The sequence below is a fragment of the Enoplosus armatus genome, chromosome 6, assembly GCF_043641665.1.
Source record: "Enoplosus armatus isolate fEnoArm2 chromosome 6, fEnoArm2.hap1, whole genome shotgun sequence".
Lineage (NCBI taxonomy): Eukaryota > Metazoa > Chordata > Actinopteri > Centrarchiformes > Enoplosidae > Enoplosus > Enoplosus armatus.
The window spans coordinates 9,969,252-10,034,670 of NC_092185.1; the positions used below are offsets into that span (position 1 = coordinate 9,969,252).

At 39.9% G+C, this 65,419-nt stretch overlaps 4 protein-coding genes and 1 long non-coding RNA gene across 6 annotated transcripts; 2 read left to right on the top strand and 3 right to left on the bottom strand.

The window, feature by feature from the left end:
* The first annotated feature begins 676 nt into the window (after window positions 1–676).
* Window positions 677–10,188, top strand: rgma (repulsive guidance molecule BMP co-receptor a). Its single transcript, XM_070907581.1, has 4 exons — window positions 677–690; window positions 4,573–4,688; window positions 6,750–7,267; window positions 9,484–10,188. The coding sequence occupies exons 1-4, from the start codon at window positions 677–679 to the stop codon at window positions 10,186–10,188; spliced, it is 1,353 nt and encodes a 450-aa protein (XP_070763682.1).
* Window positions 10,189–13,736: 3,548 nt separating this feature from the next.
* On the bottom strand, window positions 13,737–32,006 carry chd2 (chromodomain helicase DNA binding protein 2). 2 transcript variants are annotated; one of them, XM_070907124.1, is made up of 38 exons: window positions 31,679–32,006; window positions 27,821–28,055; window positions 26,921–27,007; window positions 26,681–26,742; window positions 26,075–26,212; window positions 25,555–25,734; window positions 25,250–25,389; window positions 24,932–25,157; window positions 24,741–24,841; window positions 24,591–24,632; window positions 24,322–24,500; window positions 24,091–24,215; window positions 23,769–23,985; window positions 23,589–23,678; window positions 23,287–23,477; window positions 22,984–23,172; window positions 22,703–22,865; window positions 22,368–22,520; window positions 21,413–21,484; window positions 20,825–20,974; window positions 20,578–20,726; window positions 20,397–20,493; window positions 20,214–20,306; window positions 19,880–20,053; window positions 19,496–19,665; window positions 19,351–19,392; window positions 19,097–19,236; window positions 18,866–19,004; window positions 18,627–18,777; window positions 18,183–18,305; window positions 17,942–18,064; window positions 17,522–17,662; window positions 17,186–17,302; window positions 16,878–17,056; window positions 16,681–16,780; window positions 16,391–16,577; window positions 15,806–16,046; window positions 13,737–15,700 (listed from the first exon to the last, which is right to left on the bottom strand). In XM_070907124.1, exons 1-38 carry the CDS (start codon window positions 31,738–31,740, stop codon window positions 15,415–15,417), a joined length of 5,454 nt encoding a protein of 1,817 aa, XP_070763225.1. In that variant the 5' UTR covers window positions 31,741–32,006; the 3' UTR covers window positions 13,737–15,414. The 2 variants fall into 2 exon arrangements, with proteins under 2 accessions (XP_070763225.1, XP_070763226.1); XM_070907125.1 differs by lacking the exon at window positions 24,591–24,632.
* Window positions 32,007–33,346: 1,340 nt separating this feature from the next.
* LOC139286704 (uncharacterized) lies at window positions 33,347–39,677 on the bottom strand. Its single transcript, XR_011597387.1, has 5 exons — window positions 39,512–39,677; window positions 38,029–38,094; window positions 37,818–37,886; window positions 35,132–35,188; window positions 33,347–33,631 (listed from the first exon to the last, which is right to left on the bottom strand). It is a non-coding gene; the product is annotated as an uncharacterized lncRNA (long non-coding RNA).
* A 4,164-nt stretch (window positions 39,678–43,841) lies between these two features.
* fam174b (family with sequence similarity 174 member B) lies at window positions 43,842–48,716 on the top strand. Its single transcript, XM_070907511.1, has 3 exons — window positions 43,842–44,385; window positions 45,171–45,302; window positions 46,212–48,716. Exons 1-3 carry the CDS (start codon window positions 44,111–44,113, stop codon window positions 46,213–46,215), a joined length of 411 nt encoding a protein of 136 aa, XP_070763612.1. The 5' UTR covers window positions 43,842–44,110; the 3' UTR covers window positions 46,216–48,716.
* Window positions 48,717–51,053: 2,337 nt separating this feature from the next.
* st8sia2 (ST8 alpha-N-acetyl-neuraminide alpha-2,8-sialyltransferase 2) lies at window positions 51,054–60,306 on the bottom strand. Its single transcript, XM_070907773.1, has 6 exons — window positions 60,209–60,306; window positions 58,663–58,719; window positions 57,419–57,559; window positions 57,070–57,327; window positions 54,276–54,569; window positions 51,054–51,366 (listed from the first exon to the last, which is right to left on the bottom strand). Exons 1-6 carry the CDS (start codon window positions 60,304–60,306, stop codon window positions 51,054–51,056), a joined length of 1,161 nt encoding a protein of 386 aa, XP_070763874.1.
* Window positions 60,307–65,419: the final 5,113 nt, after the last annotated feature.

The following is a 65,419-nucleotide window of genomic DNA, read 5'->3' on the forward strand; positions in this document are numbered from 1 at the left end:
CGACCTAATCTGAGGATTCCTATCTCCCATAGCGTCTGAGAGTCAAACTAGCTGGGGGTGGGGGGTTCACTTCACATGTGAGATTTGGGGCTCCCAGCGGCGTCATGCAGAGCCGATCATTGTCTCTCTCACACTTTCTAACTAGCCATTTCACAACATCCAGACAGCGGATCGGCCGTACGCAGCAGCCGCAGCAGCAGCTTTGCCCTCGGGGCTTCTTTTTTTTCTCCCCGACATCGACCATAACTAACTATTTGGATCCAACGCGCGGATGAGGGCAATTACTGGACTTAATCTATCATAATGTCTCCTTTCCGATCGACTGATAGTCAAATGAGTTAAGCCATGGCTGAAGAGATCTGAGTGCCACCCCCCCCCCCCTACACACACACACCCCTCCACACTCCCGGGTGCGAGAAGTGGCTCTTTAAATGAATCCCAACTAAAAGAAAAAAAGCACTTTCATTTCACCGAGAAGCAGATCGGCGGACACCATGTCCACATTGGCGGATTTTACACTCAGAAAGCCACTGGGTGCGTTTGATTTCGTATTACTGTGACACACACAGGACGAGTGTTTGTAAGAGGGGGAGAGAATTTTTTAGGAGTCTGCTTCCTCTCGCTCCTGTTCGCTGTCCTCCGGGTTCCTGCAGGACTCCAGAGTCGCGGAGAGCCCATGCAGTCGCCAAGGTTAGTTGTGAGACTTATTTTGAATTTTAACCACCGTTATCTGAGTTTATTTTACGCAGGAATGTTGTTTGTTTTTTGCCGTGCTCGCTGGGTGTTCAAACTATGTTTCTATGGGCTAAAATATGCCGATTTTTCAAGCCTCTGTACAGTCAGGAGAGCTGGATTTCTGCAATATTAAGAACTTGATCCATTTGATGGAGTCACACGAGACATTTGTGGTCGCTAAATGCAACTGATCATAAAACCTGCATCCACTTGACTCGTGCCTTCTTAAACATGAAGGATAGATGGAGTAACATCATGCAGCACTATTTTATTTCTCCTATTGTCAGCGTTTATTACAGCTATTCCCAACCAGAAATGCCGCCGAGGCTACTTATATCTGACACGGAATAGAAAGGATGATCTTCTCCAGAGAGGTGCAACAGGACAAACGCGCCTGCTGGCTGCAGATTTGCACCTTTTAAAAAAAAATAATTGCATGACAGCTGCAATTACGCCAATAAGCGAGCTGCCCATAAAGCTCAAATTTAATAACAGGTTTGGTTGTCCTCATAATGCCATGTGCGCTCGTGTCATGATTTGAGGTTTCCTATCAGAGCTCATAACAAGCGCCATCTGTTGGAAAAGAGGATCAGATCAGTCCGCTGTGACCGCCAGGACAGATGCGCAGAGAAATAAAGGCTATCAACACTGCACGAAGGGGATCACCATATCTCTTATACCATATTTAGTTTATGAAAATGTCAAAACTGTGTCATTTTCTGTGTCAGACTGTGTCTTTAACGGCATGTTTGACAGGTGAGAGAGAGATTTAAAGCAGCACACCATAAAACGTGATTGGATTACTGGATTTATGGAGATGTTTTATCGTTATATTATGTCACCTTTACCTGTCAGAGCATGTGCAGCACATGATCTGCCTGATGATGATGTCTCTATGTGCATTTCTCTGTGGAGATGAGTGCTCATTTATAGATGGCTTGTCGTTTTCACTACATGGAGATGTTAAACCCCACATAGGTAAAACTACTACTGTACTGCTACTAAACTATCTGCAATCAAACAATCTGTTGATCAATCAGTCACTAACAGTACTATCCGAAAGCCAAAATACAGCTGAGAGCAAACACTTAATGAGAGAAGGCTATTGAAGAGAGGAGGCCCTCGCCTAATTTTGATTGGTGGTGTAGTCAAACTGATAAAATTAGCCTTTGTGATTAGAATTAGGGCTGTCGCTAAAGATTATTGTCAATATATTGTTCATAAGTGTCTCTAAATATCTATTATTACAGACCAAAGCTTACTTGTTACTACTATGATGCCAGAAACGTGATTTTCCTTTAATGATGAATGATTGTTTATAAAAAGGCAATTCAAAAATGAGTAATCGGTTAAAGATTTCTTAGTAAACCAAGACAATAACAACTAATTAATTGGCTAATTATATGAGCAGACCGTGTCAAAACATAGCATATTCACGTCTTGATAGAAAATAATGTACATACATGTACCTGTGTCTGCTTAGTTGCTACAACAGGTGCAAATGTACAATCTGCATCTATTTTTCAGATGTGATAAACAGAAACAAGGATTCTGAGCTTTCTCTGACCAACAGTCAACTAACACTCAGTCACACTTACACATATCTGCATCAAAGCCCTCATAGTGCCATAGGACAATTTCATTCCTGACTTTCCACAATTCATCAAAACATATCACTGAGCAGCTTCCACCTTTCAGCTGCAGTCATACATTTCAGATGTGAATGCCTGGTATATTAGAGCTGGAAATGGGTCTGCACAGGGCCACCCTTGTTGAAAACATGTGTAGGCTCAGACCTCATTGTACACGGACGTATCCATCATCCATGAGAGGGACATCACAAAGACGTTCACCGTGCTATGGAAAAATACTGTACAGCCAGCCACAACCTGAGTACGCAGCCCTCTGTCGGGTAGTATTTTGGTTGAAGTGGCAGTAAAAGACAGCAGTAATGTGGCATTTGTATACAATTGAAAGATAATCAAAGGAGGTGGTATTATTGCTTTTAGAGGAGGGGATCGCCGCCTGCTCTTCTGATCAGTGGTGGAAATGTATTCAAATCCTTTTAACCAACATGCGAAAAATACTCTATTACAAGTACAATTCTTGAATTCCTACTTAAGTAAACTAGTATTATCAGGAAAATGTACTAATTGTCCGTTTGTTAACCTGTGAGCATGTACTTTGATTTTGACTTTGATTTTTTATTGTTTACTTGGTAAGTAGAAACTATGGCCATCAGTAAAAACTGCAATATTTCCGTCGAGCCCTGTAGGTGTCATTGAAAACACACAGCTTATGTATTTTCTGGGAATTCATTTAACAACCTGAGGATGAGTTTATGTCATATAATTACATGCACATTACACAAAGTGTGGGTTTTCAAATGCTGATTCTAAATGTGCTTTCTTTACTTCCACGCTGTGATATTCAGTTTGATTTGACAGGTTATGTTTTGGAGGTTAAATTCCCTTTCAAATCCAGCCCCCCCCCCCCCCCCCCCCCTTTTTTTTTATTCCCCCCTCACCTAGCTGACAATATCATACATACAGTTGCAACTATTAGGCAATCAATCAATATGTCAACCAACAGAAAATTAATTGGCAACTATTTTGATAATTGGTTTTGAGCAAAAGTGCCAAATATTCGCTAGTTCCACCTTGTCAAACGTGAGGATTTCTCCGTCATGTATGATAGTAAACTAACTATTTTTGGTTTTGGTTTTGGACTGTTGGTTGGATAAAAGAACCAATTTGAATGTCAGCTTTGGGAAACTGTGATGGGCAATGTTCACCATTTCCTGACAGTTTATGGATAAAATAAGTAATCTAGAAAATAAGGAGCAGATTAATCAATAATGAAAATAATTGTTAGTTGCAACCCTAATTGCATGTATTCTGTAACAGCTTGTTATAATAATATTGGCCTGCACTGAGTTAAATATTCAAACCCAAGACTCCATGTTTTTATGGCTGCACCATTTCATCAACTGGGAATACTCTTGATGTCTTGTGCATCAATTTGTATCATTTGCATTCATTTGGTATATTTGGGCTCTCCACTTGGATATAAAGTTATGTGGATTTGACAGCACAGCGTGAGTTTATACTAATTGATCTACCAGTGGGTCAGTGTGAGGCTGAAGAGCTTAACTTGGCCTGTGGCCACCATTTTAGGTGATGTGGCTACACATGACACAGTAGGTTTAAACATTGCAGTCAGTAGTGACATGAAGAGGGAAAAGCAGATCATTTTCAATAAGTGATGTTAGGTTTATATTGTTGATTGTTTTCCTCCTCTTTTCTCTGAACTAATCTCCACACAGCATGCGTGGAGAGATGACACTGTTTTCCTCTTCAGGTGTTACCTCCACAGTGAGGTTACTGTTGTGCAAATGAAACATTTCTTATATGGCGTTGTGGACTACCACTTCGTGGGTCGTGAAGACTCGGTCGTCGTCGAACAAGTCTACACATTGAGATGTAATTTGAAACTTTGAGAGGGGGGTTTAAGGGCAGAACAAGCAGCCGTGATTGGTTCAGTGTGTCCGCGGGGCCTCAGAGGCTGCACCTTCTCGACACTCCCTAAAAGGAAGAGAGATTGCTTGGCTGCTGTCAGCCGTTTGTCTCGCACTGAGTGTTAGCTAGCTAACTCGGCTGTAGCCGTTGAGTTAACTCTCACGCCGAAGAGGGCAAAAAGCAACTTCTTACCAGATAGTGATGAGAAGACGGAACCGACTTCAGACCTCTTTTATGGACTTTTTCTAAATGTTTTCGCAACGAGGACTTCGCGGCTCTAACTCTTCTCCTCTGCCCTTCCTTAATCCGGTTTGACCAGGGAGAGGAGTGAAGTGCGACCCCGAGCTGGATGGATGGTTATGGGGAAAAGAGGAAGACCCTCGGCGCTTGACGTGTGCAGAGTCCTCGCCGTGTTACTCTCACTCTTCCCCTCCGGTAAGATGCTACTTTTTACTCATCAAATCAGTTTTAAAACAGCCACCCACTTGCATGTTTTACACCGATACGGTTAACCTAGCGTAACATGTTTAACTTTGTAAATTATAACGTAACGTAAGTTAACGCTAGCTAGTCTTTAGTGTTTAACGTCACTAATTTGTTACATTGGACAGCAAAATTGCCAGATTCGGTCACTAATTATTACCCGAAATAGTTTAGTGATATTATAGTTTAACTAGAATTGCTTAGTGCGCCTAAAAAGTATGCAGTTTTTGCTGAAGTTCGCACAATGTTATAAGAATGGAAACATATTCATTATTCCCCGTTGAAAATCAGTAGAAATCCCGTCAAACTCAATACAAAAATGATTCAAATCTACTAGATTGCAGAGATTTAGGACGAAGCGTTTACGTGCCGACGTCTGGAAAAGGTTGAAGGTTTGGAAAATATTACAACATGCTTGAAAGGGATCAACCTTGCCATTACAGCGCAAAATGTGACTAGTTTAAGTAGTTTTAGTCGGTGCCCTTTTAACTTTGTTTTATTAGAGACAGACAAAAAGTGAGAGGTCTTTTTTGGAGCTTCTGCACCCCTCAACCCTTGTTTTGTTTGGGGGATGGGGCATGCCGCAGTCACATTAGCTCATGTTTTTTTTTTCTCCCCAACCTTTAGTTTGGTTATTTATTAAGCAAGGCATTGCATTTTGACATGTTTTCATTGTTGCCCATGAAACCTTAAAGACACATTTTTTTGTAGAGATTATGGCGGTGAGATTATGTTTTAAATGAGCCTGTTGAAATATTTTGAAGCCCACCTATTTTTGAGAAGATTTTTCAAAAGCTCCAGTGAACAGTATTCCCATTAAAATGTAGGACTACAGTGTCAGTGTAATATTATACTTGCATTTAATATCCTTGTGATTTGACATCAGCATGATTGCAGTGGGTTACTTTTTGCAGTGGGGACACCCCATTCAGTTCACCTTGCACGTTTGCCAAACCCTTATCAGTTTCCCTCTTAAGTCACTTACCGTCAAACAACAAAGTGATAATGCACTGATAGTTGAGATCAAGATTAGTTTACTGCCATCTATCAAATGGGTGGTAAATGGAGAGGAGGTGTGGGGGTTGTAGAGAGAGCTGCGGTGAAGCTTTCAGGAGGGATATTGTTTTAAGTGTGATTTCAAAGTGTTGCTATGGCTTTCCACCCTCGAGACACTGGGTGAAACTTCTCACAGCCAATTCAAATAAATGCTTTATTAGTTGAAGGTAATACTAGTCAAACATGGTGTCGCAACACGGCATCCTGAGAAATGTTTGAAGAACATTTGTGTAAAGAGTTGGCCGGATACAGCAATAAAGCTGGAGACAACAATCTACGGTCAAGCAGCGTTTATTATCATCAAAGGTGTAGATTAGGGTCCCAAATGGCATTGTTACTGGTACATAAACCAAAAGCCACTGGGTGTGAAAGGGAAGTACACTTCTCTACAATAATCGGCAAAGTTATCTTATATCCAGGTTGACCTGAGGGAGGTTCAGGCCTGCTTTATGCTTTTCCTTATGAGGTTTCATTCAACATTTGCTCAAAAATACAATGTTTCATGCTATTACAATGTTAGATGTTATTTGTCATGTTTCGTAGTGCTATAACAAAACCCAGCAACAAATTGGTGCTTTCCCTTTCTATTCCTTTTCTCTGGCATAGTAGTGTTTTTAAAAATTTGACCAGATGCCAACTAGATATTAGAAAAGTAGCAAAATAATTACTTTGTTGTTATTATAATGTTTATTATTTAATGTACAGTTTGAACAGTAAGATTACATTTGGCACTGCAGCCTAATAACAATGGCTGTGTTGGCATTCATGAATAGTTGGAAAAGTTCTTGATTATTCTTGTTTTAGATTCAGTATTATGTAAATCTGTGGTTTTTAAACTATGATCAATAGCAGCCAAAGTGTTAGTATTACTAAACTTGTTAGTAATAGTTTCTGAATGACGTGGTGGCCTCTGGTTTGTTTCTTTTGTTCAAACTGTATCTTGTTCCTCCCTGACAGTGAGTCTGCAGTGCAAGATCCTCAAGTGTAACTCTGAATTTTGGGCCTCCACCTCGAACTCTGGGCCGGAGGAGGAGTTTTGCACAGCGCTGCGAGCGTACAACAGCTGTGTACGCCGGACAGCACGTACCTGCAGGGGTGACCTGGCGTACCACTCCGCCCAGCATGGCATAGAGGATCTAATGAGCCAACACAACTGCTCCAAGGAGGGGCCGACATCCCAACCACGTGCCCGCACCCCGCTTCCTCCTCCACCCCCGCCACTCCTGCCTGACAGCCAGGAACGCTCCGATGGGCCGGAGGTGTGCCACTATGAGCGCAGCATTCCACGCAACACAGCGCCGCCTAACTACACCCACTGTGGCTTCTTTGGAGACCCGCACCTCCGAACCTTTGGTGACGACTTCCAGACTTGTAAGGTGGAAGGAGCCTGGCCGCTCATCCACAACAAATACCTGTCCGTCCAGGTGACCAACAGTCCTGTAGTACCGGGTTCTTTGGCCACCGCCACAAGCAAGGTGGGGATCCTTTTTGATCATCCTGTGTGCATGGGGGCATCTTCATATGTGTTGTTTTGTCCAACCAACAGTCCAGAACCAAAAATATTCAGTTTACTATCACATAAGACAAAGAAAAGCAATGAAGTCTCACATTTTAAGGAGCTGGAACAAGGAAAGTTGGCATTTTCTTGTTTGAAATATGACTTAGATTAATCAACTATCAATAAAGTTGCAGATACATTTTCAGAAAATTATTCAGCAACAATAGTGATAATCAATTAATAATTGAAGTCATTAATGAAGCAAAAGTGTCAAACATTTGCTGGTTCCAGCTTCCCAAAAGTTTGGATCATTTTATATTGAATATGTGTGGGTTTTGGACTGATCATCAGACAAAAATTGTGTAAGATTGGCATTTTTCAATGACATTTTCGAGGCTAAATGATCACACATGAATCTATAATTAAGATAATCATTAGTTGCCCCCTTTGATGCATTGATGTTACATGCCAGCTGTTGGTGACGTTAGATATCACTACATTTTCTGTTAGTACTGGGTCCATAAATGTCAGTGCTGCATCAGAACATCTTGCTGTTGGTGTTTTTGAATGTGTGAGTCTCTCCTTTCATGTGGTCTGATTGTGAGAGCTGCTGTGGGGCGGCATTTTCTGTCAAACTGTGGACTCTGGTTAGTGTTTGGATGAGTTCCATAATGACAGATAGAGAAGCCAAACCCAGCTCAATTGCAAAGATCTTGATAAGCTTTATAAATGATATGTTAGTATTATAACAGCAGTGCTGCGTCAAATGTTAACATGAGGCTCCATTTTCACTTTCCACAGTGGACAGCTCGGGCTGATATTTGGCCTATTTAGAGTGCAGACCATACTGAGCACATAAAAAAATGTTTGTGCACAGAACTGTAGATATTTTCTCTACATTATGAGATATTTTCTTACAAAGCTTTATCAGCAGTGGATTCCTCGTTATTGTTGTTTTGTTTTATGGTAGATTGGTTAGTTGGGATGGTTGTCCCCGAAATGGCTTTCAGTAGAACTTGAGGTCAATAACAAAGAAGTAGTTGGCAAATTCACTTAGACTTGGTCCAGATTTTGACAGCGGTGATTGTGGACCTCAGCCACTGCAGAGTATCATAACTGAAGTATTTAGACTGAGGTATAAGAGGACTTTGTCCTTAATCACATTTGTAGAAAGTATAATTTTCTGCAATCAAGGTTTCTTAATGATACTCTATTAAGCATTCGTGGGTTTTTTAGCTTTTAAAGTAATGGCATTTTTATATTGCTGTTCTTGGAAGCAAATGAGACAGCTTCTTTAAGATCTGGATTCTGGACAAAGGGAAAACAAGGCAGCAGCCAATGCCACCTGTGCAAACAAGGCCCCTCTGGTAAAAGATCTGTATTAGCAGAGCGCGTGTTTGGTACATGGCTCGCACTACAGCAAATACAACTGTCTGGTTATTTCCATCTTCATTCTGATGGAGGGATAATAGTCATTTTTCTTTGTGTTTGTTTTCATTAAAAGCTTAAGAAATAAACCAGGAAAAAAAACAGGAGTTGGTGTAGGAGGGACATGTTAGCCGAGGGTAAGGGGAATTGAGACAGAACTGGTGCAACAGATGAATTGTCAAGCTAATAGAGTATTCTGTAGACTCCCCAAGTGAGCAGACATCAGAGTCCCTAGGCTGTCCTGGTATCACTGCTCCGACAATGGCCCATTGGTGTCCTGATGAAACCAAGCTTGCAGAGTCCTGACCAGTCTCACTTAATTAGCTGCAGAGTATATCGCTCTGTCCTGGCCCGACGCCACTCCCTGGAGCATAGTTCTGGGGTTCACAGGCAGGTTTTTCAGCGCTATGAATGGCTCGCCTTTGTGTCTGCAAACTGAGGCCTGATTTTACATGGCCGAGACTCATGTTTTTTGAGGGCGTTTACCTTGGCCTCCCCTATATTGAGCCAGTGCTGAAATGTGACACTTAAGTGGGGTGGTGGGGTAGATGGCACATATTGCACAAACTTGTTCTTAATGCAAAAGTATAAGCACTTCCCTTTTTTTTAGATCTAATGTTTACATTTACTGCAGCTTACAAGGATTCTGTATGTGACCAGAAAAACAACAGCAACTCACGACTGCATACTAGCATTTGTGAGAATCTAAAAGGCAAACTCATGTGACCATTTATGAGATTTCTCTGTTTTTCTGTCCTCCTGCAGCTGACAATCATCTTTAAGAACTTCCAGGAATGTGTGGACCAGAAGATGTACCACGCAGAGACAGATGAGCTGCCAGCTGCATTTGCAGATGGCTCCAAGAACGGAGGGGATCGGCACGGAGCGAACACTCTGCGTGTGGTGGAGAAGGTTCCAGGGCAGCATGTGGAGATCCAGGCCAGGTACATTGGAACAACCATAGTGGTCCGGCAGGTCGGCCGCTACCTGACCTTTGCTGTGCGGATGCCGGAGGAAGTTGTGAACTCTGTGGAGGAAGGTGATAACCAGGACTTGTACCTGTGTCTTCACGGCTGCCCCGCCAACCAACGCATCGACTTCAGGAACTTCAGGGCTCGAGCAGCGGAGGCCCACAGCGCAGGCAGGGCCAAGAGTGGCACCGGGCCACAAGGTTTTACCTACCAGTCTGCCAAGGCCAAGTGCAAAGAGCGGCTCCCAGTGGAGGACCTGTACTTTCAATCCTGTGTGTTTGACCTCCTCTCCTCTGGGGACATAAACTTCACCATGGCAGCCTACTACGCCTTTGAGGATGTAAAAATGCTCCACTCAAACAGCAAGAGATACCACATCTTTGAAAAGGACCCTTTTATGAGCAATGCAGCTCATATAGGCAAAGATTTTCTTTCACTCCTCTTCCTCAACCTCCTAGCTGTTTTATTGTGGATGGAGTGTTGCACAGTTCATCTATAGTCCTTTACAACAGTATCCTCATGGTGTATCTGTCAGTGAGTGTTAGAGTACCATCGCTGTGTCGTACATTGGCCCCTCTCTTCCGCTCTGGTCCTGTGACGTGACCGGTGTCTTCCCAGTTGGGTCATCCCAGCCTCATTTTCGTTGTATTGTCATGTCTTGACTTCAGTCTAATGACGAGACGAGTTCACCGTGCTCCCACCTATCATCACCTGTATTTAGCCGGTTCATGGGACTGGTCTTTGAAGATGGCAGCGGTGAGAGAGCCCAGCTACTCCACAGCTCAGGATATCCACCTGGGATTAAATCCCACATTCTCACCGGGGCTGCATGCCTATGGGAAGCCGGACAAGATGATCTTTTGCAGAAAGAGAAGTTTGCTGATCCTCCCTCCCCTGATCCCCCTCATTGGTGCCAAGCCAGTGAAGCTCTCTGTGGCTCATGTGGCGAGGCGAGAGGACCTGACAGGGGCTTTTGTTAACCTAAGGCCAGAAGCAGCTCTATGTTTGATTAGTTTCCAGCTTTGGAAAAGCCTGAGCCTTTTGGAGGAAGCACTCAGCCAAAAGGATGTCAGAGCAGCGTCTCCAGTTGTCTGCTGTGGAGATTAATGGGTCATATTGTTAGGTTATGCGTGTGTGTGTGTGTGTGTGTGTGTGTGCATGTGTGCATTACTACAACATGTGTGCAGAATTCAGCGTCTGTGGTTAATTTTGTGTGTTTTGTGGGTGCAGGAGTTCCCAGAAATGAGATAACAACCCTCCAGTGGGAGAAATCTTTCCCATGTCTTTATGTTGCACCCAAAAATTTCAGAAATAGAAAAGTCGAGGCGCTCCACAGTCTCTTCAAATGGACTCGATCAGCCAAGTAGCAAATCCTAAAAGGGGAACTGATAAAAATAATCTCTTTTCATCTGTATGTCACGTTCGGTGTCATACAGCCTCTCACTCCATTGTTTGAGCTGACATGTTGATCAGACAGTGTTTTGTATTTTTACGTCTGTAATGTGAATGTAGCTAACAAGAAAGCAAAAGAACAACCTTAGTTAAGGGCACTCAAGAGTGTTTACAGAATTAAGATCAACCGGTCAAACTAAGACACCTCTTTATAGCATTTTGTGAATTTAACTCTCCATTTCAAGTCTGTCGCCAACAGTGGTGTGGATACTGTTTAGTACTAGCTGTAAAGACATCACCTCGAGTCAGTTTAGCATTTTATAGACTACCAGTGTGCTGACCTGACTGTGGCTTGATGCGTAAATGATAAGCATATGTCTGTAGACGTGATATCATGGCTTAAGTCATTGCCAAAGAACTAGCCCTTGTGCCAACAACTGAATTTTCATCTCTCAGTCTTAAACAATCCACATTAGGGGGATTCTCAATTGTATATAACTCGTGCTTGTGGGTGAATCTGCGTTACACAGAAAAATGAACAGTAACACGCTATAAAAGCAGCATTTGTTTCTGTTTTTTGCAGTCTCACCTTTTGCTCTTCTTGTGTTTCGTGATGGCACTCCTCGCCTACGAGAGGTTCCCATCTGAACTTTGGCTCTCAGCTGCAGTATCTGGTAATGTGTAAGTCATCCCTGTAGACGGCGTCTTACGGCCACTTTACCATCCTTTACACTGAAGTATTTGGCAGGCCTTACTACTGCTATTTGGAATATGTATTGGTGCAGTTTAACAACAACAAAAAATCCTACAAACAAATGATTGTAATGTTGAATCTTGTGTTAATAGATGTAATTTGTGTTGTGAGTTTTACAGTATATGGTTCTACACGTGTAATGTGAGATTGTACATATGTTTTGTGAGTTGTTGAGTTTGAATTTGTATATTACCAGTTGTGTTTTTGAATTTATCACTCCAGTTTTTGTACATCAGATGTTTTGGTGAATGTGAACCTTTTTTTTCTTTTCTTTTTTTTTTTTTAATTTCAAAAGGGATTTTTGTGAAAACATGAACACCACAGAAGAAAATGTTCTTAACTAAATACAGTATACTCTGATAAAATGCGGGATGTCATCACTTTTTTTGCTCACTTGGTTGTAGATCAAAGAAAACATCCTAAATGCAGCCCATCTCGTCTAGAAAGGGAATATAGGAACATGTTCTGGGGTGTTCATGTTTTTGAGTTTAAAGCACTTTATGTTTTCGTTTTCATTTAGCTCTTATTTTGTTTGACATTCTGTGGACTGGTTCAAAAGAGGTTTTTTTTAATTTTTTTTTTTTTTTTTTAAGAAAATAGCTGAATGGGAAATGCCAGAAAGATCAAACTGTGTTTGTATGTAAAGCAAATGTTGTGCCACAAGCCAGCTGTTTATAATGTAAATTATTTATTGAATAAAAGAAAATGTCTTGTTAATGAGTTGCCCTCTTGTCTCATTTGTCTCGCTGTGAGAGCATTTTTTGAAAATCACCATGTGTTTTCTCGCCTCAATTTGCTGTGTTTGAGTGCCCCCTGCTGTACAGATGTAGTGATGCATGTCAGCAGATGTTTGTGGTAAGACACCTCGACAATGATCCCAAAATTTGCTTTAATTGTAAAAAATCTTAGTAAGAAGCAAAACTTTGTTTTTGTTTTTTTAAGAAGAAGCTGAAAGTAACTTTTAGCAAATTCTAAGTGTGACTCTTCAGTGCAGACCAAATGTTATAAAATAAGGACTACAATCATGTCCTCCCTCAAGCACTGAATCAGCCAATAGCAAATCTGTCAAAGGTCCATAACAGCTTCATGCACACCATGTCATGATTAAGACTTTGTATCCAAGATTATATGCTTCAATAAAATGTAGCATGCAAGAGGAATGTGTATATAGAAGATAATTCCCCTATAATTATGTTGCCGTATCAATATGCTATTAGAGATATTATTCATAAACATCTTGAATTAGTTAAATTAAGATTTAGGCCTTTGTTTAGGTGAGAAACATCAGTGGAGGCCCTATAAAATGTATGTTTTTCAAATACATGCTTGTTTTTGTTTTTCTATAATGGAGAACTCAGGTCGACCTAAAGATGAAACATTTCCATAATATGTTCACTGGCAAGTTTATATATTTAGAAATTACAAATTAAACCTGTTTTTTTTAATTTGTCTTTCAAATTCTTGTTTTACAGCTCAGTTGATGATTATTGAAGTTTTTTTTAATGATTAATATAAATGTGAACATCAGAACGAATCCCATTTGATTGTATTCATGCTGAATCCATCATGTCGTGAACTTTTTGGAGTATTTGGACGGACCGGATCAACTCATCATACACTTCCAAAATATGGAAAGAGTGTGGCTGCTGCCGCTTCTCATCACTTCTAACTGACTCAGGAGACGTCTGGAGCTCTTAAATAAATTGGGAGTTGAGACTTTGGGACATTTATGAATGCCACTCTTATTAAGTGTACGAGTAACATTACATAACTGTTATAATTTTGACACATTATTATTTATACATACCTGAAATCTATTGACATCTTTGCTGAAGAGACAATACGTGGATGCAATCATAATGAAAATGCATTAATCATGAAGGTAAATAAAGTAGACAAACTTCCATTGTGTAACAAAGTTTATTACATATGTCCAAACATATGTACTGCACATTTCTCATGAAGAGTGGTTTTGTCACAAATATAAATTATTTAGACTTTCTTAAAGAACATATGATACAGGACCTGTAGCTTGCTTAACGTGGAAGAAAAGATGTGCTGGCTGTTCACTGTAACAGGTAGGGTTAAGTGCCCTGGACGAAAACACACATGATTTCTGTATATTCAGGTTTATATTTTGCCCTCAAATCATCAACTCTATTGGAAATCACAGAACGACATGATGATTTACCAGAATACATGGTCCCTTTCGCTGAATTATTATTTACTCATTCAGAGCCATTTCCTTAAAATTTGACTGTAATACTACACATCCTGCCTATGTTAGTCCCACCAGTACTGTCCATGAACCAATACACAGTATGATAATACACACATAAATAAGGCACAAATGGAGAAGCATAAAAAAAAAACTATTGAGGGCCAGAGCAGGACCAGATTTGGCACAGGAAAAGAGTGACCAAAGGTAATAAACGTAATGAAATGTCATCAGCAACTTCCCGATAACCCTTTAACAACCTACCAGCAACGGCACAACCGTCTGTGAATCAGAAAGATTGGCAAACCATAGATTAGGAAAGAAAAAGTTTTTACCACGTAGAATTTTCAGACATAATTGAGTACTTACATACAGCAGGTTGATAGATGGGTGAATAAATGAAACTACACTGAAGTACCATTTTTAACCATCATAATACTGAAAGGCAAAAATAAAGGAGAGTTCTGAGTCATAGTGTTATGAACCTTTGCACAAGTTGTTGCAATAAATACTGCGTACAGAGCTTCCGTTTCATTGGGCCTACTAAGAGGAAAGTGGTTAAAGTGAACAAAGCAGGAGGATTGCAATGATTTATATAGCTACACAATTACAGAAATAATGATCATTTGTACACATGAGAGACATGAATTTGTTAAAAACCTTTTCAAACTTTTTTTAGTCAAGTGTTTTGAGGAAACATACTGGCTTTGATTGATCATTCAAATTTGTAAAGAATCAAGCCGCCCTGTCACACCACATGGTGAATACTCCATGATTCAGTTCAGCTACATGTTCAAGATAAACATTTTGAAGGTGCAGATGATGAACACATTCTTTAGTTTTGAAATCTCCTAATGACATCTTTTGCAAGACTTAAAGCTAAACACAAAAAAAAAAAAATAATGTCCATGCTTCCTTTGGGAATAATCCCAATACCATTCAAAAAGGCCAAAACCTTCAGGCACTTTTAGGATTGAGATCAGTCATCAGTTCATGTATCCTAAACTCTCCGTAGATAATAGTCCATGGGACTAAGCATCCATCAGCGCTCCACTCAAGTCTTAGTCATGGTTGACTGATCGAGTCAATTCATTTAAATAAAGATGCTTTAGTTTGTTTTTGTTTTTTTTATCATCATGAAGATGACAGGAGGAAACAAACTTCTTCCTTCAGGGCACAAATCATTCACAGCCACTGTCACTGGGGGGGAAAGAGCAAAATAGTTTTGCTGGTAAAGAGGGTACAATGTTGCTTCCCTTTCCAACTGTGAGCTTATGATTGGCGAGTTCAGACTTGTCCATCAGCAGCTTCGACCCTGGACAAAACATCCAGATCAGTTTCTTAGCCAGCACCGGCATACTTTATGTTTTCCTGTTGTTCCAGTTAGGATCTGCCGCGGAGTTCGGCTCTGCGGGCCGCTCAGGTGGAGAGCGGGAGTCCTGGGGAGACTTCTGGGCCTGCGGGGAGCGAGGGTCCAGCAGCGGAGGAGGTTTGTCAGGGTGGAAGGGCCTGCTATAGTGCTCTGGCCCAGGTGGACCTGTTGGCCTGTGCTCTGGCATCCTCCTGAAGTCCTGAAGAGGGCCTTCTCTTCCCTGGTGGTAGTTGGGACGGAATTCATCAGAGCGTCTTCTTTTGGGGTCTGGATGCCTGAAATATAATTTATAGCATTTTTAACATAATAACATAATAGTTCCCTGATATTTAAACAGAAAACTAAATTACAAACATGTAAATCAGGTTTGAGTAACTCACCTGTCGTAATAGGGTCTATGACCCCTGTGGTCCCGGTCGTTGCTGTACTGCTCATATGGCCTTTTTCGAGGGGAGCTGTTGTTGCGGTAACTGCCTGAGCTTCGGTAGGAGTCTCCATGTGAACGTCGATCACCGTAGTGGTCCTTGTAGCGATCATACGTGTGATGTCGGTCTCCCTGCCATGACTGGTTGCTGTTACCTGGGTAATTGTATTTACGGTCCCGCTGCCAGTCTCCCCTATCTGTAATGAAACATGTACAAGCTGATATATGCAGTGCCATTATTGTGAAAGGAGTTTAACTTAACACAGTTCTGCCTCATTTCATAAGTAACTTCAATTAAAGGAATAGTTCAAAAATAAAAACTCATTCACTTTCCTGCCGAGAGTTAAATTGAGTCTATATGCTGCATGTGAAGCTGCAGCCAGGACACAGTTAGCTTAGCACAGCACAAATACTGGAAACGGGGGGAGCCTATGTCCAATGGTAACAAGATGTGCCTACCAGCATCCCTAAAGCTCACCAATGCTGCACTTTGTTCAGCGTTTCCTGTGCCCTAAACTAAAATAACCCTATCCGCACGTACCGTCATTGCCAAAGTGCCGCTTATTAGCCGCGTTGTACGGCTCTCTGTGGTGTCCGTGGGAGCCTGCCTGGTGAGACGCAGATTTGGAGGACGGCTGAGTACCCGTGGAATCTCGACTTGAACCGGAGGGCTCCGGTCTGAAAGATTTTACCCTCCCTGCAGGATCCTCCTTCTTCTTATGCTCCTTCTGGAAAATGTCACAGGATATTTTCAGTGTTGGTGATGTACAAAAGTGTTGACTTCCCAACACTTGACAAACTCTTGACAGCTAGGAATAGGAAAAAACTTGCCTCTTCCTCATGTGATCGCTTCTTCTGTGCCATTTTGTAAAGCTTGTGGAGCTTCCTGGCACCAAACTCCGTAAACTTGGACACAAATATCCAGAGGTTTCTGACACAAAAAAAAGGGACAAAAAATAATCATTAGCAGAGTTTAACAGGTGAGCACTGTGATTTATTTCACAAAGGATAATATCTAACCTTCTTACCTTCGCCATATTTTGACATGTTCGGGGTCACTGTAGGCTTTAAGGCACTCTGTGATTCGGTCTCCAATCTTCAGTAGGCATGTGCGAGTGTGCTGGAGCTGCTCCTGGTCAGACAGACCCTCGTCTGGTTTATCCAGCTGTTTCAGGGCCTTCTTCACCGGCCTCATACGCTCCTTACACTAGACACAAGCACACAATGACGATATTATTGTAATGCACTGTTTGTTAATAATAAGACGTACACAACACATTACTCACCAAACTCCACTGGCGAAATCTTTGCACGAGAATTAAAGAAGTAAACTCACAATACTGAAAGTCTCCTGGTCGAGTTCATCATCCTCCTTTCCTTCAATGGGAACGGGGTCAGACCCAGCCGTAATGTGAACTGGACCTTGAGTCTTCTTCCCTTTGGCTGCTTTAGCCTGAAAGACAAAAATAACCAGACATCAAGACAACTGACCCACAACCACCATTCATACCTTTAATAGCTTATTCACAGGATGAGGACAGACTGGCCGTGACTTTCTGGAGCATTTTAATGCTATAATGATGTGCAGCATTAAAAGAATATTCTGTTGTCCATCTACATTTGAAACACTCTGAGCAAAGCACATACGATAAGGTCATGAATACAGAAATACCTTTTCTTTTCTGGGCTTGCTACCCTTTTTTTCTTTGTCCCCGTCCTTCTCCTTTTTAGGAGTTCCCTGTTTTTCTTTGTTCTCTTTGTTATCCTTTTTCTTTTGTCTTTTCTTGGCGGGGGACTTCTCCGTTCCATCGTCCTGCTCAAACACCAGAAAAGATAATGTATGTTAAACAATATAACAGGAGGTTATACAACAACAGAGGATAAGGATTTAGCTGGTGGTGTGCACCCTAATCAAATGTGCTTATCTAAAAAATAAAACTGAGTTACACCTTTTTGTGAAGGTAAGTAATTACTCTGTAGAAACTCTACAAAGAGACCCAGCACATAAATACATAACCATCACATGTAGCTTAACTCGGCCTACACCCTACAGACCAGCAGGAGAAACCGCAGTGGTGATCTTAAGGCTGACCTTGACCTCGCCCTCCTCCGATGGGTTGTCGGACAGGCGGGGGGAGGAGATGTCGTTGCCCTGCTCATCCTTGAGAATCTTGTTCTCCTTTTTCACCCGAGGCTTCCTCTTCTTCACTTTGACCTTCAGAGGAAGAGACTGGATGAGCTGTGTGGGCGGTAGGTCGCTTTGCGCAGATCAAAGGCAAACTCCATGTGGTGAAAAGTATGGATGAGTTACTCAGTGATTAATAGCATCATACCTCCTCCCCTGCTTTAGACAGGTCCGTGCTGTCTTGTTCTTTTTTCAGCAGCTTGAGAAGATACTCGGCTCTCGCCTGCAACTGCTTGCCCTGAGGCTTCTTGCTTGGATCGTCTGGGAGAATCTGCACAGAGGGAAGTAAACATTAGGCTGCTTCCTTCATCCTCTGATGCATGATTAAGAGAGGTACTGGTTATGGTATATGTGCTACTGAAGACAAATAGGGAAATATGACTGCATTCTCAACTTTGACCTTTGAACGTTTTGAGCAGATTTGCTTGTAAAGGTATTTATCAAAGCTTTTACAATATCTAAACAGGCATACAATACATGCACTCATTCAAACGAAGTGCATGCTCATGTTTTTATATTTAGCTTTTCCTTCACTTTTCCTCTTTATATAAAGAACCATCTCCAACTTAAAGGGTAGAAATTAGACACTTGCCTTATCAGCGAGTTTGAGGTCAGGATCCGTCTTGATCAAATCCCAGTTGCCAAAGCCGTGCTCATAGATACCAAGCAAGAGCTGAATGTCATCCTGCAGATCCCAGTCTACATCAAAGTGGGCTACCTTGACCCTGCATGTCAGCTGGAACCTGTGGGAAACAGAGACTTGTCAAATTGAATCTGCAACACAGATGCACTTCTCTAAACATCTCATCATGAAAGCCTTTGCACTCTTACTTATTTCTCTCAGCAGGATCGGCGGGCACTACTTTGTGCAGAGGCTCAAACTCTTCCTCGTGCTGGATGATGGTCTTGGCGTTGACCTGCACTCCTGAGATCTTGATGTTTATTCCTCTCCGTTTCCCAGGACCTTTGGCTGGAAAAATAACCAAATCATTTGCATCATTTTTAAAGGACTGGAAAATGCTATAATTTCAAAGACCTCTAAACAAGTAAAAACCAACATACCTTCCACTGGGTTCTCCTTCAGGTGTTCCTCATGCTCCTGCACTGCAGCCACACAACTAGTATGAATCAGTTCACCAAGTCTCTTCAGGTCTGCTATGGATTTGTCAACCAGCTCAGAGTCTCGGGCGATGGCCTCCAACCTAGATACAGAAAAGAGCACTTGACTGCGTGGCTTGTCAGACAACTCAATTGCTCATACTTAACCAATCAAATGATGTAGACATATGTTTATTATTAGTTAACAATATGCTTACCTTTCAAGTGGAGATCCAAATTTCTTGTATGCCTTAATGAACCTGTTAATGATATCATGAATACATTTTAATTGTGTTCATGAAAGGAAACTAAAAAATGCAACAGAGATAAAAACAGAAAAAACTGCTCACTAACTATTTTTACCTGCGTATCTCTGCATCAGTGAAACCCTCCACGTTGTTCTTGCGGGCTCTGGGTCTGCCCCTCTTCTTTGGCTTCTTGTCGTCATCACTGTCATCAGTCTCGCTCTCAGAGCCCGAGGAGCGATGCTTCAGCTTGGAGCCCGCATCACTATCGCTGTCATTGGCCTGAGCCTGGAAGACAGAGGAACCAGAGCGACACACCTTATGACCTGATTCAAATGCTGAGAAGTTGCTGGAAAATAGGAAGCAGTTTAAAGTAGGTTTCTGAGATGTGAACATACAAGTTAAAAAACAGGGTTGAGAGAGAACCCAAGAGCTACCAGTGCTGCAAGTGGGCAAACAACATGTTTCCGTTCTCCAATAAACCAGTGAATTCTCCACTTACCCTCTTGTTGGAGCTTCTGCTTCTGGGCAGCATGAAGATGTCCTCCATCTCCCGCTGCTTCTCCTCCTCCTCAATTTTGCGTCGCTGCTCTTCAGGGATGATATCATCCCATTCCCGTATGGGCCTCCCCTCAAACTCTGTAGTGGTCTCTTCCATGCTGGAGAAATTGGCTACCTGCAGCAACAAGCAGAGAGGAGAAAATAAGAATTAGGAGTTGAAAGGGAGGGAGGCCTGACATTGACGTGACATGATTTCAGATCGGGGTCTAAGGGTAGCTGTTTAGATACTTCACAATAATGCAACAGTACAAAACAGTAACCCAAGTTGCAGGTACCTTAAACTGAGATAGAAGTTCATCTGTAGCACTTGAACCCTGGTCACTTTCTCTTGTTTCAGCCAACCTCAGGATCTCGTCAATATCCATCTCCTGCAGAAACAAAGACATCCTGATTCAATTTTACAAATATGTAACACAAACATTTTGTAATGCACAGAAGATCATCAGTCTGTGTAATACCTGTGGTTCAGACTCCTCTCCTTCCGCCTCTTTGAAAAGCTCCTCTGCACCAAACTTGAGGATGGCAGTGAGTTCTTCTTTATTGAATGGGTTTGAACTGTAAAAAAAAAAAAAGTTTCAGTATCTCAATATTAAACAGAATCAATCCTGAAAAACCTGTAACTCATTTCTGACGTCTTACTTTGTGTTTCCTGAGTTGCTGTCCAGTACAGTTCGTCCAGTGGTGTCCATTCTCTGAATGACAAGATGGTCCAAAACCATCTTCTTCTTTGCCCTCTCAATGATGTCCTCCTCCACTGTTCCTTTGGTGACCAGTCGATAAATATTCACCTATGACAGGGAAGCATGGATATAATTTACTTACTGACAATACAATAATCTTACCAACTGTCTAAGAGTGAGCGTCATCAGTTTGAGCCGTGGATTACCTGTTTCTTCTGACCGATCCTGTGAGCCCTGGCTTGTGCCTGCAGGTCGTTTTGAGGGTTCCAGTCAGAGTCGAAGATGACTACAGTGTCTGCTGAGGCCAAGTTTATCCCTAAACCTCCAGCTCTGGTGGACAACAGGAAGCAGAAGTCCTAGAAAACAGATGAAACTGTTAATACAGATCTCATCAAGCAATGCAGTTCAACACACACCAAAATTTGTAAATATGTCTTGCGTTATGAATAATAAAAACAAAATAATTTACAACAACCTCTGCCTTTCTTTCAAGTAATCATGAATATTTGATCCTTTTTGCACCATTTTTCAAATATATCTTAAAAAAAGTAGCAAAAAACAAGCACAAAATGTACCATGTTTGTTTAAAACAGACATCATCCCAATTAGATTTTGTCGAGACTGCTTTCTAAAAAATGTGGTGTAACGTTTGACAATAAATATATTATGAATAAAAACTGAAAGATCTTATTTACTGCAGCTTAATTAGAAATTGAATGCCACATTAGGTTTTCACACTTGGAATCTCCCTGTCTGTCAGTTAGTAGCATTAAGTTATTAGTATACACACACACCTCTGAGCCTTCTGCATTGAAGTGGTCAAGTGCTTGCTTTCGGATTTCTCCCTTTATGGAACCGTCCAGCCGCTGCAAAGGAGAGAGACAAACAGAGAGAGTTGACCTTTGAAGATTTCCCGGGCAGCCATCTGCTATAACCTTGGCATCACTTTGCTTTACATGCCATTATACCCGGTCTTTATGCTCAGATTGATCACAACAGTCCACTCCAAAGACTAAGCTGGCAAAAACAAACAGAGTCGAGCGAGTTCTGTTGGTCTTCTGAACAAAATAACTTGATATAAATAACCACATGAGCTCTCAGCCTGGCGGAGCATGTGTGCAACAACACTGACATCCGATCCTCATCAGAGTCTAACCAACCCAACACAACCGCCCCCAAAAACCCATCACTGGAGACACCAATGAAGACATCTGTAAAAAACTGAAGTCAGCCTACATAAACTGTCAGTCGAGAGACAGTTTCTGGAGATACTGATGATGCACGCTCAGCGCATGACCTGCTGCTACGTCACAGTCTGTCATGTCTGCTGTTGGACTGGCTGTGAAAACAACAAATCTCCCTCTTCCCTCTGGGAAAATAAAATCTAAATCTAATCAGATGGTTATACTTTTTGGAAAATGTTAGTGGAACCCATTAACACTTACAGGGTGACAGCACTATATGAATATCAAAATTAAAAACAGATAATAATAAAAGTTTTTATATGTTCTAAAAACACTTTGTTTTAGAGGAAACTAAAACAGACATTTGTCCCTTTGATCTATGAAAAGTTACTGCACCCCTGCCTACCTTTGAGTAACCAGTAACTCATATCAGGTGGAACTAGTTGATTCAATCTACAGCATCGCTCAGAATAACTACAACGCCATACAGTGGAGCTGAATTGAACTAAGGTCCTGAGGAGTGCAGAAATGTAGAATGCAGTCATGAAAATGTACAAATCTTTACCTGGAATGGGTAGCGATTCTTGGCGAGGTATTCAGCCAGAATGTCCAACATCCTGACCATCTGGGAGAAGATCAGGACTCGGTTGCCTCTTTCTCTGAGTCTGGTCAGCAGCTTGTCCAGCAGCACCAGCTTCCCGCTGCCCCTAACTAGACTCTAAAACATACAAAGGTCGAATGTGAATGCTCAAATTCAGGATTCAAGATTAAGCAGCACTGAGCCTTCTGTTGGAATTGTCATGTTTTCATCTTTGTTATGTCGCAGCTGGTTTCCTTTGCAGAACAGCGATATCCTGAGGTGCTGCTGGGAGCTAAAGGAGGGCTCATAAGGAGACATACCTGCAGGTGTTCCTGTTGTGTTTCGGTCTCTCCATCCTCTGGCTGTTTAATGAGGAAACTATGGTTGCAGCACTTTTTAAGCTCCATAACGATGTTCAGGAAGCCGGAGGAGCTGCCTCGGGTGCCTTTGGAAAGAGCTTTGTAATTCCTCGTTAAAATCCACCTGGAAATATTGAGGAACAAAGCAAGCTAATGGAGAGGAGAAATGCAGCTACTGTACACGCAGTTTGTGTGAAAGAGATATACTAAAAATGTTACAAAAGACAGAAATAAAATCGTACTTGTAAAATTGTTTCTGCTGTGCAGTCATGTCTACACGAAGGATCTGTTCCACCTTGGCCGGGAGAGATTTTTCCACATCTTTCTTGACACGTCGCAGAAGGAAGGGCTCAAGGACTTTGTGAAGACTCTGATAACCATTATCCCTTCCTTTCCCGTGTTCATCCTCAAAATCCTCCCAGGAATCAAACCTGCAGTGCACAACAGAGATAACAAATGTCACTCACCTCTGGCTGGAATTCAAAACTGACGGCTTTTTCCCTGCTTTTGTTTGGCATCATATAGACGGCTAAACCAGGACGTACTTGTCAGGCATGAGGAAGTGCAACAGTGACCAGAGCTCTTTGAGAGAGTTCTGCAGCGGAGTGCCTGTAATGAGGAGTCTGTGGTTGGACCTGAACTCCATTAATGTTTTATACAGCAGGGAGTCGTCATTCTTCAGCCTGTGAGCTTCATCGACACCCAGGAACGCCCAGTTGATGTTCCCAAGCACCCCCTGGAGACAAATGTTAAGTCCTGGTAAACCAAAGCAATCGATTCTCTTCATGTACAGACATACTGAATAATAAAAATATAAACACAATCTGATGCTAATCGTTGCACCTACCTTGTCTTTAAGTAGAATTTCATAAGTGGTTAATAGTGCATTGAAACGGATTCTTTTAGTTTGATGGTTCACCCACTCGTAGTCTCGGATCTACACAAATCAGAAGCAACAACATGAGTTTATGTAACCATGGAGATACCACCAGGCAGTGAGAGAAAAACTCTGCAGACTCAAACCTACCGTTTTCCTGCTCATGACGTCACCAAGATAGACTACCACATTCATGTCCGGGGCCCAGGTGTCAAACTCCCTCTGCCAGGAAGTGAGCGTGGACAGAGGCACCACCAGTATGAAGGGCCCGTACAGCTGATGCTGGTGAAACAGGTAAGACAGGAAGGAGATGGTCTGGATGGTCTTTCCAAGCCCCATCTCATCAGCGAGGATAACACTATTGCACCTGAGAACAAGAAAAATGCATGTTTTTTTAAAAAAAGCCCATATTTTTTTTCCAAATGTGGTCATCCAAAACCAACACAAATTATTATATTTATCTACACAGTACCTGCACCAGGAGTGTGCCAACCAGTTCAACCCGTCCAGCTGATAATCTCTCAGCTGAAGGTTGTCATCTCCAATATATGATGGTTGTTTCTTCAGAGCAACAAACCTGGGTCTTTGCTTTAACACCTGAAAAGACAGTTAGAAACACAATTTGAAATATTTTTCAACAATATCAAATAAAAGGGAAGCAGACCATTAAGACAACTTTAGGTCATTCCAATTTGACTCTCACCTTGCAGTCTTTAGAGGGGACGGTTTTGCAGGAGTTTCGGTTCATGAAGCCGTCAATGCAGTGCTGAAACTTCTTCCTAACCAAAGCTCCATCTTCCCAGCTGCACTCTGAATAGGGTAAGCCCATCCACTTGCATAGATACTCTGGCTCATTGGAGGATGGTGTCTTGTGACTATGAGCTGTTTAAAAAGCAGACACATTATTAGACAAACGAAAAGGCAGCCAACAGAATGTAACAGTGATGGTGAGAAGTTAGAAAGGGAACTCACAGGGGAAGTCAGAGGTTCCTGGTGTCTTTCCTGTTTTTGTTGCTGTAAAAAATAAAAGTCCTTTTAGTACAACGTAAGTGTATGTTTTAAAAAAAAATGATCTGCAGCACTACCAGACAAGAGAAAACACATTTGATAATGAATTCTTACCAATAACACGCTCCACAAACTGAAACTGCTTGCTCAAGTCAGCAGTGAGCTCCTGTTGGCAGTTATGAAATTCGATATCCTCAGGGGACGCCTTCCTCAACCTACAAACAAGGACGGAATAAACTGTGAAAATTCCTGAAAGATGCACATTTGCTAATAAAATGTTAATGGGGGAGACAAAAGATTTTCACCATGAACTGAGCTCTTCGTGTTTCCTTTTGTAGTTGTCCAGTTTCTTCAGGCCCTTGACCTTCTGCAGCGTCAGAGAGTCCATGCTCTCCCACGTGTTGTGGATGTAAGACCACCCCTTCCACTTGATCAGATAATGACTCTCCCCTTCATCGTTCTCGGGGTCAAAGCCTTCACACGGGTCCCCATTTTCCTCCACAGCGTACCCAGTAGTGGAAGCCCCAGTGGCTAGAAGAAGAGGAAAAACAAAACAACTTTTAGAATATTTTGATGAGAAACGTGGTTTTCAAAATAGTAGGACACAAGTGAAAATGCATCACCTCCTTTTTTGCCTATCCTGGTGTCCATAACCCTCTCGATGGTCTCACTGTCATCATCCTGCTGCTCCTCGCCTGCGTCCCCTGTCATTTCAATCAAGTCATCGGAGTCTGTTTCAAAGTCATGTTGGTCTTCTTTATAACTGTAACACAACAGAACAGGAGGTAAAGGATGAAGTGGATACAGATTTTAAAAAGGAAAACATACTAAACTAAATGTCCCTAAAAAGTCAATACAAAGGGAAACTTGTACTGCCAATAAATCAAAATCCCTGCGAAGGAAAAACACTTTGGGTTCAGAAATGCACCTTTTGACTTTTGTTGCACCCCTTCTTCGAGTCTGTCTCTTCGGAGTGTCTTCTTCATCGTCGTCATCATCGTCTTCTTCTTCATCGTCGTCGTCTTCCTCAGCAGACGACTCCTGCTTCCTGGACTTCCTTCCTTTTTGAGACAGCTGCTTTTTGGCTGTTGATGATTTGGTCTGAGGTCTGTAAAACACACAGTTAAGCGAACAAACTACTTAGAGATAAAAGGAACCAACCTCCTGGATCAGTCGCAGTGATTTTGGTCTCTGACCGATTGACAAACTGCCAACATGCCACATTTTATTTACTATTATTACTACATATTTGGATCATGTTTTATGATTGTTATGACTAGATTAAATTACAGTTTATAGATGTTATATTTTAGACTGAATTTTAAGAACATCAGGCCTCAGCAATCAGGTTTAATCTTCACACCAAAGTAAAAGGAAACACAATGTGGAATGATTTGGAGATGACCAGTGGGTAGCTGTCTGATGGCCAGGCTTCGCTACACTCTTACCTTCTAGCAGGAAGTCGTCTGGATCTAACTTTTTTCTCTTCCTGCTCACTGTCTGTATTGTCGGAAGCCTCTTCCTCCTCCTCCTCCTCTTCATCATCATCATCATCATCATTTGAGTCATCATCTTTCCAGATATTTCTTACAACAAAGAAATACCACAAGTTCACCCTCAAGGCCCATCACTGCTATAACCAATTTTAATTTCATGAAATACTGGCCCATAGGGTGTTCACCACAACCCAATTGGATCAGGGATAAGCCGCTGATCTGACCAATCAAATTTGATGCAGATGTAGAACATCACCTGGCTGACTAAGACTAACTGAGCCCATTTGGAGCAAACAGATACCCATTTACAAACAAGCTTAAAATGATAAGAATCACAATATGAACACAGAGTGGCAACACAAAGACAAAAAACAGACATGAACTGTGCAAAACTACTGTGTGGATTGTTGTTAAACAACAAAATTCTTGCTGACAAGAGTTCAGTGTCTCAACATGGCAGGATTGAAAGACTATGGTGCTGTACTATCAAATTAACTATAAGTAAATTAAATAATAACACTACAAATCCCCAAATATGTTCACAATCTTCATACTTACTCCTTTTTCTTAGCTCTCTGTGTTTTTCTCTTGGGACTTTCACTCTCTGAGTCACTGCTACCCTGTAAATACAGTCAGCGCAGCAGAAACACATTTCAGTAACACCTCTTTATAACTTCCACTAGATGGCGCAAGCGGCTTGTTTAGTGCTGATGTCAGTAGAGGTAATTGTGCAGAGCCGGGCCATGCCGCATATTAGTATTGTTTGATTTTATTAAGCTTTCATTCACATCTGCTTACCCCTGCTCCAATATTTAAACGAGCCGGCTCCTGTCTGCTACGATTTGACCTCCTGACCCCATACACATCTGGATGTTCATCCCACATCTGTAAACAAGAGAGCAGCTACTATCAGAGAGCCTCTGACTCACTATACAAATATAACACGCCTCAATTCCTTTCTACATTGTGATATTTTACATACTAGGGGAAAAAAAACCAGCAAATACTCGCAATTGAGAAGCTATAATAATATATATATATATATATATATATATATATATATATATATATATAATGAAATTGGTAATCAATTGTCAAGACAGTTGCTGATTATATTTGTTAGTCCCGTAATCGATTCTTCAAACTAATTGCTTCAACTCATATGGGCTGTATACTAGTTGTCAATCAGAAGCCAATCAAAATTGCAACTTTGGAAGGCCAAAGCACCTGTTTTTATAAAGATGTAATGCTGATTTTTTGTTTTCCTAGATGTTTCTGTAGGTATCTTACCACCACCTGCAGTTTACTAACTGAGTAGTGCCTCCATTTCCTTTGTGCATTGCATTGTGGGATAATAGTGTACGCCAACAGCGCATTTAAGTCAAGTGTTTTCTAGAATGCATACTTAGTATTTTGAGTTTACTTTTCCAACGTGAACACACTACATACTCAAACCCTGCTTAGAATTAGGAGGCAGTATGGACCTGGGACACAGCTGTAGTCTAACATAGACAAAACTACAATATGGCTGAAGTAAAACTTTAACTTCGGTTGCAATTACAACTGTCCTGCATGTCAAACCTTCATTTTCACGTTAAGAGTCAAACAAAGTTAACTCCATTATTAGAGGACAGGAACCTTAATGTGCTTTAGATAGAGAGAGACTTCTGTACTTCTCTAAAGCTCAGTGGCCTTTACCTTCTTCACATCTGCCAGACGCTCCTTCTTTCTTACTGGCTTGTCTTTGACTTCTGCTGTGGTTTGTCGTGATTTGGACTCTGCAGACTCGCTCTCTGACTCTGAGTGACTCTCAGACTCTGAGGAGCTGTTTGACTCGGAGTTGTGGGATCTCCTCCTCTCACTGCCATGCTCGCTCTCTGACTGACTTCCCGACTCCGACGCAGAGCGGTTGGATTCTTCTGATGCCGAATTGCTACAGGAACAGGAACATTCTTTTGATTTCGCAGGGAATGTGTATTGCTTACATAATTCTGTACACCCAACAACAACAACAAAAAATGTGAGTAGACAAGATAGTGGCAGCAACTTAAAAATGTCTTAAAATTCAAACTCAAAGAGCACACACTCACTAGGACATGGAGAAACTGCAAGAGCTTGATGGCCGAGTGGAAACAGAAACCTCATTACATCATGCAGCATGTTCCTTACTCAGCTAACAGTCTTATAATATCCTCATTCTCTCTAAGGAACACAAATCCTCTTAATAGTCATTTTGAAAAGCCTAAGATGTGCTTTCACCACTAAAGTTAAAACTGAGCTAAACTGTCATTTAACATGTATTAAAATCCTCTCTGCTAACCTGCAATTACTTGTGACATACAGTGTAAGTAGAGCAGTAATATAATAAGAAAATATTACAATGTCCATAATTACTTGTGTGAAAAAAGTATCCAAAGAATAAAGATTAAAAATAAATGAACGTCAACAGTAAAATTGCATATGTACTCCCACTATTAGTAGCCTCACTCATATCCTTATTAACCCTGATAGTACTTGTGAAGAAACAAGAATCTAAAGATTGATTTAAAAATGTGGAACAATGAGTCCAGAGAATATGCAACTGGTTCCTATCCTTTTTATCTTACGGCTCCTTAAATTGAAGCATTGTCTACTTGTGACCCCTCATCACAGGCTATGGCTGTAGTTGAACACGAGTTGTGAGCAGTTTAACAAAACTGTGATTTTTTGGTCATCTCAGATTGTTTAATTTGAAGGATTTTTAGAGGCCTGAAGAGCAAATGTCAGGAAAAAAACAATTGTGAACAGAAATGTTTCTTTAAAAAAAAAACCCAACATTTTATGACCCCTCTGACTTGGGTCTCCTTGGGTCCAAACCCCCTGGCCACTGGCACACCATGTACTTTATTCAGAATAAAATGCCACATAACTCAGTGTCACCGCATTCAAGGAGCTTTAAATATTTTGGGCCCCCCTTGAAAACAAGATGGTCCATGTCAAGGGGCATATCCCCATGCAATCAAGTTCAAATTTTATACAAATGTATAAATAAAATAATCACAACAGACCTCAGCAGCTATTTTGAGATGACAGCACATTGATGTGATGGGGGTCATCATTGGATACAATATCTAGCTTTCTCTGTGTGCAGTACCTTGTCTCAACACATGGGGGCGCTACAACTATTCAGAATAAATCTCCAGGAAACACTGCCTTACATGCATCGCTCTGCAGACACATGGGTATGTGTCTTACAAAGGCTGAAATTATTCATGTACAGGCTTATTTCATCTATTGGGTGTTTTTAGAGCAACAACACTCCTATTTTGAAGTTTGAAATGATTTGTATTTACCTTATTAAATGTGTAAAGAATGAACATGTCTGCTATGTATAATACCATGGGAATAATACTGACGGGGAACATTAATTAATTGGTTGGAACTGAATAATTACAATCTAACTGGAGTAAAAATAAGTATAATGACTCTGTTAACAGATTTTACAGCCTGTAACATGAGAAGCTTCAATGACCAAACTCGGAAGTGCATGGCTCCTTCCGCTTTAAGTGAGGTCAAAAGTGGGTGGGACATGGTAATTATCTCAAATTATTATTATTGGCTGGCGTGTTGCTAGGTGAAAGTCTAGCCTATAGCAGCGCAGCGTGTGCAGGCTTTCCAAGGTCTGAACTCTTCCTGTTCCTCCTCCATGTAGTTCTGAACTGAGTTTTAATACAGATAAGTGAGCAAGCTGGGCACACAAAGCAAGGGCCATTTTGTGACTCAGAAGAGCATGTATATAGTACTTCAGTAAGATATGGTGTTACTTAAAATCACCAGGTTTTCTGTTGCCCATTCTGCTGCTCTGCATGTCCACAGTGCTCATCAGTATGAAAAAGTTAAGCTGTCATCAGTAGCAGAGGACATATTTCACTCACATCTGAAAATACTAAAATGGCTGCCACAAAAATCACACAGAAAAACTACAAGTGTGATGTAACCTGCTGCAGTGTACAGTCAGTAAAATGCTGAGGGTGATTACCTGCATTTAGCATCCAAACTTCTCTGCGTCTTTATCTAAAAACACAACAGTCTATTGAGATCAGGCTGCATTATTTGTTGTGAAAACATGGCAGCAATTCTAATACTAAGAACTTATGTTGGGCCACAGCATTTATGCAATAAATACAAACATCTTTTTTAAAAACTAATGGCTAGCCACTGGTGTTGTTTCTGAATTCCTGCATTGTCCTGACACCATGCAAATGACCTGATATTAGTTTTAAAAACCATCTTTATTGATCAAAATAGAATGCTGTTTCCACTCAGTTTGATATTTGTTGATTCAGATACCTGAGGATGATAGATACACACTTGAAAATATTTACCATCTTTATAAAAAGAAAAAGCAGACAGTACTGTAAAAAGAAAACTCATATTGAAGTGTCTCTCAGCAAGAGGCCTTTAAATATACTCTGCCTCACAAAAACACATTGCTTTGCTGTAACATTCACAGGCATTGGACATGTTCAAAACAGATGCTGCAAGTAACACATATATATACCTCCATATAGCCAATATTAATGAATACACAAAGTGCCTTTTAAAAGTATCCAATACTTAAAACTGACAGTAAGTTTAAGGATAAAATATCTTGCTTGATAAGTGAAAGCAATCATTCAATAACTAATAATAAACAATCATTGTGTTTCAAGAGAAATGTTTGAATTGAAACCATCCTTAGCAATAAGGCCCCCAAACAGAAAGTAAAAACAACCTTCTCCTGAAAGCAAAGGAAGGAGGTTAAAAGGGTATATGTTACATAAGCATGTGAACACTGGCATAATGTCATAATAGTTAAAGTATTTTTAAGTTTTCCAATCCATCTAAAACCGAGACAAAATTATTTACAAGGTATTAAACTCTTTGGGATGATGGACCTTAATGGGTAGAAATAAAAGAAAAAGCAAACTTGGATTTCCTCAAACTCTATAACTTGGTCAAAACTATTTGTAAAAAGGTCCAGAAAAAAAGAGTTACAGAATAATATAAAAATGAAAATTGTAGCCAAATGCAAGCTGTGTTCAAGTCAAATAACTAACCACAAAGTACGTTAAATATGTATATAACCCGTTAAAAAGACGGGATATATTTTGACCATAAGTAACACCAAAGCAATACATTGTTTCTGCAATAAATAAAAAACAAACAACGTTGATAAAATGGTGCAATGCAGTACCAACTAGTAAGACAAGGTCATATTATTTTGTAGCCATAGGACATCAAACATTTGTGACAAATCATTTGCAACATAATACAGGACAAATGAGTTTTCCTGTGGTCTAACACATACATCTTGGGGGCAATGAGCTCTTAACACAGGCCTGAAACCTCAGTATTGAGTGTAAGAAATGGTAGGAAAATCAGGGTGTGGCTATTAAACAATAGCAAGGTCATTCATGACAGGGGTGCACTTCAACAAAACCACGTCGCAAATGTATACACAGGTGATCGACCATGCTTGACAAGGTAAACAATCAAGGCATATATGAAAAAGGTAAAAAAGTGTAAGGATCATACCTTGATGCATTGCTTTGGGTCGATCCTTCATCCTCTTGTTTTTTACTTTTATTCTTCATCATCGTATTATCCTGAAAATCTTTTGATAGGATGTTCTTTTGTCCTGGTATTTACTGTCAAAAAGTTAGAGGAAGCATGAACTATCATACAAGTCCCACAAGACTGCTTTTGCTCAGGTGGCAGTTAAAACCCAGGCGGTGCGACACGAGTTATGAAAAAGGCATTAAATCGAAAGATTTGAGGATCATTATTTACATCGCTAATTTAGATATAGCGAAGACGAATGACAGGTGCTGATACAATAAGCTAAATATCCAACTTGTGTCTTTCAAAATAGTCCACGGATCAAGCCGCATGCAATTAATTCTAACTGCGTCATCACATGAAGGATTAGAAAAATAAGATTTAAGGTTGAGAAAATCAGTAAATTATGCACTACACAATGTAAACAGACCAATTCAATGTGAAGAAAGGTGGTAACCTATAAATGAACTATTAGATTCACGTTCGCTCTATCAGAGGCTTTTCTCCGACTCGAATAAAAATAACAAACTGTGAAACATTATAACTTAACAATAAATTACAAATAAAGAGCCTCGTTTCAAAAAGCTCGTAGGCCTTCAAAGTCTTCATCTAGTGTCAGACTCAGAGCGACAGAGGCGAGCAGCACACTAAAAATGGAGGCGCGCCATGGCTGCCAGAGCCCAGTATGGAAAACAACGACAAGCACTCCCCCAGCACAGACGGCTCATTCGGCTCGAAAAATCAGCCCAAAAACCACACAAAACGCATATATTCCCGTTAAAACGCCGATCGTACGATCAAAGCCCTTGAATTTTTATCGTAATCAAGCGGTTTGGGTCGAAAAAAGGCAAGAGAAAAGGTCTGACGAAAGCCCATGGCACCCTTCCCAAGGCTCAGCCGCCATCTAGAGCTCCTTCCTAGCTCTGAAAGCTTTGCCTTTGATTGACGTTATTTCCATTTACACCACACTCAGGTGATGGTTAAGTCCCACCCCTTTTATTATGTTTAAAATTTGCTTTTATAAAAACTTACATATGTTTTCAGCACCAGGACACAAGCTTAAAGTTGAAACCCTTCTTCTCACTTCATAAAAGGTAAGATTACTGAGAGGCTGTAAAAGTGTATAATTATTTTTGCACCAATTACATCACTTCCTGCTCAGACAGGAAGAAGGACAACCAGGAGCCATTTTAGAGAGCATTTGGAAACCATTTCTGTTTAGACCAAAACCCTTTTAACTGCTTTCAATGCCCCTTACAAAAATTAGTGTATTAAACTGTTTTGATGGTTTAAGCTAAGATTTATTGAAGCACAAGGGTGCATTTTCATCAACCATTTTCCCTTTATCTCACTAATCGAATGATAAGTTCTTTGAATAGCAACACCCGAAACAGAGTACTACTTTAGGAGATTCATCAACCCAGTACGAAGCTTAAGCACTTAGCTAGCTTATACATTAAATGGGCAGACCTTGATTATAAGTGACACAAAGTCAGTGCAAACCAAATTAATTTGTTGTATGGGTTAGCTGAAATATTGAAACCAACAGCCGAGCTAACGTTATCAACGTTAATCAAAATATTACGCCAATTATCCTCTTGTGATTATCTGGTTAATTAGCTAAGGAAACAAAGCCAGGAAAAATACGGAGGACATACACTTTATTTAAAAACAACATTTGAATATCAAATGTACAAAGTCGGATTTTGTGTTTCCCAAAAACAACAGTGTCATTTTTCAACAAGTCCACTCTACAGCCAGCAACGGTGTTCCAGTGTCCATGTTGTCGTAAAAAATAAAAATCCAAACATCAAAGTCCAGTCAGAAAACGGTTTCATCTTGTCAAAATTTGGCTAACTGCCAAATCACTTGCAATCTTCACGTTAAACAACGCTGTCTCCACTTCAGCAATATCCAGTTGAATGGGGTCTTGATAGGATAAAAAAAGAAGGAAAAGTTGTAAGCCCACAGTGCAACTGAAATGATTAATGATTCACTGTCCAGCAGTTAAAGACGACATGCTAAACGAGACTAAAATTAAGACAGTTTAGTCACATACTTAGCTAGCTTTCAGTTGCGTTGGCTAGCATTGCACAAGTGCGTTAATCTGAAATCTGAGCGTTTGTAGGAATATCCAATTGTTAAAATATATTATCCAAGTAGCTATTCTCATGAACTGTAAATCGACACAATTTATAGAATGCAAACTACAAATTTGGGGGTGTTCGCAAACCAGCGCCATAACTGCTATTCATTTTAGGATAAAAGCTGTTGAAATATTGTCTTAAAACCAAACTTTTATGCATTAAATTCCAATAACACATTCAATACAACTTTTGATGCATCATATGAACTAAATAAATAAATAAATAGATTTGGCAGAAGCTCCCACATGGGAATTCCTAGTATTAAGTGAGAAGTGCAACAAGTTACACTGATAATGTAAGTTCTGTCAAATTTTTGTGCGGCTCTGAATTAATGTTTGGTGACTTCGAAGTTATCGGCAAAATGAGGTCTGAGATGAGTAAATGCTCCAACAACAAGCAAATAAATTCATCAACTGACCACCAGGGGTATGATAAGTCTAGACATAGCCAAATTCACATCATGTGTTATGCATAAAATGTTTTTTTTTTATGCAAAGTGTGGTGCAACAACAGTGATGTTCAAACAAATTACGATCAAAACACTGGCATGTAAGCAAACAATGCTGTATGCAAATTAAGATCCATTGCCTGATCTGGCAAAAGGATTACCAGAGTCACCAAAGCAATGATACGACGGACCAACAGATGTACAACATAGTAGCATCCAATAAGTATTACAGCAACCCTTCAAACAATGGCAATTTTCATACATCTATTTTTCAAAATCAGAAAAAGAAAATCCATCATAGCTCTTAAAATGTTGAAATACGGCAGTGAAATAAAACTGACTAGTGACGTGGCATCGGTCATGTTTTCAACTTTAAGGCCAAAAACCTATCAGAGATTTTAGCAAAAATGGATATATAGCAACTCTTGAAGAATTGTGGCTTTTTCAGTAAAGTACCAACAGGAGGCAACACAGCCAACGTCCACATAAAGCCAAAGTAAAAATAGCTTATATTATTATAAATGATGAAAGTAGCCACATGATGAAAATTGTTACGCATATACTACCATAAAGCTACATTTACAAACTTACCCTTTGTTTCTGCACTCCACCGGCTAACATCTAGGTCTTTCGCTAGCTTTTAGAACTAAAAGTGAATGGCAGCAATACATATTCCACATAAATGTGGGGTAAGGTTCACTTAAAATAGAAGTGCAGTACTCTCAACCTATCCGAATAGGATACAGGGAACATATAATCTCTAGAGTAAGTAAAAATTTCTATTCATCATATTAATGAGCTCAGTAAGTATGTGAATAAACATGAAAAACTTACAGAGCTGTCTTCTTTTTCTTCAAAATTCGAAAATCTTCACACTGGTCCATGTCTCCGCTGTTGAAGAGATAAGGAACAATGAGTGATACCCATATTAACATACATCAGATCCACACAGAAATAGTAAATAAGTGGACCACTCAATGTGGCTGGTTTTAACTAGTTTGAAGTATTCAGGTCCTCTGACATTAAATTTTAATTGCAACTAACTTAATATGACTGACAAAAGTTACACTTTACAGCAAACAATCATTTGAATGTGAGGAATGACTATCTCAGAAAAAATACACAATTCTCTCAAACCTTCGTAGTAATGTTCTACACAGTAAATGCTTAAAGATTGAAGGACAAGTCAATGTAAAGCCTAACTGTTGTGCTGGTTAAAAACATCCTATGGGGGCTCACAATGTATGGGAGGCCAAATACAGCAAATAAAAAAAGTATTATCACTGTTTCACTAATGGAATCTGACTAATAATTACAACTCATTGTGTGTCTTATTACAATAATAGATACAGTTTATTAAGTCTTTTGAAGGATTTTGCAACAGACTACCTGGTACAGATAATGTTCTCTTTTTTAGGACAGAAAAAGCAACACCTGTGGTACGTGGTCAGTGAAGCACTCTAGACGTGCAACCAAACATACGTCACTCTGTGTAGAGTTGACAGATCTTGTGCTGCGTGGTGCATTTATGTGCTCTTGGGAAACTAATGAATCTCAGAGTGACCTCAATTGGCTGGCAGATTTTTACAGTAATGTAAAAAAGGTGTCCACTTTCTAATTTGTATTGCTAACTGTATGGTTTTGCATTTACGTTCTTTATGGGGGACTTCTAGCCTTAAGAAAAAAATAATTTGAAGAGGGCAGCCAGAGAATCACTTTTCTGTGTTCAGAGCGACTTCATGTCCCAATTTTATTTGGTTAAGCAATGTCTATGAGAAATATCTAATGATACATCTTTAGATAATTTTAGATTTTCTCTTACTCTTTAACCATGGACTGTGAAATAGGGTAAATGTCTTTAAGATGCAAAATGGTTTCATTATTAGCTAGGCTATATGTATTGACCCAAGTAGTAGTTTACTGTTATTGTTCCAGAATTTCCATATCAGTGCATCTCTAATCTCAGGAAGTTGAAGTTGTTGTTGTTGTTGTTATGTTGCAAGGTTTTCTTATTCATATTTTGGTGCAAAAGTACATGCTTTTGGCAGCAAATAACATCACAGCTGCCAATAAAATGTAGGCACTGATCATGGCCTGATTTTCATTTGGCTGATATATGGGGTTGTCTAAGAATTTTTTTCAAGGTGTCATAAACCAAAAGCAGTGGCATGAGGAAATAATGAACAATGCAGATCAAGTGCACCACACTGCACCTAATATTTACCTTGTAAAACTTGTAAAATGTAAATAAAATAAATTTGCCTGTTGTCATGATGCCCTCTACAGGCCATGATGTGAAACTGTGTAGCCAAATTAGCCAATAGTACGATTACCCTTGCAAAAGGTCACCAGTTTGCTAACTTACAAAATGTAAATGCAATCACATGTTGGCACAGGTTGTCAAACTACTGATAGATAGGGCAGTATGGGCAAAAGATGTGCTCAATGCAACTCAAGCTCTATATGTTTAAAATTATCCACCCCAGCTGAGTTGCACCAGGAGTCTTAGTAAAACTTTTTGGTTAAAGCCGCAATGAATGACGCTGTAAAGAATTCCAACAAGTTCGTGTTGCCAGTCTCTCAACACCACGGAAATTGAAGCATGGTCTGACGTTATCTTTTGGGATCGCAAACCCACTGAAATCACGTCTTAACTCGGAGCCAGTGTTAGTGTTGTAAAATGTCAGTGTTTTAAATATGACTGATGTGAGCCTGATGTGATGATTGTCAGTTGTCAGGTGTTTTTATTACATGGGATATTGTTATGACAACAAAAGAAGTAGTGCAAGTGCTTCACACATTAGCTAGCTAGTCGAACTGCCATGATGAACATATTACAAATCTGGATGTTGTTTTAATATAACTGAATGTTTACTAAAATAAAAAATATATACATATCTATCTTGACTGTTTAAACTTGTTAACTCAAACTATCAGTCATTTTAACACAACAAAAGATTGCACAGAGAGAGGTCGACGTGGAAGACAACTTCTGGGAATCCTATGATTTTAATGACGTTTCAGCAGTATGCGTAACTGTCAAACTACTTTCATGATATGTTAAAACCACTGGAGAGTTCAAATGCTCTGAAAAGTATGAATTGAATTTACATATTTACAATACTTATTTGAAACTAACCAAGCAATAGCTCTCCCAGAGTCAGGTATTTGATCACTTATATGCATTTTTCATTGACGTGTACATCCTTCGCCACAACATACACTAGATGGCAGAACTGTCCTACCATCAGACATGACTGTCGATGCTTTTATTGAAACAAACTGCTATAATACACACAAACTACATAAGATTTGAGGTTTAGTGGTATTTCAAAGCAATGACATTCACATGGAAGTGAAAAAGTATGCTGTTAACTATTATTCAGTTATTTTAGTGGTCAGTAAAAACAGTCAATTTGATTTGACACATTTGAAGAGTTTCAATGCACAGATAACATGCAATGAATTCTCTACAATTTTTCTACAACGAAATTTGATCTATCTTAGAAATTATACTTACAAATCCGCATTGCAGTGCGAATCACCCGAATCCTTCTATTCGCGACTCCATGTTGGCTAAATGTCAACCCTTTAAAATAGAAAAATAAAGATTCAGAGAGGAAATGAGACAACAGCACACCCTACTGGCTACACGCATGTAGCAGTAAAGACAAAGAAGCTAGTAAGATTGCAAAAAACGCTTGAAGCCTGGACCAGTTATAAACACATACCATTTAGCTTGGGTCAGTTGATCTCCTTTCTTCTTTAACGAAATTTGTGGACCATCAAGGGAATCTCTGCAAAATACAAAACATAATTATGATCATTTTGTCTCAATTAAAAACAACAAAAAAGGACGCAATTTATGTTGGCATAATAAACAGACATAAAAGGGCTATTTGTGTTTTAAGATCTTTTAAAGATAATTTTCAAGAATGTTTCAGATGTCATTAACATTAAGAAAATCATATATAAGTTGTTGCATATTTAGGTCGGAAAATATTTCATCTTAGCGTGTCTTGGTAGCTCAAAATGCCACTAAATTAGTCTTAACCAGTATCATCCTATTGAGAATAGCTTTGAGAGGAAATTTTGTTAAGTGCAGGGTGGTACTAAGCCTGAATCCTTGGATTTAACAATATAGTTTAAGATACACATATCTATTATAAAAGATTCTACATAATCTGTTTTATTAAATGTAGTATTTGCCTTCATAGGAGGATAACTCAACAGCCTTATCCACGAGACCGTGATATTAAGATGAATTTATTTCTTTATTTAATCTTAATATAGTATTTTGAGTTTCCTTAAATTCAGACTTGTAGTGAAGCTTTCTAACATAAAAATCTTTAATTACATGTCTTGCAGGTGTAAAGCAATATGTAAAAACAACATGAATGTACATATTTAAATTACTTCTCCATTCAGTACCTCAAAGGGTTAAAAGCCAACACCCTATTTTGTATTTCGAAGTATATCTAAGCTTTTATAACATATAGGACCTTTGTTTGACAAAGAAATCTAGTTCAGTCTATGTATAGTGTCTATAATGGAAGAATTGGGTTCAATTGTTATATTTAGAGCATTTTGTCAACTTGTCACATTTTATTTAAACTATTTTTTTAAATAATAAGTATTAAGCATCTCACACTTCCTTAAATCCTGTTATAAACTACATTTATACACTCTTTGGTAAGACAATGTGAAAATTTACCGATTTTTCAATGTGTTTTTGATTTACAATTCGATGAAAAACCTCAAAAAACAAATACACTGAAAATAAACAAAAATATGCTCAAGCTTGTTGTGTTGATGTCAACCAATCTCGATCCAACATTTAAAAAACGAAACATCTGCTTATTTTTGTTGTATTTGTCGAGTAAATTCAGACAAGGGCATTTGCCCTTTCAAGGACAAAGCAAATTTTAAATGCGTAGGTTGAAATAACTCCAAACAGGTCGAGAACAAATGTGCTCGTCCAAATATTAACTAAGTTAACTCGAAACAGAGTTAGCAAACATGTAAATTCCATCAACTAAAACACAATTATATACAATTTACACTCTCTAGGTCGTTTTCTTTATTCTTCGCTGACATCACACCATGGCCATTTTTACAACACTGCGTCTAACTGTCGTTCTTTCCACCATATTGCCATACACCCCTGAATCGTATTTTACAGCTATTAAAGTTGGATTACTTGTAAATTCTTACCCATTCCCCAGGTAGTGTCTATCCGCCGTCATCTGCCCCGGTCGGTGTCGCACTCTTGGGCGATTTTCGTCGTTTTGGTGGGTCTTTCGGCCGCATCGTTCCGCCCTTCCTTCTTTCTGTTCTCGACGCCTTGCTCCTCTGTTGTGTGTGTCCTCCTCTCTGCCTCTGCCTGAGCTGATATCCCTCAGCGGCTCTGCCCACTTTCCTCTCAACGTAAGCCAAACTCTACTTCCTCTCCAGCCACATCTAGCTAGCTCTAGCAGCCTACTGAACCTGAAAACCGCCTTCAAGCCTGAGCCCAAAACAAAAGCTATACATTTAAAATGTATTGAACACAATAAATGAGCGTTTACAAAGCAAATGTTATGTTGTTGTTTCAAATTAAGGAATAGCGACACATTGACACGAGCAGTAAACCAATCAAATCAAGCTAAAAGTGGACGTTAGTAAACGTTAACGGTCATCGTAAACAACCAACCTGCGTGACCTACTGACGTTAAATTAACTAATTTTAAGAAAACAAAATATATAATCCTGTAAAAACAGTGACACTTGGGTGTCATAGTAAGTGACACACTACTGTAAATATTAAGATAAGTCTACACGTTTGTTAAGGGGTAGAAAAACACATTTTCTCTTGGCACTGGTCCAGCGTGTCTACTTTCATGCTTCCCTCTCATCAGCCATATTAGAAAACTTAGCTCAAAACACAAAGTAGGTATATTTGCTGTGTAATAACCTCTGTGTCTTGAAAAACAGGTAATCTTTGAACCCTTTCCCTCAGGTGAGCCTTTAAAGGTAGTGTACTATGTGTGCAGATCTGTTAATGTGATGTAAAAATCACATGTCTATTCCCTGGTTTATGTACAACATAATTCAGACATCAGACTTATTTCCTGTTATTGATGTTTAGGCTACCTGATTGCCACCATTTCTCAGTGATGAAGGAGTGATTGAGGCCATGCACCACTCCATTTCGGAGGAAGATATGCCATGCACAGAAAGCATTCTTTTTAGTTTTTAATGTTTTTTATATTCCAAACATATACAAAGAAATCTTCTGTAAGTGAGATTGGAAAGCTGCTTTATTACAGCACCTCTGTGTGGAGTGTGGAGTAACTGAACATGAATGCAATATCAGATGCTTGACAAAAAATTAAAATAAATTACATTAACCTTATTATTTGTTTTAGCTGAAAACGTTCGAAAGAATAAAATTAGAAGTCTAATGGGGACAACCAAACTTGGTGAACTTCGGCTGCTCAGTCAGTGCAGCCTTTATTGGACAGTCTGTGGAGTCTGTGGTATGCACTCCACCCCCATGGCTGGCCAATGAGGTGTTTGACACGACAGCGCATGCTCTGTGCAGTGGAAGATTTCTTTAAAAAGATCCTCAGCCTAGCAACAGGAGTGTCCTGCCATTGCATTACAAATGCAGACCTTACAAGTGAAGTGAACACAGCCTTATACTGACTGAGTGGCTGGATGGGTTTGAATAGGGAAGTGCCTATACTCACCAAATCTGTTAAGACCCCTTTTGCCTTTATCAGTTTGTTTGCAAGTCACCTGAATGTTGCAATCTAAAATTATTTGCTTTTAGAGATTGAGAATTGGAAATGTACTCTTATTGGCCCTGTTGTTGCAGCAGAAAACATGGAGAATATCCCCCTCTTAAGAGCACCAATTTGGTTTCAATTAAGGCAGGTTGTTAGTGTTGGTGTTAGTAATGCATGTAAGAAAAATAAATGTCTGTTCAACTGATCTGGATAGTTCAGACAGTTTTTCACTGTGCTTGATACAATGCAATTATTTGAGGATTTTGTATATAAGTGGAGACTAGTAGTCAGTAGAGAGCTTCATATTTACAATAGTATGATACCTCTTACTATGACAGTACTCTGAACTCACACTAACCTGCAGCAAGGACCAACATTTAACATGAAACATTTCCTTGTCAGAATGGGCCACTTGTTTGTAAAGAAAAAAAGTACACAACAGTGTTGCAGAAGGGTGTGCCTTAATTAACACTTTGCAGAAACAGCACAAACAACAGGCAGGGTCGCATTCTTGGGTGTGTTATTTCAGCTAAAAGCATACATGTCACATTTCAAATAGCCTTTGACAGTTGACATAAGAACAGGTAGGCTGTGTTCATATGTTTGCTTTCCAATTAGCAAGACAAATGATTCTGTAGGCTGGTGTTGTCATGTTGTTCAACAAACAGCTCATGAGAGTCAAATGGTCAAAGTGTTTAAGATTAATGGCATGTCTTCAGTTCATGTTCTTTCAAGGGACAAGTGTAGCAAGTTTCAAAATCAACAACATGACTACATTTCATGACTATATTGTAGTCTAAACTCAATTGTTCTAATATGTGTGTTTAATAGAAGCTAAACTGAAATTGAAGCATGAACATCAAACTGTGTTGTAAGCCAGTCTAAAACAATGTAACTCGATCAGTGTAGTCACACTGAGCTGTTTCTCTGTGCAAAGTTCAGGCCGTCCTCTGAGATCGTGACAACCCCCTTTAGCTAAAGATTTTAATCTTACCTTGCGGCAACCAAATCATGCTGCACAGAGGGAAATCATTGTCAATGATCAATAAATCACCAAGCAAAATCAAGGTATAGCTAATGCACAGGCATTTTACACTATGACCATGGTTTTGTGTGCATGTTAGTGTGCAGTATTTTCCTCAATTAGAAGCTTTTCTAAAATCTTAATATCATAAGATAGAAACAAATGTCAGCCACCTTATGTTACAGATAAAGGCCCACTCAAACTAGTCTCCTCTGGATTTCGACATATGCATTGAAGGAAAACGCAGGCTCCGTTGTTATTTTGTGCTGCCATCTGGTGGGCTTTGATTGAATCAAATGGCTCTCACAAACAGGAGCTCAGCAGACAGATATCACTCCCAGTAATAGCTGTGCAGAAATAAAACCAGACATCAAAACAGACAAAACTGAACAGGCTGTCTTGTCTTCGCTTTCAGATAAAAGGACAGGTTTGCACACTGCAAGAAATGCTGTATGCGTCTGATGTAAAGTAGTTTTAACTGCAAGTTCCCCTACCTGCCATCAGAGATCTGTTTGTAGTGGTAAATCTACGTGTCTGTCTTACTTTTTCAATAGGACTATGCAGATTGTAAACACAAAGTCTAATGAACATATAAATGGAGATAAATAATAAATTATGTCTGTTTGTGTGTCTGAGTGAGTGAGACAAAGACAGATTGATTGATTTTGTGTTTCCTTTATTTGCTTTAGATTTGCTGAATGATTATCACCATCACTTATCACTGTGAAGATTTTCCATGGAATCTGCGGTCGTGACCCGGGAGTCTGCTGCCCTTGGAAAATTGTGTTTGCTATCCCACTGGTAAACAGAGAAATGCTGCCTTCAGGTGCAGTTGGTAATTTGTTACTGCCATTCAACCCCAAATGTGATAAGAGCTGTTAGAATCACCTGTTACACCCAAGTCTTCAAGATGTGATGATGATGGGGGGGGGGGGGTTAACTGTTTCAAAATAGTAAAGTTAATGTGACTAATGACTAGATAGCATTATTGGCATTATTTTTATTGTGTTGACATTAGAAATGTTTGTTTTAATGTAGAATATAAACACACCAGCAACATGTTCTGCCCTCATGATTTTGCTGCACGTTCTGAAAAAGGGTAGACTGCTATGTCAGAATACCAAATAGCCTATTGCAAAACCATTGGCTGCAAAAGGAAGAATGCATATATTAACATTAACTGAGCACAAAGTCATGTCCTCTGTGTTGTTGTAATGTGTGGGCTTTAATGACCTGTGAGTTAATTTACATTATGCAATTACACATACGTTGGATATTTTCAGAGTCACTATTTTTAAATTACATTATTTTGAGATAGAAATATAATGAATCAATAAAACCAAATAAAGGATAACAACCATTAAGTTCAACAGATAGGAAGGAGGGGGGGCACTGTTAGCATGCATTAATAAATAAACAAATACATAAATAAATATATTTTTAGGACTTGAGAAGGCAAGTAATTGAGTAATTATATGAGTAATTGAATAGTTATTCTTATTTGTAAGAATTTCTTCTCTAAAAGAGTCATCATGGGCCACTGAAACTAAAACAAATAGTTTCAGGCTACTTGTCATCTGAAGCTGCTAACATCCTTCTCTTGACGAAAGTATCATGTATCAGGAAGTACGAGGGCGCCGTGAAGGCAGCACAAGCCCACATAATGCTCCCCTTCAGCACTAGGAGCAGCAGGCCAGCCTGCAGAGCGCTTCCGGAGGCGGATAATCCTCATCTCTACACGAAGCCCTAATGCAATCAGGAAGGAATAGCTATAACTCACCTCAAGGGAAACACGTCTTGGAAGCAGATGCAAGTTGCGACCTAGAAGTCCACCATTAGGAGAAGCCTGGACGAGGAGAGAGATGGATATTTGCGCCTCACGCTTTCTTTATTGTGCAAAGAGCCAAATCTGACACTGATAAGTCGATCCTCTATAATGTGACAGCTGCTGTCTCATTTCATCTAGTTCGGAGAGACGACCGACAGAACATCCTGCTTGCGTTTTCTAATATCAGCACCATGGTGACATACAATCTGGTTTTAACTTTTGTTATTGCGGCTCTTTGGCGGGTCGGTGGCGTACCACAAACTCTTTCTTCACCTGCGACGCAGTTAAATTCAACATCATCATCCCTCATCAGCGCAGACGAACTGACACATAATGTCACGGATGCTGCCGTGGGATCCCGGATTTCATCTCTCATGACGCATCTCCCAACTCTGAAAAACATTGTCATTTTCATCTGCGTGTTAACAGCTGCTCTCATCACATGCCTGGTCATCAAAGTGATCAGGTAAGCACCGGCAGGTTGATGCTGCTGTTTCTCTGAGACGGTTATATAAGGCCTGTAATAAGTGATGCAGTCACACTAGGATATGTTGAAATCTCAGCGGTGTTCCTGGTAAATGAATAGATTAGGAGCATATGGCTGAGTTAGGCTCAATGTGAAGGACACGTCTGGGCCTGTTGATAATGTTCCCACAGGGAGCTGAAGTGTGGAGGCACTTAAAACAACTTGCTTTATGTAGGCCATTTCTAACCATGTGTGTCTGTGACCTGTGAATCTAATCATGTATATGTAGTGTGAAGTGTATTTCTTACACTTCTGATCATTACTACCATCTTTGCATTAATCACGTAGAGTATATTATATTAGGGCTGCGATTAATGATCAGTTTCATTAGTGATTATCTGTTGATAATTTCCCAGAGGCCAATGTGGTGTCTTCAAATTGCTTTACAATGATATTAAACTGAAAAATTTGAAAAGGTGTAACCAGGGAATGTTTGGCATTTTGGTTGATAAATGGCCTATCGATTATAATTAATTAGTGGTTTCAAATAATGTCGATTTCTATTTCATCTGAGAAAAACATTTGGCTGTTAGGACGATACTAACAGTCAGTTGGAGTATTAATATGGTTGTAAGAACTCAAAATACACCAATTTAATCCTCCCCATCTGGAAAAACTAGAATAGCTTCATAGCTGATGTTGTGGTTTAGTCAGTCAGCCTTAATGGGGTGATTTTATTTCTTGTGCTTGTCTCTCATGTTTGCCACTGTTTTCTTTCCCCCCAGATCTGGGCGGCGAATCAGAAAAACGCGGAAATATGACATTATAACGACACCTGCAGAGCGTGTGGAGATGGCCCCTCTTAATGAGGAGAACGACGATGACGATGACTCAACCCTCTTTGATGTCAAATACAGGTTTGTCCTTTGTCAGTTACTTAAGCAATACAACATTCATGCAGATATTCATGTTATTCTAAAACAAAAGAAATGAAATACTAAAAAAGAATGATTGCAGGCTTAATCCCAGTGAGACTGTTGTACACATCAGAGAAGTTAGGCCTATGATTCCCTATTTGGATACAGTGGAGATATTAAACACTATAAAGTGTGATAATGGCCCTTTATTTCTACAGAAACATACCTGTACAGCTCATGTCCCTAAAGAAATATTCTGTTGTTCAAGGCCTTGACTGTATCAAACAGATGAAGATAAAAAACAGAACCCTTTACAGTATTTGTGTACTTTTCAATTGTCTGGTTTTGCTAGTCTTACACTTTTAGTTTTCTCTCAATACCTCTACTTATCTCACTTATTTCCATTGTTGTCATAAAGTGTTTTAACGTTGATTTCCCTATGTAAAGCACTGACTCTGTTTTGACTATTCAAATTTGCAGGGTGACACCACAGCTGTTGTGTTACTAAAGCGGCTGTGAGAGTCTCTCACTCTGCTTTTAGTAAGACATCTGTTACACTTAATTTTAAGCACAATGACATGCGGTACAAAACCACACTGACAGAATAGGAAAATCTATATTGAAGAGTGCATTTAAAATGTGTTTGAACTGCTTGCTCTTCTTGAAGAAACACGCCATTTTAAAGCAGCGCTGTTTTAGTTAATGCTCTGTTAACATTAGGTTTCACCCTTCCGTCCTTTCAATTGTTCTTTAACACACAACCACTTCCTCAAAGGAAGATATGGTCTCCTGTTTACCTGACATTCTTGACTTCCAAGTCAGACAGGACTGAACATATTTCCTCCTCACCATGTGGACAGTAACACAAATTCTCTGAAGTAACTGTGAGTTGTCACTTTTTTTTTGCAGGTGAATCCCAGCATGGACATCGACATTGATAACTCCGGGACAACTCAAGTGATTTTCTGTATTTTTGTGTTGCCAAATCAGCAACCTCACATGCTGCTTGTGCATGGCTTTTATCTGTGTTAAAAGGACTGGAGCTGCAGTCATTGTTTGCTGCTTTACTGACTGATTCTACCACGTGGCCCAAATACCTGCCCAATTCTTTCTAATGTTAAAGATCAGGACACTTCATGTCGTGACTTCACTTTAAAAGTCGTTCGGTAATCAGGCTGTCATCTTCATAACAACTCGTTACATGGAAATTACATTTTCTGACAGTTATTATCATTTACATTTAATTTTCACACTTGAGCTGCAGTATGCAGCATGTTGGGCTGAGGAGATTACAGGAGGAAGCAATGCCTGCTTTGAAGCTACGATCTACTCATATTAAAATGCAGGATTAATCACACTTTGTGATTTGAGTGAATATGTAATGAGTACTTGTGGCCACTAAAGACCATCAGTTAATGCACAAAATGTTAACGTGCAACAAATATTGTGCAGAGAATACTTTATTCAAATGTCAAATTTGCACACTGAAGAATCTAGTGATATACAGTAATTGATGTTTTTAACTAAACTTTCATATCAAATATATTTCTATTTACTAACCACTTTATTGTGCATATATACTGAAGACTTTCCGTCCTTATGTATGGAGTAAGCGTATATATATTTTTTTACTGTGTGTTGTCTTAGACATTCCTATTTTGCTGCTATCGCAGCTGAAGTTTTACGTTTTCAAGGTTTCAAATTTGATTAAAAGCGCAAAGAATATTGTCAGGATATGTTTGTATGGTATTTATGGAATGTTGCTATGAATGTGAATGCTGTTGTGATCAGGTGTGTTCAATCATGTGACAGTTTCATTTAATCAAGTAACCACTGATCAAATGTCAACAACAGGTTTAAAGATTGCAGCGATGCAGTTACACTGTAGAACATGTTCAGCACCCAGTGTCTTATTTTCCAAATCAAAACAATGTTATATCACGATATAATGTCTAGTTACTCATTTCCGAATGATCTCCACAATCTGGTAACTCTTGCTTGAAATAGTAGGTGAACAGCTAGTCTGGTGTTACTCTTGGAAAGGGCTGAAGAGTTGCTTCTCTGTTCCACACACGTACTGTCTCTATCTCTAAACTGGAGTTTTGAATAAATCAGTTACATCATGTAAGCCATTCTCATCAAATGCTCTCAATTAAATTTACTATTTTAGATGCGGTGGTAAATCGCAGAGAAAGAAGAAACAGTACAAACTGCCAGCTACAGTACTCTACCAAACTATGTCCCAGTTGTCTTTGACTGTTGATGGAAATGTTTTGACATTTGAGTCTAAAATGGAGGTTTTACCTGATACTGACAGTTCTGAATTGAACTGAATACTAAGTTCGCAAATGAGTATTGAGTATTAAGTTACTATGACAAACAAAGACAAAGTTGTGTTTGTTATATATTTAATTCAAATATCAAATACACAATAATCAACCAAAAGTCTGATTTAAATGAAACAAATAGCAGAGGAGTTTACAAACCGTCCTTGCCTCTGTCTGCACCCTAAATGTAATCACAGTAAACTAATAACAATGCAGAGTACTCCTGCATTATGTTCCAGCAGCACATGTGAGTGTTGTAGGTGACTTTCTGTTTGAATCCAAACTGTCATTTCATAGTGGACCGTGGCCTTCAGGTGCAGCTGCTTCCAAATGACCTCCGTCTCTATTTAACAGAAAAAAAGAAAAGAATCTGCAGTGGCCAATCTTGTAGAAACTATTTCAACATTTTCTTTCCAGGAGAAAGAACATTGTGTATTTTCCTTTTGTTGTCGCAGAAGACTGGATACTTTTATTGCCACTTTTAGATATAAGCGATGTGCAGAAGTGTGTGTTGAAAGGGTTTTGAATCATACATTGAATCATCATCATTGAACTTTTAACCATATTTTTTAATATTATGTAATTAAGCAGACTGCTGACTGTGTTGTGTGTTTTCCATCAGACTATATGACCACTGTTCATCTCAGTATTGTGTCATGTTTCATTTTAGTCTTTCACTGTATCCATATTTGTGCATCTGCTAAGTTTGTCACCCGTGTAGTTTTCCTCTTCCATCTTGGCAATGTCTCTTTTATTTTATCTTTAGCTGTGTGTGAAATTGTGGAAAGTCTGCTCATCTAAAGATGCTAATTCTGGACTTTTATTAGCTCTGAATCATCTGCTAAACAAAGTTCCTGTTGTAAAATTAATCAAAGTCATTGTGGTAACTATTTGAAGACTAGCTAATGATCCCACACTTACACCAAAACAAAGTTAAATGTTCAAAGTGCTTTGGAGGTTTATTGAGTCCCCTGCTTGGTTTTTGATACAGACATGTTATGTGTACCCACGGCTGTCTCCTCAGTTTCCATTTCTTTGAAAACTACTGAAATAAAACTGCTTCCTTTGAAGTGTGAAATCGTTTTAAGGGAGAGGCTTGAAGTGTTGTTTTTTTTTTTCCATTCTGATCTATTGTGTATTCTCTGCCACAGAAAAATACATTCGCTTTGTCATAACTGCACAATTCAAGTGTCCTTGAGTCATAAATACAAAAAAATTGAAATATAAGTTGTATGTATCAAGACAAGACAAGCATGCAAAAGCTAGCATTTGTTTGCTGGAATTTGGACATTAGGCAGATGTTAACATACAGCATACATGGCAAAAAGATAAAACTATACAGCTCAATCCCCCCAGTTTCACAGCAGAAACTTCATGTCAGTAGAGAGTTTTCTAAACTGTTGCAAATTCCAAATTCGAGGTTAATTTTGTAAATTTTGTAAATGTTTTGTAAATTAAATCAACTTAATTTTGTTGGTAACAGAATTATCTTTTTTATTTTTGCCGAGTTCAGACGAGCTTTCACAAGTAAACCTTTCATTGCTTCAGACTGCGAACGTCTCTGGTGCAACTTTTCATGTCTATTCTTAACTTCACTGGCAGCGAAGGCCAACATGCAAGTCAACAGGCGCATCCTGTCAAAACAACACTTTTTTACGGACAAATCACATGGCTGGAAGCGCATGAGAGGCAAGTTGTTTGGCTGCAGAGCTTGTGGAATATTTCCAATACTTGTGTTAACTTTTATTAAACAAGGCATTTTGTTGCAGAAAAATACCCAAAGCGTTTGGCAAAAGGCCCAGTATCAAGACAACTAAAAGCCTAAAATCTCAACAACTGAACTTCAAGACTTTTACTGAGGTGAAGCTTGAAGGTACAAAAATATAATCAAAACTAGCTTTAAACTGATGTATTGGTTTGACAAATCAATCTGGTATTGGACTTAAAATAAACACAATTACTTAACAAGTCTCCAATAAAATACATTTTTTTTGTGTTTCTTCATATCTGGGTTTCAGATTTGAGTGAGACTGTTAAACAATCAAGCTCTTCATCTTTCCCATCCTGTCAAGAATGGATAAACCCTGAATACTTCTATTTCTAAACATGTGAACGGTCCGATTTTAAACGGTCAAATTTATTGATTATAGGCACAAAAATACTGGCAGCTTCAATCAAATCCACAAATATCTGTCTCAACTATTGGTTGAACACTAACCCAAACACACACTATACAAGTATAATCGCACATTATTTCAACTGAATAAAGGCAAAAAAGCTATCAGCTCCAGTGTTAGTGCACTGAAACTGTTGCTAAATGTCTAGGAATTAATTTAAAGCACATTATGGGGCTCATTTCTTACAGCATTTGTAAGAATATCACCAATACATTCATTTAAAAAGAAAACAAATCTCTTCTACCGCTACACAACTACCGTCTGACCTCACCACTAACATTTCCAGTGCAGAAACAGGGCTGGTGCTGTCTGAGAAAAGTTTACAAAGTGTGTCTACTGTCGGCTAAGACTGTGTAAACACTCTTATGTGAGCAGCTGGTACACTCCTTCTTTGCCCTCGCAGAAGCCGAAGCACAATTCAACGAGCTTACATTCCTTCATTTGGCTCTCAAGGTAACCTAACTCCATCACATGGCAGTTCTGGTTGACTGGACTCTTTGAATGTTTGCTTATGAATGACCTGTTTTTTCTGTGGACACCAGTTAAGGTGCTTTATAGGAAGCTACAAAAGCATAAAATGTTCTCCGGCAGAGGAAAAAGGTGTTATCATCAACTCTTTAAAAAAAGGGTTAATCGTATTAAAAGCAAACGTTTGAGCGGTTGACCAACATTTTTTTCTTTTTTATCATCACTCTCCCTGATTATTAAGTGCTTCCATCTTGTGGCCCAACCAGTGACTCACAGGAGCCATTAATTCTACAGCTCTTCATGCTGTTGACATGCTGGATAAATTACAACCCACCCTTAATGGAGCCCTGTCATACCATAAACTGGGAATATTAATTCATGGTGTCTCATGACCAATTTTGAAAACAAAAATGTGTGTCCTGAATCCTTAATCCATTACTTATAACTGTACTGGAAACTTGGATGGACAGGTTAAAATGTAAGGAATATAAGGGGCCAACAGATGGACATGACAGGATCTCCATGAACAGTTGGGTTACACCAGCAGAAGGGGGGCTAGACAAGAAAATAGGGCCTCATTATTTTAAAGGTTGTCATAGAAATCTCATTAAAACACCAGTGAAACAAGCCACTAAAAGAGCTCGAAATAGAAAAACGTTCCTTCCAATTACTCAAAATAAGTTAATTCAAGTTTCATAAAAGTACGGTAACAAGAAAAACTGTTTGTACTGAGTCTGCTCAGTCAAAAGAGTGGTTTCCATGGAGATTCTTCATTTCAGCTATTTGCTCTGCAGCTCCTTCTGTGGTCTCCTCTCTGCGTCGCAGGCCCCAGTGTGGAGCCGGAGCGCCCCCTGTCTGTGCAACGTGCTCAGGGTCCTGAACTCCAAAGGCATGGTGTGAGGACTCGAGCTGGAGGTGTACTCGTACTTGAGAGTGTCGTAGTAGTGGTATTTGACTGGCTTGCCCTGCGGGTTGAGAGGGAAGGGCCAGAAGCCATAAAGATGGATCTCTTCACAGAAGCGAGTGGCCATCGTGTACATGAGGAGCCCGGTGGTCGGACGCTTGATGTGGACATTGTTGGTTAGCCAATACCTGTTGGCAAAGACATACAGTATGTAATTAGCTGTGTTCAACGACTCAATAACTGTTTCCTCCACTACAAATTCTCCTTCACTAAGACCCCCCCCCAGGTTTTGATATGTGGTCAGACATATCTGGAGCACACAGAGTGGAGCTGAATGCTAAAAAGACACACAAGCAAAAATGTAGAGCTTGCCGGATGTGTTTATTCTGTTGTAGACCACTAAACTTCCTCTTCAAGACCTGTCTACTCACAGATACCTTTTCTTTTTTCCTTCCATTTGCTCAGTGGATGCACTGCAGAAAATCTCTTAACAAGTCATTTAGCCTAGTAGTCCAACAATCTTAGTTTTTAACTGATGCTAAAGCAGCTGGTCATTTAATTTTCAATTATTAAGCAAAAACAGCAAACGTTCTCTGGTTCCAGAGAACCAGCTTCTGAAATGTGGAGATGTGCTACTTTTCTCTGTGTTATATCATTGTAAAATGAATATTTCTGGATTTTGCACTCTTGATTGGACAAAATATGCAATCTGAAGATGGCATTTTAGGCTCTAGGAAATGGCATTTTCTTTACTGTTTTTGAACAGATTGACATTTGAAATAATCATTTCTTGCAGCCCTAGAGATTATTCCACACATTTCCAATTCAAAACAAACAGGCTCCAAAATCTTAAATCTAGTGCCATTTTCTTGATACTGGTGCAGCCATCTGCACAGGAAACAAATAATTTCTGTTTGTCTAGATTCAAGACAAAGACACTCCTGAAATAATGGAGGACACGCTGTGGAAAAAAATGGATTCATCTCACCACATTGGCAGAGCGTTTACTGAATGTTTCTTTGGAAAAATAACTCTTGAAGGCTGAATGTTAGATTCAGTTTCTTGCTGCATATTTGCTGAGCACATATGTTCTTTTACCGCAGCAGACTTTTAACAGAACTGCACACAGCACACATGCGGGTGCTGCTCTGCACAATTGCATCCTTCTACTTTAGGTGACCTAGGAGCTCCTATGACAGTGAGATGCCACGTGCTGCCCTCAGGGGCAGGTGGTCAGACGGTCACTTGCCCCAACTTCCTTTTCCTTTCCTGTCATTAGCACATTTCTCCAGTCTCGAGGCTATCGCTGCCTCCTCCGGCTGTGCACTCTGTGGTTAGTGTGGAAGGTCGTGTTGAGATGCAGAGGTTGTACTATTTAAAGCAGTTCATGTGCCATGAAGGGCAAACAGTGGGCGAGTTTGTAGTCGAACACTACAGCAGGTGATGAGCATTTTAACAAGCAGAGAAGGTGGTCTAATTATCAGGAAATGGTCTGATGTGGCATTCGGTTGGAGCAGATCATTTGTCCTCTGCTGCACATGACGGGGATTCAAGGTTCAGCCTTACTGAGAAAAGGACGAGGTCAGGGGGAACTTTTATCAGCCACCACTGTAAAGAGGACAAAGGCATGCGTTTCATCTCCAATAACATTTCAGGCTAATTATTTTCCCTTGTAAAACACTGATCTAAGAGACTGTTAATAACAGAAATCATGGCCCAGTTCTACTCCTTCACAATACCAAGTGTTAGTTGGGGCGTAAAAAATGGCATAATTTGGTCACTGACCAGAGGTGGCTGTTAACAATGCAGGAAAGATCCAGAGCAGAGTCTGGTTGTGATGAGAGAGAGGCAAGGACAGCAGAAAGAATTACAGAGAGGGATTTTTTTTATATAAAAGCCTGAAGGCAGTGAAGGCTGTATTTGACAGATTTGCAAAAAGCATTCCTCAAAAAAAGATCCTTGAACTCTAAAATAAATCAATTATCTGCGCTATTACTGAGCCACTGCACCAGCCTGTCAACAACACTATCTCAATAACACAATTTGGAGCTAACAAATAAGCCATATTTTGCACATAATTTAAACATTCGGCAAATTGATCTCCTCAGAAATTAATGTTTCCCTTGCAAAGCATTTTCATAGCTCGACTCATGCTTTCTTGCAGAGAGTTAGATGAGAGGAGCGATACCATGAACAACAGTTCATCCATCTGCTCAGCACTTCTTTACAGCGTCTCTGCTGGATGCCTGGCAACATTACCGGGACAACAAGACTCCGGTAAGTCACTGCACCCGGCTATTGATCACCAAGAAATAGTCTAGGCATGTAACTTCCTGTAAAAGCACAAACATGTTGTTTTTAGCCATGCTAGTGGCTCTAGGGAAGGAAAGTTTGTCAGTTGGTCGGTTTGGTCCCGACTGAAATATCTCTCTGGATGAATTGTAATTACATTTTGTTTAAGGCATTATGCTCAAGGCATCACTGTGCAGCCTCACAAAGCCACTGGCATGGCTGTAGACCCTTGGTCTTGTTACATTGCTTGTGTGCGGATTAAACAAAGATACAATGTGATAATTAGTGAGCTTCAGAGGTGTTGGAAGACGTATTTTTGAGCTTTGAACAGAGCTAGGCTAGCTTTCCCCCCTTGTTTCTGCTAAGCTAGTCGCCTTCAGGCTCCTGCATCTCACTTAACACACAAACGTGAGTATCGATCTTCTCATCTGTCTCCCCGCAAGAAAGCAAATAAGCGTATTTCCCAAAATGTGTAACTGTTTGTTTAAGAGAGACGTCTTCGACTGATCCTAGGACACAAATGAAACATAAAATAGACTGATATGTATGCTTGAACAATGTCATTCATTTCACACACAAAGACACATTTCACACTTAATCAAGACAGATTTGGTGAGACGACTCGAGGTGCACCCTGAGTGAAGAGAGATCAGAGTAGCGTTCTCACATTGACTGCCCCTGGTGATCAGCTTTAATGCTCTGTTTAAAAATAGCCACCTGGGCTGCAGATTAGTTTGCCAACCCCTTGATTATGCTGCTCACAGGTGTTCTTCAGAGACGCGGCACACCAGGAGCTGCATCTTACCCTCTGACAGCGTGGAGAAGGCGCAGGGAGGGGAAGGCGGTGCGTACGTCCACCGTGTGAAGCAGGATGAGACGAAGGGCCCACTCCACGCGCTCCTCTCCCCCCTTGGCCATGAAGGCCGGGATCCACAGCACACTGCCGCTGAGGCTTTGGAGACGCTGCAAGAAGCGATCCCTCCACTCTTCACTGACCAGGTCCTGGAAGGCCCGCTGCACCACTGAAGGGTTCATGGTCACCAAGTTGGTCCGCCACCCCACGTCCCGATAGTAATCCTCCACTGGTGCCAGGTTACACCTTAAAACCAACAGGCACAGGTCAGGTTTTCCTATGTAGAAATATCTTTTAATTGTCTAGACTGTCTTTTGATATGAACCTCTCTAGCTCACACATCTGCAAACATAAAGCAAACGTTAAGTTTCTCATTGAGTGTAAGACCATGATGAGCAGCGACACAGGGAGGGGACAGGTCCATCATACAGTTAACACTCCTAATTCTCCCACAAGTTTTCCTTTCCCTTTTTAGATTTAGTGACTGATAAAGCTATGACATCCCATGTAGGGCAATCAGTCACAAATATTCTTCTCACATTTTTCTTTTTAGCATGAAATGTGTGTGTGTGTAATAGACTGTTGTTAATTATTTGATTTCAGCAGACTTTTGCTCCTGGCTGGTAGGACTGTAAAGGATTTCAAGAAACTTGAAATGGAGGACCATTTTCAAATTGAAAGGAAAAACCTGAATAAATCAGTGGAGAAACATTAATGCAGATGCTTCCATACAGGTCACTGAATGGTTTGATACACATGAAAATGATGAGAATCATATGCACTTCATATGCTGTGGTCATCACAGTCACAAGTGAGCTTGCCAAAAATGTACACATTGCAATGATACCAATCACAAATCTTAACAAAAAGTTGTTACCTTGAATGGTACCGATAAGTGGACTATATGCCAAGGAGCTCTGCTGCTGTTCTGGCAGCTCATGGTGGTCCGACCTCACTAAAACCTTACTAAAACTTTTATTTTTATTTGTTTTTTTCTCTTGAATTTATCATCCATCTGTAAATGTCCTCAAACCAATCAAACCATTTGCCCTGCAGAAACTTCTACCAGGAGTGAAATAGAGCAGAAATACAAGTGAAATTCGGCAGAAAAGCAGAGGATGGCATTTTGTTTATTGACGTTAACCCCGGCCTCTAAGTAAATGCCAGAAAACACAAAGCCGGTAATTATCCTCTCGGTGAAGCATCTCTTTTCTTTAAGTGCGCCGGGAAAACACACCAGGAGGGCTTGTTTTGAATAACATACTCTAATTTACACACTGGTACGCTCACTGTCCATTGAAACCCACGTATCTCCAAAACTTTTCAGCTTCGTGACAACTCATTTCTCAGATAATTCAGTGGGTTTTCTAACAGTTTGTTTAGTGTAAGAAGAAGTAAAAGAACACTTAAATCTTCAGTTTACCTGAAACATTTTTAGATGCATGGTTTCACTGGACAGGGACTTGCTGTCAGTATACTATGACAGCTGATGTACCTGCTTTAGGAGACAGTTGGTTCAAAGATTACATGCAAACAGAAAACATAATCTGCACCATCCGCTGACTCTATTTTATTCCAAATGATTCTGTTACATTATCACATTATCATAACCCTGAGCTGAAATCATCTATAACTAGTACCCCAAACACTGTCAACCTACTTTGTGGAAGCCAAGCATGGGGCAGAGAACTATATTTAGGTGAGACATTATCTCCCTATCTGATACCTGAATGCCAGAGCAAATTCCTCATCTTCTCAAAATGCCACATTCCCCCGTTGTCTGCCTTCAGCCAACCATTACCGCCATGCCCCGGCATTATTATCATGCTGCCTGAGTCTAGAAATCATGACCTCTCCTCATCAGCATAACACTGCAGCACTTAGAAAAGACAAGACACACAGACAACAGAATCAATCTCCGAATAAAATGGGGGACATACGAGGATTTTGAGGCCTATTCAGCTATCGATCAATCAGCTCAATGAGGTGTTTCCGCAGACAGCTACTTCCTGCTCCATTTATATAGCAACATTAAAGTCATTGATTTATGAGAGGATGTTTCTCACAGTAGATACCTCCACATTTAGTGCCTGTTTTGTTAGATTGTTTCGAGCTGTACGCAGAATCCCAACCAGAGTACTTTTTTTGCATCTTCTATTATAGTATAACCCTAGACAGATTTATTTTCCTCCAATGAATGAAGTGTGAATAGAGATAAATAACCCACTAAATAACCCACTCAGCGACTCCTTTACTTACACCCAAACACAAAACAGAGCCGGCTGAAGGCTTCACAAACAGAAATCTCTGATAAATGAGAGCAGGACCCCTGAGAGTGCCGGGATTTTCTCTGACAAGCACAATGTGTTTCAGCTGGATGCAAAAGCTTTTCAAAATGTCAATTTAATGTATAATCAGGCATTTAATTGCTCTAAGCCTGGCAGTTTCGCTTCCAACTTTAAATTATTAAAAAGCTTTGACAGCTTTTTCAAAAGCGCAATTAATGTATTTCCAGCTGTGTGAGCACCAACTCTAAACCTGAAATAAAGCGAGGACTTCAGAAAGTGATTATCATTCCAATGTGAATTATGCTCTCAGTAAAGTGAGATAAACCTAAAACGGAAACTAATGTGCTAATCCATTTCAATTACGGTCCACTCAAACTTGCATGTTTTATGATTTATTTCAAATGGAAGACGTCCAACCCTGAAATCACTTATGCCGTGTGTGTGAAAAAAGGAAATACCTGATAACGAAGTCGTGAGAGTCAATCTCGGGTCCACAGCTGCTGTTCAGCAGGATCCCAGAGTTTCCCACAATAGCACAGCGCCTGTGATGTTGGTTCTTCATGGGGGATACGGTTGGCAGAAGACGGTAGAGATTTTCTGAGATGTTTGTGGTGCTGTGGCGATCAAAAACATAGTGGACGATATCTCCCGGTTTCAGCGTGCCCTTCAGAATAGAGATGTCTCTCTCCGGATCAAGAAATCTCAGAATATTCTTCCTGTAGAAAAGAGAAAATACACAATAGTTAAGAGGGAGCGAGTCGAGGGTGAAAGATATGTCCTGTAACTGTAGGAGAGTGATGATTCTGCCTGATGAGGTTGGAGAGGGTCTTGTTGAAGGTCCAGCTGTTTGTCGAGAGCTTGGCAGTGTTGTTGTAGCTTGGACTGAGGCGATTTACGTCTTTGCCCAATCTTGTCAAAGCAGTCGGGTCCACGTGTGCTGCAGCCTTTCTAAATGAGAATGGAGAGGCATGTTATTGACACACTGCGCTGATCAATAAGAAACAAAAGCCTTGTTATTTGGTCCACGTATTGTGTGAATTTCTCCCTCTTTTTTTCCCAATTAAAGGGTTCAAGAGTCTAAGAATAGAGCGTGTCATATGTTGAGTCCTCTGAGACGAATTTGGGATTTTGGGTTTTATGAACAGAAGTGAAATGTAACTAAGCACATTTACTCAAGGACAAACATTGGGTACTTGTTCTTAAGTACCTAAAGCTTTACTATTTTATGCTATTTTATACTTCATCTCCACCACATTTCTGGGTAAAATATTGTCATTTTTACTGCACTACACCTATTCAGTAGCTTTAATCGATTTTACATACAAAGATCAACTCAATATGAAATTAAACAAAAAATATAAAGCATTGTTATAGATTCATGTACCAGTATTATAAAGTAGTTCAAATTAGTTTCACCTCAACCAACTACAACAGTTAAATACACAAGAATGCATCAGTAACAGTGATTTAATAATAAAATATGTAATAATATGACTCATGGAGACCACTTTCTGCATAATGAGTACTTTTGATACTAAATACATTTTAGCGACAAAACGTATGTATGTTGATTAAGTACAATCATGCAGGACTTTTACTTGTAATGAAGTACTTTTACATAGATGTATTGCCACTTTTACTTAAGTAAAATATCTGAATACTTCCTCCACAACTATTTTAACAAAACTGACTTCCCTTGACTTGGCTTGAATGAGGCTTAGAATAATTTAAATGCGATAAAGTGATGTTATTTGAAATACACAAGTTTAATTCCGCTTTATTCTTATGGCAGCTGTTTTTGTTATCACATGGATACCACCACATTGACGGGTATTTATAGCAGCTGCCTTCTTGCTGTAAAAAGTAATGAGACACTCACTGCGAATGACTCACTGTGTTAGCGAGGCTGCAAAGGAATCAAATGACCAATGCCTACTGAAAATTATATAGAAAGACCCTGGTGGTCTACGGCTAAGCTATATGTATATGTATATATATATATATATATATATATATGTGAGTGTGTGTGTGGAGATAATTGGATTTCAGACCTGTGTGGTTTAGGGATGAGCCGGTGCAAGTTCATCTTCTTTGAATGTCCAGTACTTCTAGAAAAAAAAAAAGATTTAGATTGAATTATGAATGACACACCACAGCCTGAAGTCTGGCTTGATAATGGACGGACGATTCAAATCCTTCCTGTAATCATATCATGCAACAATAATGCACCCACTGTACTCAATACCAAGCGTACTGTAAGTCTATCTTTTAAGACAGAATGAAGGTGAAAAGCACGTATCAAGGTATTTTTAGAGCAATCCACTGTGGGCCCATTTGCTGATGTAATGAGGAGAAATGTGGCCTTAATGGAGCCCCATTATACTGAAAGAAGGTTTTCTTTTCACAGGGGGGTTGACTACGCCAGCCAACATGCATTTACAGTAAACATATTACAGGTATGCATTCAGATTTTTAAGCATCAGCATAAACATATTTTGTGACCTTGGTCCCGTCTGATAAGCCAGCAGCTGAAGGAGTGAAACAGAAGAGAGCCGCTCTGACAGACAAGGTGGGCCGTCCTCACTCATTTCACGATCCTGGTGGCTTTAAATATATTGTTATAATTGTATTAAGCTGCATTTATGCAGAAGTGGAATTGGTTCTGGCTCTTCTCCCTCGGCGAATCACAAACCAATATGACCTCATTACGATGTGAGCCACAGCCGGGTAATTGCATTCAAAACAAAATGTTCTTGCTGAAAGGGAGATGTGAGAATCCCAAAAGCTTCACAGAGGGAAAATAAAAAGAAATCATATTTATTTATTTATTTTTTGCTATTAAGGTAACACAGCATCTTTATAGCTGTGATGATAATGATGAGAGCCAGAGGAGGACGTTGCACTGTTGAGGTCTGGTTGTGACAGAAGTATTTGGATGCTAAATTAAGAATGTGGTTTTTCTTGCAGGTCAGATTCAAGTGGGGCATGTGTGCGACTTGGAAGATTTCTGCTGCACTGCTCAACATTTCAAAGTCTGAAAATGAAAACGAAAAAAAAAGAGGAAAGCCTCTTTTGTTTCCAATCTGTTGCCCCCTCCTCTCCCTCTCTCTCTCTCTCACACACACACACACACACTATCTCTCTCTCTCTACTCTCTCTTATAGTATAAATGTATCCTATCCCGCATGCAGGCTGCTGCAAGACAAATAGCCTAATCCTTGGAGACCCGGGCAGGCTCGCTGTCGGAACAGCTGCTGCTGCTGCTGCACCCAAGTGTTACAAACGTAGAAACAAGCCACACGCACACGCACACACACACACACACACACACACACACACACACACACACACACGCACACACTTCACATTCAACTCCAAACTTCAATTCAAATAAACTCATCTTATCTCACTCATTCATTCTCTTTTGTCTCCCGTCCTCTCTTCCCACCACTTAACAGATTCAAATCCTGTGAGGAAAAAAAAGACTGGAGGAAATAAACCTGCTGGACAAGAAAACAATGGACCGCACTATAACACACACACACACACACACACACACACACACCATGCATGGATAAAACACGACGGGCTACTCACGCAGTTTCTTCCTCCACTTCTGCAATATCATCTATTATCAGAACCACAACCAGCAGCGTTACGAAGCCGAACAACAGCGTGCGGAACACAAGCGGCATGGCTGAGGGGGAGGCTGCAGCCGGGAGTCCCTCCTTTCAGCAAACACTGTGTTACATTAACCTTCTTGTGTTTTCCATTTAGAAATCGAGAATCCGCTCTGCCATCCCTCTCTTATTGTTCTTATCGCCGGAGTCGGACACTCCCCGGCCAGCTGCGGTCCCCTTTTCCCCACCTCCTCTCAGATGATGATCGCCTTGAGTGTGTGTGTGTGTGTGTGTGTGTTTCCCGACGGGGCGATGCTGCTGTCGCCGTCTCCACTGTTACCTCTATTCCCCAGTCAAACTTTGAAAGCGTGCACCTCCACAGCCTGCCATGGGAGCAGCAAGATGTAGACCACATGCAGTCTTAAAGGCGCAGGGGCCGGCTCTCTCCATCTTCACTCTCCAGGTGTTGTTGGCTCACTGGAAGACCGCAGTGTGGACACCGGAGCCGGACAGGTGTGTGTGTGTGTGTGTGTGTGTGTGTGAGGCAGGTTTGCATCAAGTAGTCCAGTTTTATCAAATGGGGGTGTGTGATCCGGCAGCCTACATTAAAATACATAAATAGAGGTCAAAGCTTCAGTGGAGCTCATGAGGTCACCAAACCCAGTGAATGAGCCCCAGTAGACCAGACGCCCACTGAGGGTAATGGGGACATCTTTTTATAGCTGTGGTCAACAGCGGTGGAAGGTAATGAAGTACCTTGTAGTACTGTACTTAAGTACAATTTTAAAGTACGTGTTGTCGTATACTCCTACTCCACTACATTTCAGCTCTAGATCCCAGTTACTTTTCAGATCAAGATACATGTGATAAAGTTAATCATTGTTCAAGATTAAACCAGTTGTTCCCAGTCAGATGGTTTTCTTTAAAGAACTGTTCCAAGACCTAAAGCGGTAAAAAAAACGTATTCAATATTTCACGAAAGAGCAACAATTAGAGGAAAGTGAGAAAAATATAATAGAAATGTATGTAGCAGAACTTTCCAACCCCATTAATCATCTCACCACCCCTTTAGGTTTATCTTGTGACCCTTTGGAGGGGGTCTGATCACCGCGTTGGGAACAACTGGACTGAACTACCAAACAATTTATAAAGCAGTTAAAAAACAAACTAGCTCCACCTCGACCAGATGCAACGATAAAATGCTGCGTATGCATTGTTGCATCCGTACTAACAGTTTAAAAATGTCATTTATAATAATATCTAAACTTTCTGCACTTACTGCAATACTTTAAGTACATTTAGGTGATGATACTTGGGGAGGATTGTGAATGCAGGACTTTGACTTGCCATATAGTATTTTTATACATTGTCACATATATTTTTGCTGAAGTTAAAAATCTAAATACTTCTTCCACTACTGATGCAGAGCACTCCTGCAGCTGCAAACCACTTGAATCCTGCTGCAGAAGGTTCAAGGTTTCAGGTTTTAGGCGCAGTTAACTTCAATAGTTGAGCAGAAGGATGAGATGAAAGTAATACGACTTTCTTTCTTTTCATTTTGGGGCGAGGTATTCACACTAAGTAATAAACGTCATGTCAAAAGCTGGCCATGTTCGCTCTTTCTTCTTCTTGACTTTCAGCAAAGACCCATTTCACTTGGAGCAACATTTTACAGTAGAGTTCGCTAATTAATTAACTAGTGATTAGGCATTGAGTAAACACATTTTAATTATCTACAAGTTATAAATGTTTGTGCACGGTGGCCATTTTAATTATAACAGCTACATTAACTACACTGGAAGCTATCAGTGTGATTAACTACAGTGTGTAAGAACACTGTTGTTGTGTCTGTACTTATATATAATGAAAGTGACTATAGATTACATTATACATTTGTTCATCATGAACATCATCACTCAGTCCATCCTCATCCAATGATGATCCTCATCATCATGTCCCATCTGGCTTGTCAGACCTCATAGTTGCCTAAAATGATGAACTGAAACCTCACATCTTCAGCTGCACTGCATCATAGTTCATTATCATCTATTCGCTGACTGCAGGACAGCTGACCACATGCTAACACGTGGTTAGTTTGTGTTCAATTGCAAATGAAGCATTAATTAAAGCAGCAAAAGAAGTGTTAGCTGTCTGTCTGTTCAAATTTCATGCATACATTATCTACTCACTTGTATTTCAGAGACACGGATAAAGGGCTAATTTACATAAAGTGAAAAGTGCAGCTGGAGCCTTGAGAGTTCACATAATGACAAGACGCATGATCATATTCATTTTCGGTAATAACATAACACTATCTAATGTGGATTAATTATTAAAACTGTATATTCTGCATTTAAGGGATGTTAAGCGACGCTTCATGTATATTGTAAAATCTCACATTTGCATTCATCCTCTACAGTTTGCAATGTTATTGTTGAAAAACCAGCATCAGCATGAAAATCAAAGTCACTCCACTAGATTAATATTCACTGAAACATATACAGTGCGAGAAAGACATAAGTCAAAGCTCTCCACTGAGGATTTGTAGTTGTGCAACAGTTCGTCTTACTAAAGCGCCCATTAGGCTAATTGACGCCTCTTGATTAAAAGAGAAAACTCTTCGCCTGCAGCAGCTTCTATTTCGGAGGTTGGTGGGTATTTTTTTTTTGTGTGTTTTGACTTTCAATGAGGACACTTTCCCGGAGACTCGGAGTTGCATTTTGTGTGTCTTTGATGTGACGAGCATCAGGAGTGAGGTGTGTATCAGAGAGTATTGTTAACTGAGGCAGATGCTGCTGATACTGTAGCTGTTGTCATACAACAGGCTTTTTTGTCTCGTTGAAGAGTGTCATTGTGCTATTATTAGACTATGCAACCACCTGACAACCACACACACACACGCGCACACACACAGAAACAAACTATACACTCTCGTATTTCAAAGCATGTTATGTTTACATTCACAAGAGGTTAGAAATGATAGTAATTATGACATGTTTTCATAAGAGGCTGTTTCTGCGGCTGCTTCAGTACACAAGCCAAACATTGACATGTTGAATAAAGTTATAATTTATTATTTATTGTTTACATGGTATCAATTATTTATTTCATCCCAGTGAGATCTATGATTTAATGAATGATGTGTGACTCATTCCAGTCCAGCAGACTGTGTTGTGTTGCATTTGATCATGTTTGAAAATGACAAGAAAATGGTGCCTCGATAAATGTGCACGCTCCTTTTGTGGGTGTTTTTTTTCCACTAAAATAAAAGCTTTAGTTTTGGCTCAGTTGTTCAGAAGTGCAGAGGGACTTCAGCTTCAAGTCATTATTTTGATTCATTTAAAACATTTCCGAGCACACACTGTGTAGCAGCAACACGAACCAAACCCCCTTGACTCTCTGCGGCTGCCACAGACTCAGGTCAGCCACTAATTGGCTGTGTGCAGGTGTGACAGTTTCTTTGTTGAGACGTGGAGGGCGACCTTTTGAAATATTTTGGGGAATGCTATTGTTGCCTACAAAGAAATGTCATGTCTTATTTCCTGCTGTTCACTTACGTTTAAAGAACCTCTCACATACAGTATGAAAAATGTTTGTCAAAACTTGAACTTTGAGTATATGTCAGCGTAGTGGTTGATAAGGTAGTGTGTGCATATCCCAACATGATACCAGGTGTGTAGGCTAAAAGGCAAAAACAATCTCAAGAGGAAGAGGCGCCCACACACTGAACAGATGCTCCTACAATTATGATTTATTAACCACAATCACAATGTAGTGGATGAAAATAAAAAAGGCTTTCAATCTGCAGTTTGTGGCTTTTATTTTTGCCTTAAACGGATCATCGCTCTTAAAGATGAGATAATATTTGGTTTCATCTCGGCTGCTCTGTATACTTTCACTGTATATTTATACAATGCAAATGCATCCATGTCATTATGCTGATTTGTTGAATATGAATGACCCAAAACACTTTGGTGACATAGGCGAGGATCACCTTACGAATATATCAAGAACAAACGGACTTCTCTCAGCAGGATTTACACAAACTTGTGCTTTTGATCTTCAGCAGGCTCCACTGCTGTCATGCTGTCTGTGCAGGTCTCTCTAAAAAGTTGATCAGACGGCTGCAGCTGATTCAGAGTCCTCACTAAGGCCAGGAAAGTGGATCACATCAGTCCAGCTCTCAGATCTTCACACTGGCTTCCTGTGTGTCAGAGAATTGATTTTAAAATACTACTGTCGGTTGTAAAGCACTGAAAGGTTGTCACGAACCGTTCAGACCTCTCAGGTGGTCTGGGACAGGTCTGCTTAATGTCCCCAGACTCCTTTGCACCACATATCTGGAACAACCTCCCAGAAAACTTTCGATCTGCTCCAACTCTCAGTTCTTTTAAATCAGGGTTTCAACAAAAATCCCTCTTCCCTCAGCAGTGTTTGCTGGTAGAGAATCTGAGCCACATCAATAAATATCAGTATACATCAATATCAATTACCATCCTAATCTACTTTGGAAGCTGATGAAAGCTCTGCAGCGTTTTAAAAGACAATAAAACATTGAGCAGCAGTCTGAAAAAGCGTAAAAAAACAAGACAGAAATCCTTGTTTGGCTTTTCTTGTTGAAAATTACTTACATATTTACCTACTTGATATGTACAGTACATTATTTAACATCTAGCATCGTATTTTACTGCTTCTCAAGTTCTCAACGGCTCCTGTATGAATAGTGACTGAAGGCTAAAATCAAAAAGCTAAACTAGAAGCTGTAAATCTGCCGTGTGATTCAAAATATGAGAACTCTTTGTGCTCGCGTGGTCCATTCATTTCTCGCGGTCAATACTTCACCTCTTACTGAGCGAGCACTTAGCACAATATTGAGAACATACGATGAGCCGTGAACAGACATACCGACAGCTGGAAGCTTCAAGCTCTTCCCCTTATGGTGCTTAAACACTTGTTTGAAGGTTAAAGATAGGTTTATGATAGAAAATAATGTCATTCTATGCAATATGTACAGTATATGAAGGCTGAGCATTCATTCACAGAGTATTCATCATATGTGTGTGTGTGCATATATGTATATATATGTATTATGCTTTCTTTTGTATCTAAATCTTTTCACTGTGTGGGGGCCAAACAGTTTACCAGATGACGTGAGATTGTCGGAATCAGGTGAAAAAACGTTTAACTT

What these genes read in the sequence shown, in the direction of transcription:
- rgma (XM_070907581.1), top strand. An exon ending in ACTCTCACTCTTCCCCTCCG is followed by an intron (nt 4,689 to 6,749) that starts GTAAGATGCTAC and finishes CCTCCCTGACAG; the next exon opens with TGAGTCTGCAGTGCAAGATC. An exon ending in TGGCCACCGCCACAAGCAAG is followed by an intron (nt 7,268 to 9,483) that starts GTGGGGATCCTT and finishes GTCCTCCTGCAG; the next exon opens with CTGACAATCATCTTTAAGAA.
- st8sia2 (XM_070907773.1), bottom strand. Translation starts at nt 60,306, where the DNA reads ATGCCGCTTGTGTTCCGCACGCTGTTGTTCGGCTTCGTAACGCTGCTG. An exon ending in TCTCACGACTTCGTTATCAG is followed by an intron (nt 54,570 to 57,069) that starts GTATTTCCTTTT and finishes GTTGGTTTTAAG; the next exon opens with GTGTAACCTGGCACCAGTGG. An exon ending in CTTCTCCACGCTGTCAGAGG is followed by an intron (nt 51,367 to 54,275) that starts GTAAGATGCAGC and finishes CTTTGCCAACAG; the next exon opens with GTATTGGCTAACCAACAATG.
- chd2 (XM_070907124.1), bottom strand. Translation starts at nt 31,740, where the DNA reads ATGATGAAGAATAAAAGTAAAAAACAAGAGGATGAAGGATCGACCCAA. An exon ending in ACTGATGCAGAGATACGCAG is followed by an intron (nt 19,393 to 19,495) that starts GTAAAAATAGTT and finishes TATCATTAACAG; the next exon opens with GTTCATTAAGGCATACAAGA. An exon ending in AGCGATCACATGAGGAAGAG is followed by an intron (nt 16,578 to 16,680) that starts GCAAGTTTTTTC and finishes GACATTTTCCAG; the next exon opens with AAGGAGCATAAGAAGAAGGA.
- fam174b (XM_070907511.1), top strand. Translation starts at nt 44,111, where the DNA reads ATGGTGACATACAATCTGGTTTTAACTTTTGTTATTGCGGCTCTTTGG. An exon ending in CTGGTCATCAAAGTGATCAG is followed by an intron (nt 44,386 to 45,170) that starts GTAAGCACCGGC and finishes CTTTCCCCCCAG; the next exon opens with ATCTGGGCGGCGAATCAGAA.